The 54443-nt window shown below is 52.9% G+C and overlaps 1 protein-coding gene across 1 annotated transcript; it reads right to left on the bottom strand.

Moving 5' to 3' along the window:
• Positions 1-13390: 13390 nt before the first annotated feature.
• LOC121464937 (MICAL-like protein 2) lies at positions 13391-42535 on the bottom strand. The gene is made up of 17 exons (XM_041678052.1): positions 42231-42535; positions 30183-30231; positions 27124-27265; positions 26102-26292; positions 25327-25442; positions 23685-24785; positions 20794-21056; positions 19907-20000; positions 19160-19320; positions 18156-18308; positions 17935-17990; positions 17737-17860; positions 17181-17271; positions 17008-17081; positions 16394-16508; positions 14879-14925; positions 13391-14726 (listed from the first exon to the last, which is right to left on the bottom strand). Exons 1-17 carry the CDS (start codon positions 42371-42373, stop codon positions 14653-14655), a joined length of 2994 nt encoding a protein of 997 aa, XP_041533986.1. The 5' UTR covers positions 42374-42535; the 3' UTR covers positions 13391-14652.
• Positions 42536-54443: the final 11908 nt, after the last annotated feature.

Consider the following 54443-nt stretch of genomic DNA (forward strand, 5'->3'; position numbering starts at 1 on the left):
AATGGGTGGATGGATGGATGGGTTCACGGATGGATGGATTCATGGATGGATGGGTACATGGATGGAGGGATGGATTCATGGATGGGTAAGTGAATGGGTGGATGGATGGATGGATGGATGGATGGATGGGTTCACGGATGGATGGATTCATGGATGGATGGGTACATGGATGGAGGGATGGATTCATGGATGGATGATCGACATCTGGGTGAGAAGATAATGACATAGAATCCTTGAAGGGTGTTGTGTGGCTGCACTCATGATTCTTGTTTGCTAGTGAAAAAGGGTTCCTCTCTTACTGAGCCCCATCACGTAGGTGGGAAGATTAAGGCAGAAGGTAGGAAGAGACTATTGTTGGGCTTTTGGAGGGTCCCAGAGGTCCAAAAAGGCACCTCCTGGACCAGGACAACGGTCTGCAGCCATATGGACCTTGGACTTCGGGCCTCCAAGCACGGACCTCACAGAGAAGGGTGTTGGGAGCCTCCTTCTCCCAAAGTCCATCCAGAGGTACTCCCTCCATCTCTTGCTGCCCCCTGGCAGCTCTCCACCACTGTCCTCCAGCACCTTAGGGAGCCACGTGTCTCACCCAATTCACTTCAGTCTTCCCGACTCTGAGGGGCCAGAGACCCTGTGGATGGTGCAACATTACATTCAGGCTGTGGAGAACTTTTTTTTTTCTTTTACTCAAACAGGGGCCTCCTTAGACGTTCCAGCAGGGGGCCTGATGACTTCAAGGCCAGGCTCTGGGGGGGTGGGAATAGCACAGGGGGTGGAGCTATAGATACCAGGCCCCAGGATTGGCCTGTTTCTGGTGATGTCACAGCGGTAGAGCCACAGGAAGTGGCTTTACAGATTGGCCAGGCTCCTCATGATGTCAGAGCAGGATGGATTGTGAACATGAAGAATGGAGGTTGAAAAGGTACCGGACTGAAAAGAAACACGGGGTCCTGGCTTGCTTGCTTCTGAGCAGGTTGAAACTTTTAAACCCATAGAACTGCATGTATGCATGAGTGAGTGTGTGCATGCATAGTCCAGAGACAAGTCCTAGGTGTCATTCCTCGGGAGCTGTCCACCTTGTGTTTCGAGACGGGGGCTCTCAATGGCCTGGATCTTGTCAAGTAGCCTTGGTTCTCTGGGCATCTTCCTGTATCTGCCGTGCAAAGCTGTCCTGTCAACTCCAACAGGCCACATGCTAGCCACAGAAGCCCTCATCCCTCCTCATCCTGCTCTGTGTGACCCTAGAGGCCCCACATAGCCCAAGCGTCAGCTTCCTCCTCTCATGGTGCTGACATATTATCCCAAGCCCAGGTTTGTGGTAGGGACAGGCCCAGGGACATTGCCACTCCTGCTTGTCCAGGACAGACAGAGACCCTGAGGCAGGAAAATTACGGCCCAGCAAGAAGAATGGGCCTTGCCCAGAGCCTCAGGAACAACATAGCTAGCTCTCAGTATCTCTTGAAAGAACATACACACACACACACACACACACACACACACACACACACTCATATGTTTTTGCTCATAAAGCACACACACAAAACATGTAGCTTGTGACACACAGGTATATGTGGTGTGGCAAATGTGTGACATGCCCCATGGATGTCCTGTGTCTGCCACAGAAAATGCACTGGAATATACATAAGTAACAGGCCCTTTGCCACGGAGTGCATGACGGCAGGACATACACATGTGTGGCTGCTGAGACACGGCTTGCTGAGCCCAGGGACCAGGTGCTGTGGCATATCTGCCAGTCTGGGACCAAGGAAAACATCTACCATGTTAATCTATGAGTTGGCTGAGACCTACTGAGTACCAGGCACCAAAACACAGTAGCAGGGAGAGGGGATGGCCCCTCTGTGTTCGTGGGACTCATGTTCTGGGGAAGGCTGGTGACTACAAATAGCCAGATGTCAAGGTGAACTGAGGGGAGGCAAACAAGAGGAGAGGGGACAGGACTCCAGGGTGGAGCCAGACAGGGCCACTGGGAAACTGACAGCCAGGGTGGCAGGGGAACTGAATGACAGCTCCAAGCAACACAACCAGCAAAGGCCCAGAGGCAGGAGGCTGCTGGCCTATAGGAACCTGTGCTGCTGGGTCAAGGGAAGGAGAGGAGAGCCTTTGGGCCTCCAGGTAGCAAGTTCCCCAGTTAGACACTCATGGTCCCAGGTCACAGGAAGCCAGGCTTCTAGAATAGAGGGTGTGGTGGTTTGATATAGGAATGGCCCCCATAGACTCATATGTTTGAATGTTTGGTCACCAGGGAGTGGCACTATTAGGAGGTGTGGCATTCTTGGAGGAAGTATGTCACTGGGGGTGGGTTTTGAGGTTTCTGATGCTCAAGCCAGGCCAGGTGTCACTCTCTCTTCCTACTGCCTGTAGATCTGGATGTAAAACTCTCAGCTACCTCTCCAGCTCTATATCTGCCCACGTTGCCACCTTAGTTCCCACCATGACAATAATGGACTAGACCTCTGAACTGTAAGCCAGCCCCAGTGAAATGCTTTCCTTTATAAGAGTCGCCATGGTCATGGTGTCTCTTCACAGCAGTAGAACACCAAGACAGGGGACTTTAACCAGGACTGGGAAACTCTGGGAACCCCACTGCAGGAGTCTGGCCCACCAATTTTGGAGGTGCCTATGATTGAGAATGTCCCCAAAGGACTGGCTGGCACCTATGGAGAGGTGAGGGAAGAGGCAGCCAACAATCTTTAAAGTTGAGCAACCCAAGCTCAGTGCACTTGAGGGAAACTGAGGCCTGGAAGGGAGAAGTCCTAGTTTAGGTCCTTCAGGGATGAAGTAATCAATTATTTACCAGCAACCCTGCTGCTATAACCAGATAATCCAGGGCACAACTGGAACATTCACAGGGAGAAGCTGACCAAAGCCAGACTGCCCCTGACAGGGATGCTTGGACTGTTTGTAGTGGTTAGACGAGAGGTAGAACTTTCTGAGTCTGCTAGAAGCCAGAACATACTATAATCTTATAATCTTAAATAGCTAAGAGAGTCAGAGCTAAAGGCATTGGAAAAGCTGGCCAGATTCAAAAAAGGGAAACTAAGGCACAGAGCTGAGATGTTCCCGTGAATCTTGACCAACTGAGGTCCCGTCTCTTCCCTCCAGCAACTCTGCAACAGCAGGAAACGTGTCCCAGGCTGGGCCAGATCGCCACCTGGCCTCACCTGCCCTGTCCCCACAGGAGCCATTTACCTTCCAAAGCCAGTCCAAGATATTAATTAAGATAAATCTCCTTCCATTCTGAGATCCCTTTATCATGTAATTTATCAAAATTACGTTAATTATTTCTTTAAGGCACCAAAATTATTACCTCTTTTGTGTCTGGTTTGTGTTAATATTCATAATTTAATAATTCAATATCCTGGCCATCTGGCCAAGGAGCAGGGTACTCTCCCTCCCTCTTGCCCGAGCCAAGACTTTGTCTCAGCCCCATGAGCTCTCAAGGACCTGGCTGCCCTGTTCCCAGGGCTTGAACCCCTCGCCCAGGCCCCCAGGACACTGGCAGGGCCCCTGCTCGGCAGCCCCCAGTCGCAGCACACAGGTACAGGGCACCCGCCACTGCGCTTGGCAGGTGAGGCTAGCTGAGTTGACGTTTTCCACACTTTGTGAGTTTTACGCTGTAATTTGACATAATTAATGCCTACATTACTGCTGATAATTTAGCTAGTTAATTAAACTCGGAGGAGATAATTAAGGAAAGGCTACTGCTTGAGTTGCTAATTGTTTCTGTCATTATTTCTAGGGGGCCGACAGCTGCCGGCTGAGTCATCCTGTTCCATCAGCTGATGGGGTCATGTGATGCGGGGGGCCTCCCCTGGGACCCCCCACACACACTTCCAGGGGAGGGAGTGCACAGCCAGCTACCTGGCTGTTACCTGGAGCCTTGCCAAGTCTGGGGAGGCCTCAGGGCAAAGCTGGTACTGTCCCCTTCCCTTCACAGTACAGGGTCCCTGTCTGATAGCTCACCCACTGGCGGGGGGGTACATAAAGGTTATTAGAGAAAGTTGAGAGGTAGGAAACACCCCCACCCCTTACCCCCCACCTCCGCTTCACCACAGGCCAGCATTCAAGTCTAAAAGGGATGGAGTGGCCCCTAGCAGTAACACTTCAGTCTCTTGTACTGGTCAGATAAGAGGTAGAACTTCCTGAGCCCTCCTAATCCTTCCAGAAGCCAGAATGGATGAGAAGAATGACAGAGAGGAGGGAGAGAGAGAGAGAGAGAGAGAGAGGAAGAAGAAGAAGAAGAGGAGGAGGAGGAGGAGGAGGAGGAGGAGGAGGAGGAGGAGAGGAGAGGAGAGGAGAGGAGAGGAGAGGAGAGGAGAGGAGAGGAGAGGAGAGGTTGAGGCTAGCCACTCTGTCCCAGAAAGCATGAGGATGAGGACGGCCAACATGCCCCCCAAACTGCAGCCTCTCTGATTCATGGTAGTGTGGACCTGAATGACTCCTGGACAGTGCAGTGGGGAACCCAGAGAAAGCCCCAGGGGGCTATGGGATTTTGTGGTCAGAGTCAGGGCTCCATCTCTGGGGATCTCAGTCTGAGGACCAAGGATGGCACAAGGTGGTTGGATCTAGTTGGAGCCTAGGCAGGTCATTAGAAATCTCTTATCAGGTACCTCAAAGAATTCTGGGTTCATTTCCCCTCCAAGCCAGAAGTCCGTTGGGCAGAAAGTCCCAGATTGTCTCATCCACGGCGCAGGGACATGAGCAGGGTATCCACTAAGAGCAGTCCCCATTTCTGCCCCGCCGGTCTCTGCTTAGCGGCTCTCTTAGTCCTCATGGTACCAATCTGGCTGCTGAGGCTCCTTGAGTCCCACATCCCACCAAAGCATTCCACATCCCGGGTGTTCTCCAGCTAAGGTAACAGGAGGTTTTCAGAAAGAACTAGATCCTCCAGGCTTCTTCCCTTTAAGCCTCTGAGTGCCAACCTCCATTGGCATCAGTGTTCGCACCAACTCACCGAGCCTTTGGCCAGCACAGGTGTTGGTTCAAACAGTGTACTCATCTGCTAGATTGTAATTCCTCTAGTGCTCAGAGTGGCTGCCACCGACCAGCTCTCGTTTCCCTTCCCTTCCCTCTCCCCCTCCCTCTGCCTTTTCCAAAGCCGCAGGAGGCAGCTAATGCAGACCAGCGTGGGAATATTTCCTACAGTTTCCCCAGCCTTGGTGAAAACCAATGTAGTTTAGGCAGGGGGTTGCTGCAATCCCACCTGAGGGGACAGGGAGTACCCCAAAGCTCTTCCTTGGAAATAGTCTTTGGCAAATGTAACTTCATGCTGCTGTGTCCCTGTGACCAAAACACCATACAGAAGGGGAAGGATGCATTTGGGTTCATGGTTTCAGAGGTTCCTATCTACCACAGTGGAAGGGGTAAAGAGTGGAGACGGAGGGGCTGGAGAGATGGCTCAGAGGTTAAGAGCACTGACTGCTCTTCCTGAGGTCCTGAGTTCAATTCCCAGCAACCACATGGTGGCTCACAGCCATCTATAATGAGATCTGGTGCTCTCTTCTGGCCAGCAGGCGTACATGGAGGCAGGATGTTATATACATAATAAATAAATAAATCTTTAAAAAAAAAGAGTGGAGATCGATCACATGATCACACATGTTAGAGCAGGAAGAAGAGGTGGGTATAATTTCCAAGACCAGCCCCCAGTGATTTTTATTTATTTGTTTATTTATTTGTTTGTTTATTTATTTATTTATTTTTGGTTTTTCAAGACAGGGTTTCTCTGTAGCTTTGTAGCCTGTCCTGGAACTAGCTCTTATAGACCAGGCTGGTCTCGAACTCACAGAGATCTTCCTGCCTCTGCCTCCCAAGTGCTGGGATTAAAGGCATGTGCCACCACCACCCTGCGTGATCTATTTTCTGTAGCGAGGCTCCAACTCCTAAAAGCTCCAGGGCCTTCGAAATAGTGCCACCTGCTGGACACCAGGCGCTAAACCAGGAGCCTCAGGGTGTTCACTTCCCATTCCACTCCTAACAGCAAGGCTGGCTGGCAGAGGCTGTCCTGGGTGTCACGGACCCCAGGCCCGTGGCTGGCATTCACACGAGAGGGCAACTTGGGCACACTGGTGCAGGGAAGGATGCCCAGAAGGAGAAATGGAGAGAAAACTAGGGAGGTAAGTCCACAGCCAAGAATTCTGACAGCCACCCCACACTGAGTGAAGTAGAATCTTTCCCAGCCTTCCCAGAGCACCGTGCCTTGACTCCTACATCTCAGACTTCTGGCTTCTAGAACTCTCCATTTTGAAAAATTAGTTTTTGCTATTTTAAACACCCAAAGAATACTTCTGGCATGTGTGAGGTCAGAGGACAACTTGGGGAGTCAGTGCTCCTCTTCCACTCTGTTGATCCCAAGGGTCAGACTCATATCTGCAGGCTTGGTGGCAAGCATCTTTAATGGGCCAACCATGTTGTCAACCACTTTACTGGTTTTTTAAATGTGGCTTTCAGAGAATTTCAGATCCTACACGTGGCTCTTCACTGAGTCACTGGAGATCACCACTGAACTACATATACTCCCAACTTGGTTTTTACATTTTTTTAATGTTAGTGTGAGAGTTTGTGTGTGTCCATGAGCCATGGCACATGTATGGAAGTCAGAGGAAATATATATATGTATATATATATATATATATATATATATATATATATATATATAGTGTATTAGAGACTTTGGGTGCAATCCCCAACATCAGGAAAAGGAGGCAGTTCCTCATATTTAAAGCTCCTGCACACCTTTATTCCTCTGGCCACGATTCAGGTCTCAACAGCCACCTGTGGCCAGTGGCCACTGTAGCATGCTGCTGAGCATTGAGAATCTGTTTCCCCATCAGCAGTGGTTAACCTTCATGCCCCTTGTCATCTGTCACATGACAAAAGACAGCCAAGTGTCCTCAGCTGCCAGGACTGGGTTTGGGGAAACTAGAAGTTACACCAAGTTTTATTTTATGATGCTATAGTTGGAATGCAGGGCATCACCCATGATAGACAGGGGCTCTGCCACTGAGCCACACCCCATTTCCTCACTAGGGGATTCTAGGCAGGTGCTCTACCACTGAGCCACACCCCAACCCTCACTGGGGGATTCTAGGCGGGTACTCTACCATTGAACTACATCTACTCCCAACTTGTTTTTTACATTTTTTTAATGTTAGTGTGAGAATGTCTGTGTCCATGAGCCATGGCACATGTATGGAAGTCAGAGGAAACCAACCTGTAGGAGTTGCTGCTTCAGTCATGTGACTTTGGGAATCAAGCTCAGGTCTTCTGGCAGCACCTTTGCTCACTGGGCCATCTTACCAACCCTTTGTTTTATTCTGAGACAAGATTTCATATGATCTTAGGCGACCCCTGTGAAAGGATCGTTTGCCCCCCAATGGGGTCACAACCCACAGGTTGAGAACCACTGCTTTACACTCTTGGTGGTGTTTCCTCGGCCTCCATAGTAGCTGGAACGAAAAGCCTGTACTGCAAGTCCCTACTCACAGGAAAATCTTAAAACATCAACACACCCATCCCAAAGTGGTCCCCCTGTCCCCCAGCTCCTGACCTGCCATGGCACATGGACACATCCATCTCACCTGGCACAAGCCCAGCATTTGACATCTCCATCTACAAACCCACCACTCCTTTCTGGAAATTTCTTCCCCATCAATAACAAGACTAGAAATAGTCCATATTGGGTGTCTAACGTTTGAAAACCATTGATTAAGTTTTACACTACCATGTGAAAGTGAACATAAAGATTCTTGCTTTTTAATTTAAGAAGAGAATATGATGTAATTTCAATTTGAGATAAGATAAAGGTGTCCTCCGGGCTGCACCTTCAATTGGATTACATCCAGTGTGTTTTATAAAGTGCCAGCGGCTTCAGACGAAGGTGAGGGGATTTTCTTTATTGGAAGTTTAATGGGCCGCATTCGGGCTATCCATCTCCATCAGGGCTCCAATCACCTGAGAGATTAGTTAACGCAGAACCCCTGAACTCCAGTCTGGGAATGAAGGGAGGGATGTGCTTCCTCAGTGCAGCCCAGCCTGAGGAGAAGCCAGCTCAGCAGACCAGCAACAGACTCCTGGCACATGCCACAGGCCCCTGCTCGGAGATCTCTGGAGAGCAGACCAGGTGGGCTGGGCTCCAAATGTGTGGGACAGGCAGGAGCCAAAGCAGGCACTATGGGAGGAGCAACTGCAAGACGCAGAGCCCAGAAGGATGTGGTTGGCAAGTATCACAGCTGGAGTCCCATCCCTTGCCTCCCCAGTCCTGGAAGGGTGAAGCCTCCAGGAAGATGAGAGTGACCATGGAATTCATGTCCACCTCCCACTTCACACTGAGCGTCTCAGAGCTTGGGACTCCTAAGCACACCCCAGTGAGCCCTGTGTATTTCCCATGCTGGGGTGTTCACACTCAGCTGTGGCTGAGCAACTATGAAGACAGCACTGAGTCACTAGGGACACAGTTAAGCAAGCCCACAGCATCCTTTAGGCCTGGACACCAGGAATGGTCCCCAGCTCAGATGCTCTCGGGGAGTCCTCAAGGGACTCTGAGTCACTTTCTCTTACCCTTCATCCTCCGCAGTTAGGCTCTAAGGTGCAATTCCAGGGCCCCACAGCAAGATGGTGCAGGGCAGAGCTCAGCCAGTGTCTGTCTCTGCCAATGGACACTGGCTGCATTGATGCCCGCTGAGGCTCAAAAAGCAGTTGGTGGTCCAAGACACAGGTCTTCTTCATTCATTCATTTATTCAGAAAATATCAGAGGACCCCACCCCGTGTGTGAGGCATTATACTGGCACATGGGGTCCTCAGTGGGAGAGAAATGAACCCCCCTTGTTGTGAATGTTTTTGCTCTTTTTACTCTTTTGGGAGACCCACCATCCAGCTCCCAAATAAATCACACACAGAGGCTTATTCTTAAGTTATAAATGTCCAGCCTTAGCTTGACTTGCTGCTAGCCAGCTCTTCTTATCTTAAATTATCCTGTCTATCTTTTGTCGCTAGGCTTTTATCTTTCTTATTTCTGTATGTCTTACTTTCCTTCTTCCTCCGTGGCTGGCTGGGTAGCTGGTCCCCGACGTCCTCCTCTCCTTGTTCTCTCCTGCTCCTCATTTCTCTTGCTGCTCCGTCTGCTTTTTCGTCCTCGTTTCTATTTCTTCTCTCTGCCTGCCAGCCCCGCCTATCCTTTCTGCTACCTCGCTATTGGCTGTTCAGCAACTTATTAGGACCATCAGGTGTTTTAGACAGGCAGAGAATCACAGCTTCTCAGAGGTAAACAAATGTAGCATAAACAAAAGCAACATCCCTAAAATAATATTCCCCAACACCCCATGACCTCCAGGTCATGCACCTTAGACATCAGGAAACAAAGCAACACCTGAATCTGGCTCAGGACCCTCCATGAGAACAGAAGGGCAGAGTTACCCAGAGGCCTGGGAGTAGGGAGCCAGTTGTGAGCCAGAGAGCATTGTGCAAAGACCCCAGGCACAGGAGCCTGGCAGGAGGAGAGGAAGTGGGAGGTACTTCAGGGAGGTGAAGCCCTGTAAGACAAGGTCATGCCCATGTGCCCAGACATAGTATGTGTCTTCTTTAGTGGTGTAGGAGGTTCTTCTGTCTATGTGTTGCTTTCATTGGCTGAATAAAAAAACTGCCTTGGCCTTTTGATAGGGCAGAACTCAGATAGGCAAGTAAACAGAACAGGATGCTGGGAAGAAGGGCAGTGTGTCAGACACCATGGTTCTCCTGCCTGAGACAGACACTGGTTAGACTCATGCCGGTAAGCCACAGTCAAGTGGCGATACACATTAATGGAGATGGGTTAAACTAATATGTGAGAGTTAGCCAATAAGAGGCTGGAGATAATGGGTCAGGCAGTGTTTTAATTAATACAGTTTCTGTGTGATTATTCTGGGTGTATTTTGGGTGTAAGCTAGCAGCGCGGCCGGGACAAACAAGGGGCCCTGCTCCCTACAACACGTTAGGGTTTCTATTGCTGCATCAAAACACCAACACACCAAAAAAAAGCAAGCTGGGGAAGAAAAGGTTTACTTGGCTCACACTTCCACATCACTGTTCATCACAGGACAGCGAACTCTAACAGGGCAGGATCTGGGAGGCAGGAGCTGATGCAGAGGCCATGGAGGGGAGCTGCTCTTTACTGGCTTACTCCACCTGGCTCACTCAGCTTCAGCTCCCCCACTTCTCCCTGCCTCAGTCATGGGAGCCCAGAGCCAGGCCCTAGTCCCACCTGCTCCCCAAAGCCCAGGATATCTTTCAGCGTCCTCCGATCCTCAGGGCTGAAGACCAATGTGAACATGAGCATAGGGGATACATGCCCTCCCCTAAGAACTCCCATACCCAACTCCATACTGACACAGGAATATTACTGTTCTGGGTTAAGCCTGGAAACAGAAATGGCACATATATTAAGCACTAACTGTATACATAAGCAACAAAGAGCATCCGACTATGATACCTTGATGCCCTCAGGGCTCTTGACTCCAAAAGAGTGTACATAGGACCCCTCTCATCCTTGTGAGCTATCCTGGTGGCCTGTAGTAAGTGGAGTCTGCAGTTGATTTGATTCCAAGCCGGGGGTGGCAGGTGAAGACAGCCCCATCTGTCCCCACAGGCCACCACAATGTTCTGGAGGCCCTTCACGCTCTGCTTCTTGACTGAAGGGGCTTAACAGTCAACTCCTGTGCCTCAAGGGTGACTTCCTGGCCCCCTCTGCCATTGTGCCCTGTGGAGCAGCAGGCATTGGGCCCCTGGGAAATAGCAGGGATGCCACACGGGCCTGGGTCAGATTCTGTCCCATCCTATAGGTTACCAAGCACTGCTGGCAGTCCCAAGACATCTGAGGTCTATGGAGAGCAGCCAGATAACAGGTGGGGGACCAGTGTCCTGGCTCCTCTTCCACATACATAACCTGCTAGGTAACCATCCCATGGGACACAGCCCAAGAGCTGAGAGAGCCGTCCACCTCTGGGTTCCAGTCTCCAACATGAGGCTGACCTGCTGTGTGACTTCCAGGAACTGCAGAGCCTCTCTGAACCTCAGTGATCACCCCATCTATAAAGTTGAGTTGCTCCTGGCACCCCCCAGTCAACCCTACTGTGTGACAGTCTGCCTCCCTTGGAGATCAAGAGGTTGAACTGCAGTGGGTCCCTGGATGGTTTAAGAGGGGGTGGGGTGGGGTGGGAGAGGTGGGGAGTGGCTAACTCAAGGGCCAGGTAGGTCTGCCCAGGCCCCTCCAAGCCTTGTGCCCTCAATGCGCAAAAGTTCCTGGAGCTCCAAGCTGACCGTGGAGCCCAAGGCTCAATGAACAAGGACACGCTGCTTAGGCTTTTTGTTACTGCGATGAAACACCATGACCAAAGCACTCCAGAGAGGACAGGGTTTATTTGACTTACACTTCCATATTGTAGCCCATCACTGAAGGAACTCAGGACAAGAAGCTGGAGACAGGGGCTGATGCAGAGGCCATGGAAGAGTGCTGCTTACTGGCTTGCTCCCTATGTCTTGCTCAGCCTGACAGGACCACCTGCCCAGGGATGGTACCACCCACAATGGGTTGCCTTCCCCCAATCAATCACTAAGAAAATACCCTACAGGCTTGCTTACAGTTCAGTCTTATGGGAGCGTTTTCTTTCTTTCTTTCTTTCTTTCCTTCCTTCCTTTCTTTCTTTCTTTCTTTATGGGTGGTGGGGGGGGAGTTTCAGGACATGGTTTCTGTGTAGCCCTGGCTGTTCTGGAACTTGCTCAGTAGAACAAACTGGCCTCAAATTCAGAGATCTGCCTGCCTCTGCCTCTTGAGTGCTGGGATTAAAGGTGTACATCACCATGCATGGCATGGAGGCATTTCCTTAATTGAGGTTTCTTCCCCTCATAACTTAAGCTTGGGTCAAGCTCGGGCCATAAAACTATCTAGCACAACTGGCCAACTTGAGCCACAAACACACTGATGTAAAGCCACAGCCTTTTCTCTCTTACTCACCCCCAAGATCACACATTAAGTAGCCATCACAATAAAGACCGTTTTATAGACAAAAAAGGTCCTTCCACCTTACAAATTCAAACGCTTTAAAAATTCAGTCTCTTTAAAAAAAAAAAAAAAAAAAAACCCAGGGTTTTTTCTTAAAGTCCAAAGTCTCTTTTAAAATAGAATGCCTTTCAACTGTGGGATCCTACAAAATAAAATTAGCTATTTCTTATTTCAAAAGGGAAGAACCAGGCAACAGCCACAATCAGATCAAAATAAAACCAAACACCAACAGTATAAAAACTCAATGCCCAATATCTGGGATCCACTCAGGATCTTCTGGGCTTGGGTCACTTCTCCAGCTCCACCCTGACCAGCACGCACAGTTTGACTGCTAGGCTCAGGCCGGTTCCACTCCATCCTCTGCTGCTGCTCTTGGTGGCCATCCCCTGGTACTGGCATCCAAATGCTGGGTCACCTGCTGCAACCAGCCTGCACTTTCACCAACAGCCTCTATTAGGCTCTCGCCGTGCCAAGTCTCAACCTTCTCCATCACCCTTCAATCCTGGGCTCTCCACTGCCACTCCGGTGGCTCCTTCACCAATGGCCTCTTCTGACCTCTCCTGGTGCCAGACCTCAGCTGCTCTCCATGATCCCTTTCATGTCTTCAAAACCAGCATCACCTGGGTGACTCTTACACACGTCCAAGTTTAGCCGCCAGCACGAGGTACAACCTTGGCAGCCTCCAGAACTCAGCTTCTGTGTGCTCTCAGGAAACACTTCCCAGATTTCACCTCAGTGCTGCTGGACTCTTCTTAATCCCAGCTGATTCTTCAGCCCCAGCCAACCAGCATCCATTATACCCATAAAGCAAAGGTTTTACTTCAGTGGTTCCGCTCTCTTGTTAATCACTCTGATTCTTCAGCCCCTGCTAACCAGAACCTTAACTCAGAATGACAAACGACTGGTAGAGTCCTTAGGGACTCGCAGACTTCCCTCTGAAACTTCACAAGCCAGGCCTTCACCATCGGCAAGGCTGTCAACGCTCTTATCTTCCAAGCTCCCATAGAACAGCTCACTGAGATCTCAACACTCGATCACTTTTCTAGCTCAGTATTCCAAGTCCTTCCACAGTTCTCCCCAGAGCACATAGTCGGCTCTGCCACAGCAATACCCAACTCCCAGGACCAATTTCTGCCCTAGGTAGGGTTATCATCACTGTGAGGAAACACCATGACCAGAGCAACTTGGGGAGGAAAGGGTTTATTTGACTTATGCTTCCACATCCAGAGTCCATCACTGAAGGAAGTCAGGACGGGAACAGAAACAGGGCAGGAACCTGGAGGCGGGAGCTGATGCAGAGGCCATGGAGGAGGATGCTCCAGCCTGCTCTCCACGGATTTCTCAGACTGCTTTCCTACAGAACCCAGGATCCCCTGCCCACGAATGGCACCGCCCACAATAGGCTGGGCCAAACCACATCAATCACTAATTAATACAACGCTCCACAGGCTTGCCTGCAGCCCCATCTTATGGAAGCATTTTCCCAAGTGAGGTTCCCTCCTCTCAGATGACTTTAGCTTGTGCCAAGTTGGCATAAAACTAGGCAGCACACTGCCACACTTAGCCACATTGCTACCGAACCAGCCATACCCATCCGTGACCTGACTCCCCCAGGCCTCTCTTACCCCGCTGGTCTCTCTCAAGCCTGTAGAGTACACCCCAGCTCTGAGAAGACACACCCTCGCAGCTACTCAGGGACCTATCATCAACCTTAGGCATCTTCTGCCCCAGGGCCACCTGTGTCCAGGGCACAGATCCCAGGCCATGGGGGCATAATTATTATAGTGTTCCACTCTGTCCTCCTGTCCATCTGCACAGACAGAGAGTAACGAACATGTCCAGAGGGGGTGACGGTTACCTTCACCTGTCAACTGGGCATAGTCTAGAGTCTCAGTGAAGGCCCACCTAGATCAGGTTGGTCTGGAGGCACATCTGTGGGGGATTGTCTTGATTGCCTCAATTGAAGTAGAAAAGCCCAGCCTGAAAGAGGGCAGCAGCACTCTCTGGGGCTGGGACCTGAATTATCTAAAAGTAGAAAAGCCAACTGAGCTGGGTGGTGGTGGCGCACGCCTTTAATCCCAGCACTCAGGAGGCAGAGGCAGGCGGATCTCTGTGAGTTTGAGGCCAGCCTGGTCTACAGAGTGAGTTCCAGGACAACCAGGGAGGTTGCATGGAGAATCCCTGTCTCAGAAAAAGAAAGCTGAGCACTAAGTGTGCACATACTCATTTCTCTCTGTTCGTGACTGTGGCTGTCATGTGATCAGCTGGTCCAAGGCCTGCCCTCCATGACTTCACTGCAGTGAGGTAACCTGGGATTGAGAGCTCAAACAAGCTCTTCTCCCTTCAGTTGCCTTGTTCAGATACATCGCCACAGCAACAGAGAAGAAATGGAACAGAGGATGAGTGTCCACCCAAGCACCTGGCACTGACCTGGCACAGGGACACACATGGCAGATGTGGGAGGGTCGCTGTCTTTATTGAGGATACAGGGACTCAGAGTGGGAGGCATGGGCCCCGGCACCCCCAAGCATCCTTCTGGGGTCCCAGCACTAGTCTCTTCCTGAGAAGGGCCAGGGCCCTGGTGCCAGCTACGGGCAGCTCAGGTCTGCCCGCCTTTGTTCTTTGAGGACCAGATCTTGGACAAGCGGAACTTGGACTTCTTCCTCTGAAGGCCTGAGGGGAGGACAGAACCATGAAGCTCCCACTGAGGTTCCTGTGTTTCCTTCCCTGACCACTCCACGGAGCTGCCACTCCCACAGGAAGCTCTACCCCACCCAGTCCGGAAAGGCCATCCTCCCTGCCCCCTGCTGGGCACCCATCATTACCCAGGTTCTGTATCATGTTCTCCAGCATTTGGTCCTCTTCTTGTTCCCTGGAATGGGGACAGGGTGACTGTGAGGGACATGGGCCCTGGGGAGCTACAGAGAACATGTGTGCACATACTCTTTCTCTGTCTCTCTCTCCCACTCTCTGTCTGTCTCTTTCTTTGTCTGCCTTGGTCTCTCTATCTCTCTCTCTCCCTCTGTCTCTCTCTCCACACTAATACCAGAGTCAGCCCCACTCATCCTGGCTATCTCCACCCCCAACATGGCATGAGACACTCCACTCCTCCCTCCATCCCCAGCCCTCCCCAGTGTCTGCCCTCCCCAGACCAGCCACTCAGCAGTAACCTGGGGATAGCAGATAGCCTGTTCTGACACTAGCTAAGCCCATGTTGGGGTCACACAGAATCCAGCTTAAGTTCAGCTTTGGGATGACCCTGTGTACCCTGGGCATTGGGCCTCACTGGATACTAGAGAGCCGAGCACAAGCATGCTGACATTCATGTCCCTCTGCTTGTGACTAGATCTGACGTCACTGGCTGTCTCCAGTTCCTGTCACATCCAGGATCATGGAGAAGCTTTGCAGCCGCCAGGAAACACACAGCTACACATATCTGGTTAAAATAAAGTGCTAAGCCAGGCTTGGTGGTGTAGGCCTTTCATCCCAGCTACTTCTTGGATAACATCCCAGCTAAGTCTGAGGCAGGAGGATGGAATTCAAAGTCTACCTGGACCAAAGAGTAAGTTCAAGGCCAGCCTGGGCAACTTAGTAAGACCATGTCTCAAAATAAAGTAACATCAGTGCTGGGGCTATAGCACACTAGAGTCCCCAGAGAGGGACTGGGGTGTGGCTCAGTGGTAGAGCACCTGCCTAGAATCCCTCGCTAGGATGTGGCTCAGTGGTAGAGCACCTGCCTAGAATCCCCCAGTGAGGGGCTGGGGTGTGGCTCAGTGGTAGAGCACCTGCCTAGTATTCATGAGGCTAAGTTTAAGATAAAAGTAGCTTTAGGGGCTGGAGAGACGCTCAGCAGTTAAGAGTGCTTACTACTCTTTCAGAGAACCCAGGTTCAGCCCCAGAACTCAAATAGCAGCCCACACCACCTGTAACTGTAGTTCCAGGGGATCTGATGCCCTCTTCTGACCTTGTACACATGCGGTGCACATAAATTCTTGTAGGAACACGGGCACATGTATAAAAGTAGTAAATAAATCATTTTTCAAAAGTCATTTTAGGCTCAACGGTTCAGCTTCACAAGCCAATGGTCATGGTCTGTTAACCACTCATGGCTGCCACACTGGACATCATGAATGACAGTCTATTTCCTTCGTTAGCTGTCCTGGCCAGTGCTAGTCCTGGAAGACTAGGGACCTGAGTGCGAAAGAGCCCCATGCGAGGACTAGCCTCCCCCAACCTGAGTCCTTGTGCCATGCAGCCTGGGTCCCACTGAGTATGAGTAGCCTATCAGCCGGGAGCAGCCCTGACCCCAGTCTGCCCTCCCTGGGTCCCCTGTCCCTCACCGGAGCCGGTCCTCATCCAGGAAGTCAACGATGTCACTGCGGTCATTCACGGTGTTCACATATTGACTCAGCAGCTCCTGTTCCCGCTGGCGGTCCTGGAGGGACTTCAGACCCTCTGTGGGGACAGCCTGCTGTCAGTAGGGGCCCCACTGTGCTCAGGGACAGGATCAGGGACAGGATAGGCACACTGCCTATGTGTTGTGGCTGGATGGAAGAACTTGATCCAGAGCCTGAGTGTGGGGCCTCTGGTCTCTATGACTTCGTTATGCAAGGCTGAGGCAGGGGTCCTCCAGCCAGGATGTGGTGTGAAGGCTGTCCCCACTGCTCAAAGTGCCCCTCCCGTGTCATCTCCTTGAACTTCACACTAGCTGTCGGGAGCAGGGCAGGGAGCACACTGTGGGGTCCTGACTTTGTCACAGGAACAGAATAGCTAGGGCATTAGTCCAAGGTCACACAGTCAGAAGCAGCATAGGAACAGAAGCCAGAAGCCTCGTGGCTTAGCCACAACCATATCACCTTTAGACTCTCATAGGTCAAGGCAGGGCAAATGGGGAAGTTGGCACACTGGCAGGTCTATGGCTCTCAGGCCAGGCTTTCCGGACACAGACACGTACCTGGCTTGTCCATCAGCTTCCGCAGCTCGTCCTGAAGGTCCAGTTGCCGCTCCTCCAGGTGTTGGTCCTTAGACCTGCAGGACACACATGTCTGAGGCCCAGCCCGACCAGGCTGCTCCCACCACATCTGTGGGCTGGTCCCGGCAGGACGCTGCAAGGCTCAGGGGTCTCACTTGTACATGAGTTCTGATTCGAGCCTCAGCAGCAGCTGCTTCTCATGAATAAGTCGGAACCAGTCCACCATGAGGCTGTCCTCCGCAGCATCTGTGAAGAAACACAGTTGGGGCAGAGAGGCCACAGTGTGCCTGACACCCCCGCCCCTCTGGTGCAGAAGCGCAGACCTGGGACAGGGGAAGCTAGCCAGAGGTACTCAGGAGGGCCATTCCGCAACTAGCATGGGTGGAGCCAGCCTGTACCAGTAAGAGGCATGGTCAATCTGCAACCAGTAAGGGGTGGCCAACCAGTGTGGCCATGGCCATCCAGTGTAGGTATAACCAGCCTATAGGAACATGGCCTGCCAGTTGGGGTATGGCCAGCTCATGGACATGGCCAGCTATAGCATGTGGTCAGCCCTCGGAGATGTGGTCAGCCACTGGGAGTGTGGAAAGCCAGTAGAGCTGTGGACAATCATTTAGGGGCATGGAAAGCGTATAGAGTGTGGCCACCAATGGGTGCGTGGTCAGTTTTGCAGCATTGTTCACTGGTAGAGGCGTATCCCAAGCTGCTCACCTCCCTCGGCTGCCCGCAGCCGCTTCTCCAGCTCTACACCCCTGAGCTCCAGGGCGTCAAGCTGATTCTCAATCTCCTGCAGCTGCCTGTGCAGCTCCTCCTGGGGGATATAGTCGGGGTGCAGCTGGAGGGAAAATGGAGCATGAGCGCAAGCACAGGACCAAAGCTGAGTCAACCCCTAGTGCCCTGCGTACTTACCCTGACTGGGGAGGTCACAGTCTCACCATGTGTACTGTCCAGGACTGCAGACCGTTCTAGAAAACAGACAGATGACTGAGGCCCTCAGGCTCAGGGCACCAAGCCCAACAGAACCTGGACTGGCATGGGCATGACCAGACCCATCTATTCTAGGCCATGAGGCCCAGCAGGCATTGCCCCCTTTACTATCTTCCAAACCAGATGGCATCACTGGGACTGACCTCTTGTCCCCCAGGTGGGTGTTTTCTCCTCCTTCCTGTTCCTGGCCTGAGCTTCCTGTTTCTTGAGCTCTGGCTGGAGCCAATCAGCAGAAACATCAAGGCTGGGAGGGACAGCTAGTTTCTTACGGTGTGACAGAGAAGGAGAAGGGGCTGCTGGAACAAAGGTGGGGGGCAAAGATGTGTGAGACCCACTGGCCAGAGACCTGACACTGAGGGGAACCAGGGCTCTAAGCTCCTACTCTGTCCCAGAGCAGCCAGGGTTGCAGTCCATGCACCTCCCAAGGTAGGGCCCCTGTCCTGCCCAAACCGACCACATCCACTCAGGGAAGCAGCATCCGAGAGACCCACAAGGCTATTGACATCACAGAATGTGACCTGGGAAGTGGCCCACAAAGGGCTCAACTGTGCTGAGAGCAAACTTGGCCCAACACCATATAGATTCACAGGCACACCTAAATATGCATGTGCCTAACAAAACATACATACATATTCAGACTATGCCTGAACATGCCTCACACACATACATCCCATGCATGTACACACACATACACATGTATAGGCCATGCCTTACACACGTACAGTTCCATGCCTGAACACACATGAGCACACAGACTATACCTAAACATGCCTAGTACACATACGAACCATGCATGAACATGTATTCACACTTACCCCATGTGTGAACACACATAGTCACACATATCTCTTATATCTAAGCATGCATGTACATGTTGATACCCCATGTCCAAATATGTGTGCATACATAAAATCAGTTTCTGAACATGCATGTAAGCTCATCCCCCATATACATGTCTCATATAAGACCACATGCGTATACTTATTTGTGCCTGAATACATAAGTGTACATTAAACCCATCTAGGAACACACATGCACATACATAAGTAGCCCCTCTGGCCGAGCAGGGCCTCTGCCTGACCACAGACAGAGCAAGAGCACGTACCCCCGACACACAAGGACACACCTGAGTTCCCACAGGCATTACCTGCAGGGCTGGGCCCGGAACCAGCCGGGCACGGTGTCCTCTTGTTCTGAACGGGAGTCAAGAAGATGTGAGCGCTGGGGCTAGAGCTGCTGGAGACTTTGCTGGGAGTATCCCCTGCCCTCGGCTCTGCCTGGACAGGTACTTCCTTTGGCTCCAAAGTCCTAGGTGGAAGATAAGGTGAGTCCCAGCCCAGACGGGGACACCCAGAAGTGTCTCAAGAGCCACATATATGCCTATGTCCAAGGTCCACATGGTCTGAAGGAAGCCACCTGGCCAGGCCTGTATCATCCTGGCCTCTAATTCCCGGACCTGCCCAGGACACAGGGCTGTGGGCCTCCACATGCTCCATGTGGGGCAGGAGGGGTGCCTCTGGCTTGCAGAGACCAAATGGACGGACACCCGCCCCAAGCCAGGCTCATGGGAGCTGCCTGGCATGGCACACCTGCTGCTCCGAGTTCACCACTTCCCTTAAGTCATCCCACTGGGATGAGGCGTCTCTGTCACTCTGTCCCCATCACCTGGCAGGTGAAGAGTTCTGGGACACTCAAGCTGGTGTGAACCAATTTTTTCTGTGGATACTGAAAAGTCCAGGTGTGTGTGTGCCTTCTGGTCACACCAGTTCCTGGATGTACACTGCCATGCTCGCGCACACACTTCATTAGGCACCTACTGTGTGCGGGCTCAGCTCATACTGCAGACCCACAGGCACGGGTGTGGCCCCGCTAGTGAGCAGCCACCTCCGCTCACCTCCCGGCAGAGCTTTTCTTATCCACAGGCTTCAGGCGTGCCCTCCATCCTTCTGGGCCCTCCTCCCGGCCTTCCTGAGAGGTGGAACCCGGACCTGAGTGTAGGAAACAGATCAAGCAGGTGAGACAGGCTGAGACAAGTTGGCCATTGTCATCTGTTCCTTTTGACAGCCCAGAGCCAGCCCAGCATGCAGGACGGAGGCAGGGCTTCCAGCCTGGCTGCTGTGCTGTGTACCCTGAGGGAACCACCGCCCCTTTCTAGGCCTCAATTTCCAATCTGTCAAATGGGTGTTGACAAGGAAGGGAAACCCTGTTTTCCTCCTCTATGGCGGTGACATGATGAGCAATGAATGGGCACTGCTCCCTCTTCAGAGTCTCTCTTGGCTCATGCCTAGCAGTGGATTCAATGGGGAGCTCAGTCAAAGGGAAAGCTACAGAAAAGACAACTCTGTGGTACATCCTGAACCCTACTTCCCCAAGCACCCACAGAAAGGGCAGGGCTATGTAGACCCAGAGGGTCTGGGAAGCATTCCTGGAGGACAGCAGGACCCCAGTCCTAGGCAGAGCCATTGTGAAGGTGGACAGGGCCTCCTTCTGCACCCTGGGGACACAGCCAAGGACAAAAGACAACACAGCCTGGGTATACGCATGAACCTAGGACGATGATCATGGTAAGACCCTGGGAACACTGGCCACAGCCACAGAGACACAGCAGATGAAGGTCCATGGAGGACTATGGGGTTCTGAGAGCTAAGCAACAAAACAGCAGACACCAAGAACAGCCTTCAAAGAGAAAGGCAGCCTGGGCATATAGCAATACTTGGGGAGTGGCCACCCGAGAGCCCTGCACCTCTCCACCCCTCCCCATCCCTTAGCAGGAACTCTTACCCTTCGGTATTGCCACTTCTGCTTGTGGCCTGGAGCCGGGACTGGTCTTACCAACCCCTGGAGATATACCCAGGCTCTTGTTGCCAGTCTGGAGTGATACAGATGCCCATGAAGTATTGCCCACATTCAGGGGGACGGTAGGCTCCACCTTCAAAGTCGGGGGTTGGGGAGTGGTTGAATGTGATAGCTTGGGTGAGGAAACTTTTTGGGGTATTTCATTCTTGGGAAGAGAGACTGGGGTGGAGGAAGTGGCTGGGGAGGACCTGTGGAGATGAAAGAGGGTACCAAGTGTGGGCGAATCCACAAGTCACCCCACCACACACACACAAGAAGCTAGTTTCCTGAGTGACCCCAATGAACTGAGGACAATCTACCCCAGGCCAGATGGCCCGTGGCATCTACTTGTGGCATTTACATGCACTGGTAGCTCTTTTATGCTATTAAATCTGATGTCCACTGGAATTAAAATGTCTCCCAGATATACCATGCATGGGTGCAGAGCTGAAGGGCCAAGGAGGGCCCTGGCTGGAGCCACAGGCTGGCCTGCACTTGCTCAGATAAGTATTAAGTTACTCATAGGATGGACGGTCCAGCCAGGCACCAGCCTCCACCTAAGCTGTGTGGCTTTGGGTTACCTACGTTCCCTTAGGCAGCTCATATGCAGGTACACAGAGCCCAGGCAACACGTGGCACCACTCCAAGACAGAGGTGCTTATCACGGCCCAGAGGCAGCAGTGTATAACCCTCCTGACCCCAGCACCAGCCCAGGAGCCTCTAGGTACCAAGTGGGGGTAGGTTCCGGCAGTTATGAGCCAAGAATGTCCCACCCTAAAATCAAGGACCAACCCAGGATAGAACCTCTTGACTCACTAAACAGCTGTAATGGGTTGAATGGGTACCTTAAAACTCAGAAGTACTGGGGAACTTGATGTGTGATCTTAATTTTACAGTGGGGGGAAGGTGCTGAGTGGTGGTGGCACACACCTTTAATCCCAGCACTCAGGAGGAAGAGGCAGGCAAATCTGTGAGTTCGAATCCAACCTACTCTACAGAAGGAGTTTCAAGACAGCCAGGGCTACACAGAGAACCCTTGTCTTAAAAAAAGGGGGCGGGGAGGCGCAGTAGATGCGACCACATTATAAGGCAGTCACACTAGAATACAGCGGCTCCCATTCAAAACCACTAACCTTCTAAGAGACAGACGGCGTAAGTGTGGGGATGCACACCTGTAATCTCAGCACTGGGGACGCTAAGGCAAGAGGACTTGGAGTTGAAGGTCAGCTGGGATACATGAGGCCTTGTCTCAGAAACACAAAGACTGGGCTGGTGAGATGGCTCAATGGATGAAAGTGCTTGCCATGGAAGCCTGGCAGCCCAAATTCAGCTCCCAGTACCCACGTGAAGGTGGAGGGGAAAACCGACTCCAGAAAATTGGTTTCTGACCCTCACACAGACATTGTGACATATGCACTCTTCCCCATCATACATACACACATCATACATAATACATACATAAAAAGGACCTGGGGTGTGTGACTCAGTGGTAGAGCACCTGCCTAGAATCCCCCAGTGAGGGGCTGGGGTGTGGCTCAGTGGTAGAGCTCCTGCCTAGAATCCCCCAGTGAGGGGCTGGGGTGTGGTTCAGTGGGAGAGCCCCTTCCTAGAATCCCCCAGTGAGGGGCTGGGGTGTGGCTCAGTGGTAGAGCCCCTGCCTAGAATCCCCCAGTAAGGGGCTGGGGTGTGACTCAGTGGTAGAGCCCCTGCCTAGAATCCCCCAGTGAGGGGCTGGGGTGTGACTCAGTGGTAGAGCTCCTGCCTAGAATCCCCCAGTGAGGGGCTGGGGTGTGACTCAGTGGTAGAGCTCCTGCCTAGAATCCCCCAGTGAGGGGCTGGGGTGTGACTCAGTGGTAGAGCCCCTGCCTAGAATCCCCCAGTGAGGGGCTGGGGTATGATTCAGTGGGAGAGCCCCTTCCTAGAATCCCCCAGTGAGGGGCTGGGGTGTGGCTCAGTGGTAGAGCCCCTGCCTAGAATCCCCCAGTGAGGGGCTGGGGTGTGACTCAGTGGTAGAGCCCCTGCCTAGAATCCCCCAGTGAGGGGCTGGGGTGTGACTCAGTGGTAGAGCTCCTGCCTAGAATCCCCCAGTGAGGGGCTGGGGTGTGACTCAGTGGTAGAGCTCCTGCCTAGAATCCCCCAGTGAGGGGCTGGGGTGTGACTCAGTGGTAGAGCCCCTGCCTAGAATCCCCCAGTGAATGGCTGGGGCGTGGCTCTGTGGCAGAGCATCTTTCTCGCATGTGGGATACCCTTAATTCCATCTCCAGCACTCTTCACAAGAAAAAAAGGAAAGAGAGGATAGTGGAGTCCATAGATAATGAAATCAGACATGGAGGAAGGCTGCTACCAACCAAGGGTTGCCAGGAACCTGCAGATGTTGGGGTAAAAGGACTCTCTCCTTTGCAGCCCTGGTGGGGCATGTGGCCTACCACAGGATATGCTTCTGCCACTGAAGCTGTCCTGTGAGGGATGACTATTGCCCCTCCCTCTACCTGCATCATATGGTCAGTCTAATTGAAGACACTATAGGTGCCAGGCACAAAGGGATGCTCAGAACCCAGCTCCACACACACAAGTCATCCAACGCATGGAACCAGGCAGTGTGACTTCCATTTTAACACCCCTCTTCCTGTCCACAAGACAAGCATAAAAGTCTAGTGTGGGCCACCTGTAACCAGCAATGCCTGTAAGCCCACCATACCCTGCATTCCTGCTTCTCTCCTGTCCCCCACCTCCACTTCCCAGATAAGGTAGCTAAGGCCACACAGTCATGGAGAGACAAAACTTCTCCATGTCCTGGTGGGCAGGTCACAGCCACACCCCACATCTCTCCCACCTACCTGCCTGAAGTCTGGGTACCAGCTCCTGTCAGCCCCGGCAGGGCCTTCCTAAGTACACTTAGCGCTTGCTCACGGCTGCTCTCCTGGGCAGGGGTATCCACAGCAGCAGAGACCTTGCTGGCAGCGGCATTCACCACAGTGGGGCCCTTGCTGGTGGGCACATTTACCACAGTGGAGATCTTGCTGGTAGAGGTATTCACCAAAGGGGGGACCCTACCATTGGGGGAATTCACCACAGTGGGGGCCTTGCTGGTGGGGGCATTTACTACAGTGGTGGTCTTGCTGGTAGAGGTATTCACCAAAGGGGGGACCCTGCCATTGGGGGCATTCACCACAGTGGGAACCTTGCTGGTGGAGGTATTTTCCACAGTGGGGACCTTGCTAGTAGAGGTATTTACCACAGGGGGGACCCTGCTGGCAGGACTGTTGTTGGATGGGGCTGGGGCAGGATTCTGGAAAAATTTCTCTCGGGCTTGCTGAGTCCTAGAGGCCGCGGAGGTCCAGGCTGGGGTGGCCGCTGTGTTTGGAGATGCTGTGCTCGAGTTGAGCGGAGTCTTAACACCTTTGGAAGTTGCCTGGCCTTGGGGCACAGACGGGTGAGAGTTCAGAGTACTTGGGTGCACAAGGGGACGGGAGTCAATGGTCGCTGTGCTGCTGCTCTTGGCAGGTGATGACCAGCCTGTCGGGGAGCTATTAGTCACATGGGTGATGGCTTTGCTAGTCACAGAAGTGGTGGTCACTGGGCTCGTGGACAGCCTGGGCCCTGCAGGGCTCCCCACATGGACACGGGAGGTGGCTGGCCGGTTAAGTTCAGTCTGGACAAAACCTTTGGCAGTTGTGTTGCCTACAGTGGGCTCCCAGGCTGCTACCTTGGTCCTCGGCGGTGTCCCCTCTCCTGGTCCATTTGCCTCCTGAACTTTCCGTGAGGCATTGGTTGGCCTGGTGTCTGCAGCAACAGCCCCTGGCTGTCTGGAGGCTAGTTTTGACAACTTGGGGCTCCCAGAGGTGACTTCTTGGCTGTGATGGGTACAGACAAAGACGCCCGGCTCTCCTGTGGCACGGTAGGCCCCTGAGTGCAGTGTGTTGGAACACTGCTTACACCTGTGGGAGGAAGCCACTGAGAGCGATTCCGAGCCCTTGCTCAATCCCTCATGCATCCCTTGCTCATACACTTCATCCTCTCAGAAGCACCCGTCACCACACTCCCGTATCCACGCGTGCCGTCACCGGTTCATGCGACAGCTGCTCATGAGTGACATCCATCACTGTGAGCTGCAGTGTCCACTGGCACACTGGTCAGGGGTGAGGACACCACAGAAGGCACTCAAATGTGTCAGCAGATGCATACATAAAGACTACAGAGTGTGCCCCGCTTTCAGGAGTCCCCCCCAAGCTTGAAGAAGATGGACATGAGATTCACTCCTTGTCTCCCAAATCTGGAAGCTTCGGGGAGGCAAGAAGGAGGTTACTAAGGATCACAGTGTAAAAAAATAAATAAAAACCAACACAAAGGGTTGAGACAACAAGGGAGATCGAGTCAGTGTGTCTAAAGGACAACCCCGACATTAAAGGAGAATATAGGTACTGTCCCCAGTGGAAGACAGAAGCAAGGACCCAGACATGCAGTGTTTGGAAATCATACCTGAAGCAGCTTCTGTGGTAGAGCCGCCCATCAGCCAGGTGCCGCTGTACGAGGTGAACATGTTTGCCACAGATCCCACAGATGCTGCTGACGGAACTGCCTGCAGTTCCCAGAGCCTGCAGGGAAGTGTCAGGGGCTGCTGAGGGGCAGCTGACATCTCCAGACTCCCACCTCAGCCCAGAGGTGACCAACAGATCCCACTTGATGGACTGGAGAGCTGAGACCCTGGGGAGCTGCTAGCCACAGCATGGGCATGGCTGCACACTCGGGACCTCCGCACTGGCCCTGTCGGGGAGCAGGAGACTGATTTCGGAGATCCTGGGGACCCAATGTGGGGCTAAAGACAAATCTATTACCTTCTGCTACCCCACCAGGCTCTGAGATCAGGCCAACCCCCCACCCCCCCCCCCCACCCCCGGGCATCCAGGCCTGCCTTGCTCTGCATTCATGGAAGCTGCAGTAACCATTAATGGACAGCAGGGGGCACTCAAATTTAGCACTGCAGGGCTGGCCAGGGCTGGCCAGGGCTGGCCAAGGTCCAACCCAGTGTCCCTTCCTCCAGCTCCATCCCACCTGGATGGCCTCCTGTGGCTCAGTTTACCCATCTGTATTATGGGAATTACAACTCTTGGCCACATTGAGCAGAGCCACCTCAGTGGGTACACTGGATACAAAGCATGGGAAGGGGTACTGTACCCTAAGAGAAAATCCCACACAGGTCTGTGTTTGGGATATACTTAGCCCTATAATGCCCACTCAACCAAGACATGCTTACAGCCTTTGGAGATGGCCTCTCTGAGCCACTCTCATTCCTCCGAACTACCGGGTTTGTCCTAGCTGGAGACAGTGGTGACCTCTGGGCTGGAGCTGGTGAGGGCACCTTGGCAGGCGAGGGCAGGACCTTCTTTCCAGGACATTCTTCAGTCGAATCGGATGAGGGTCTCTTCACACCAGCCATGCCCCCAACTGGCATGAGACACAGGAAACAGGTCAGGAGGGTCCCACCCAGCACTTATACCCTCTGAGAGGTCCTTGTGCCCACAGTGAAAGGCCTGGGCCTCCTAGGACAGCTGGCGGGGTGCAGAGTTGGGAAAGGACAGCCCCAGGGCACATTCTTTCCAGCAAACCCTGACCTGGCCCTCACCCCATCTCCCAGCCGACAACCCCAAGTAGGGTCACGGAAAGGGGCTTTTCTGTTTCCAAACCACCATTCCGGGCTGGCCCTCGGCCCAGGGGGATTCCGGAGATTTCTAAGAGGAATGTGGTGTGGGAAGCCAAAGAGCTCCCCACTCACAGATCTGGGCGAAGACCTGGCCTGTGCGCACTGCCCTGCCTACCCCTGCCCGGGACATACAGCTTCCATGGTCACAATCAAGCAGGGTCTGCTGAATGATTCCAGCAGCTGTCTAAGACCTTGGGGGCCAAGATGGGCAAAGAGGGTAGAAAGACGAGGACAGGAGTCATACAGGAGCATAGGGAAGGCACAAGCCTTGCTAAATGTCCCCCAGCAGGACTAGGTTGGGGAACAAGGGAGCCCAGGGACCTCACTCTATACTTGCACAAAGGCCTCTGGTCTCCTTGGTAACAGATACAGCTACGAGGACCCACATGAGTAGTCTCAGAAAGGTACCCTTCCTGCATCTCTACCCACCCTTGGGCCCAGTGCTGTGGCGTGAAAACTGAGGGTGGACATGGAGCCCAAAGGGGAAGACTGCAGCCTGGGCTGGTGGTCCTGACAGCATCGGCAGTCTTGGCCATGTCGCTGGAACGGGAGGGCCCTCCTGGACAGGGACTCACTTGGGGACCGGCCGTGGAAGTAGTTGTAATACTGTGACACGTAGGTGAGAATGCTCAGCCGGTCTGGAACCTTCAAGGCCACCATGTCCTCAGCGTCCAGAAGGGCTGGGATGCCCAGTTGTTCTTCAGCCACTTGGAAGGCCTGGAGAGAGGTTTAAATCAGCAAGGCAGACAGTAGAAAGAAGTATGGCTAAGCCACCAGCCCAGATGAGAGAGAAGCCTAGGCTACAAGTCCAAGGACCCCTGCCTGAGTGAACTCCCAGGCTCAGTGTGTCTATTTGTAAAAAGGTTCAAAGTACCAACATCCCAACAGAAGTTCCTCAGGAGACCAGACCCAGAAGGCTAAGCTGTATGGGGGGGGGCAGGTGCTATGAATTGAACCCAGGGCCTCCAACTTGCTAGACCACACCCCAGCCCCTCACTGGGGGATTCTAGGCAGGTGCTCTACCACTGAGCCACACCCCGAGTGCCAGCACTGGCCCTGGACTTGTAATCCTCCTGCCTCAGCCTCCTGAGTAGCTATGACAACAGAATTGTACCACCCAGCCTGGCTCTAGAAGGCTCTTGGTGTATGTTGCTCACCCTACCCCTGGGGCTTATCACTCTAGAAACAGCCCTGAGGCTCTTCAGCCCTCCTGGGCTAAACATCATCCACTGAGAGCAGCTTGTCACCCTGTGATGGGGACAGGATGCACTGTGCTGGGAAGACCAGGAACCTACACATACAGAGTGCCTGCTGCATGCCAGCTGGGCTGATGATTGACAGCTCAGTGTCTCTTCCGCCTTCACTGTCTGCTGCCCACCTCCAGCACCAAAGTCCCAGGGAGGCTCCAATTACTGACCGATGGCCATGCTTGGCCTTCCCCACTTGCTTCCCTTATCAAGTAATCCCCAATGTGGTGGATTCCCTGTATATCCCCTGTCTGAATCTGACTCTTGGCCTCACTGAGATACCCACTTGTGGTTGCTGATGACTTCTACCCACTCAAGCCCTTCTCCAATTGCCAACTGTGGATGCAAGCATAGCTCAGCTACCTGGGAGGCTGAGGCAGGATGATTATGAGTTCAACAGTATGCTGGGCTACTGAGTTCAAGGCTACCCAGGCCTACTTAGGAATACTATCTCAAAATAAAAAGTAAAAAGAGGACTGAGACTATGGCTCAGCCTTAGAGCTCCGGCCCAGAATCCCCCAGTGAGGGGCTGGGGTGTGGCTCAGTGGTAGAGCTCCTGCCTAGAATCCCCCAGTGAGGGGCTGGGGTGTGGCTCAGTGGTAGAGTACGTATGCCCTAGGTTTAAGTCTCAGTACTGCAAAACAAAATACATAAAAAAATCTAAAAAATGTAAAACTCCACCAGCTCCATTTAGCCCAGGGCAGAGGTCACTGGTGTCCTCATCCGGCCCCTGATGACTCACAGGGCTCTCTCGTAGATCCCTTCCCTGAGGCTTCTCTTCCAGATGCCTGTGTGGCTTCCATGTGGATGCCAAGTTGGGGTCGTAGACCTGCTCGCACGTGTGCAATTCCTTAGGGTCCCATGCCACGTTCATACCAAGCCTCCAATCTCCTCTGACCCACAGAACAGGCTCAGAATCTGGCCACTTCCCCTGAAGGCCATGTGTACCTCCCGTGTGACCTCAGCAGACACTCCTTTCTCCTGCAGTGTCTGGAGGACAGCCTCCAGGTCCACGCTTCCCAGGGGTCCACTTTCACTGGCTTGGAGAGAAGCCCAGAATCCTTTCTCCACCATTCCCTGCATCTGCCTCAGGACGCCACCCCACCCTGGATCCGCAACTACGTGTCTTGCCCAGCACTCTGTAGCCCAGAACCTTTACTCCACCCAGGATGACTTCCTGGAACCATCCACAGACCTGCCAACAAGGTATCCATGGACGCCAGCCTCACCTCCCACCTCACGCCCAGTGCAATTAGCGCAGTATACTGCAATGCGGCCAACAATGAACAAACTCTCTTTGGTGTGTGTGCATGTGTGTGTCCCTGTGTGCATGCGTGCATGCCTATGGCAGCCAGAGCACACGGTCAGATGTCTCCCAAAATTGCTCTCTACCTTATGTTTTTTAATATGCTTGGGGGGGGGTATGTGCACACATGTTCAAATGTGTGTGTGTGTGCGTGTCATGCAGTATGTGTGTACTATGTGCCCACACATGTAGAGGCCATGTGGGCACATGTAAGGTCCTCCTGGGTCACTCTCCACCGTATGTACTGGTTCAGAGTCCCTCATTTGAATCCAAAGTTAGCCAGCTGGGCTTGTCTGGCTAATCAGCTTGCTCTTGAGGTCCCCTGTCCCCACTTCCCATGCATCGGCATCAAAGACCAGTATTGGGGCCCATGCAGATCCTGCTTGGCTCAGAGCAAGAACAGATATGTATCAGTCCAAGGGATAGTGGGGCATATCTTGTAGCAGGGAGACTTAAGTTGGCACAGGGAAGGAAGGGTCTCACAATGGGTATACAGAGCAGGTCTGGAATCAAGGGGCCAGGAAGGTGGTCCTGCCCACCCTCAGGACCATCAGAGCCCCCCCTTCCACAGCTTCCTCGGGCCTTGCTCTGCCCTGGGTGGATCGGCAAGGCCATCCACAGGGAAGGAGATTGGCTGCTACTCCCTGGGGACTCACTGTTCCAGTGAGGAAGAGAGGGGTCCATGGGGTCCTAGGATCCAAGATCAAAAGTTGCTCTCAGAACACAGACTGACCAGTTTGGGACTGGCTGAGAAGTCGTGGGGAGGCCAAATTCCCAGAATGGGACCCCTGGATAGCCTAGTGGAAGGTTCGCTCCACTGAGGTGCAGTGGCCCTTCAGAAAAGAGCTGGGTTGGGAGGTGGTGGCACACGCCTTTAACCCCAGCACTTGAGAGGCAGAGGCAAGCAGATCTCAGTGAGTTCAAGGCCAGCCTGGTCTACAAAGCAAGTTCTGGGACAGCCAGAACAGTTACACAGAGAAACCCTGTCTTGAAAAACAATAAAACAGAACAAAACAAGAGCTGGGAGTTCAAGGCAGAGGGCTTAGAGGACAGGGCAGAGGGCATCAGCTCGCCAACTCACCAGCTTGTTGTTCTCGTAAATGTTTTCCTTCCGGAGGGCATTGAAGTTTCTGGAAGATAAGAACACTTATGTCAAACCAAGTGTGATGGCGCACACCTTTTATCTCTGCACTCAGAAGGCAGAGGCAGGTGGATCTCTGTGAGTTCAAGGCTTGCCTGGTCTACATGGCAAGTACCAGGACAGGCAGGTCTAGGTAGGGAGACCTTATCTCAACAAAACAAAGCATTTATGTCCAAAGTCACTCAACTCTAAGAAAGAAGTGGGGCCTTGGCGGCTATCTTGCCCAAATGAGGAAACTGAGGCTAAGGGCAGGGCTGTGAATTCAACAGGTCTTGAGCCAGGCTGGTACCGGGTCTGGCTTGTGACCTACTCTGACCACAATGATGTCACCACCTCCTATCATCTGGGTGGTGTGGGAAGTCCTTCTGTATATGTGTTGCTTTTGTTGATTAATGAATAAAGAATCTGTTTCGGCCTGTGGCTTAGCAGAGTAGAGCTAGGTGGGGGTGTGGGGGGAACTAAACTGAATGCTGGGAGAAAGAAGGCAGAGTCAAGGAAAAGCCATGGAGCCACCAGAGGAGAAAGATGTGATTCGCCAGTCAGAAACTTGCCCGTAGGCCACGAGTCTCGTGGTAAAATATAAAATAGAAATGGGTTAACCAAAGCTATAAGAGCTAGCTAGCAATATGCTTAAGTGATTGGCCAAGCAGTGATTTAAATAGTATAAATTTTGAGTGATTATTTTGGGTCTGGGCAGCTGGGAACGAACAGATTGGATCTCCCCTAACATCTGGGTACTGGTAACCCACAGTGGGCCCCTAGATCAGCCCTCTCGCCTCCAGCGCCTTAAGGAGCTTGTTTGGCACTCCTGGCCCCATCAGAAACAGCAGGACCCAAATCCAGAGAGATATAGCCACCAGCCCAGGGTGGTCCAGCTGAGACAGCTCAGAGGAGGCCCCTTCCAATGGAGAAAGAACAAGACAGTGAACATGAGAGGCCCTAAGGCAGAGGACAAAGCCAACAGAGAGGGATGGAATGGCACAGGGTTAGCAAGTGACTGCCCATATATATAAATCTGGTCACCACTTACAATTTTACGGCACCTCCTGCAGGGGGCGCTGTTCTGACCCACTCATAAACATACTTCCTCAATGCTCACAAGTCTTGTGGGCTGAAACACTGTGAAGGCAGAGAGGCTTGGGGGCACATGCAAGTCATTCCGTAGGAGGCAGGGCCAACCCCTCCATTCACGGGAAGGTGTGACTTGCTATTCACCAGAGTCTTGGGGCGTCAGAAATTAGTTCCTATATGACCATGGGGTCCTAGGAAGTACCCAAGCAGCCTGGATAGTAGAGCCTTCTTGGAGAAGCCAAGGGAACCACCAGGTATCCAGTGGGCCCCAGACTCCATGTGCATGCCACAACATGCCCTTGACACACCCCAACATGACACACCCCGGCTCACCTGCAAGTTGCCTTGCCCAGCCCCATGTTGCCAAGAGAGGTCAGTCAGAGCCTGTTGGCACCCTGGACAAACTGGTTAAAGACCGACAACTGCCCATCTATCCACTTGCTGTCTGTGGGTCCCAGGAGGCAGCTGCTGCCACTTGAGTGACCTAAATTGTTCCAAAAGCTTCCTGGCACAGAGGAAGGGTCTCTGACCAAACACTGTGTCCTGTTTCTTAGTGTCTGCCTCGGGCAGGCCACTTCCCTTGGGACCCCAGTTTCCCAGCCTGTGAGGACAGCAAAGTTTCTGAAAGAGACAGAATTCTCTTTCTTTTCCTTAGTCTTATTTTTCTATTTAAAATATTTATCACATTTTATTTATTTAGTCAGTGTGCTTGTGCGTGGACATGGGTGTGCCGTGTGTGTGTGTGTGTGTGTGTGTGTGTGTGTGTATGTGTGTGTGTGTGGAGGACAGAGTCGGTTCCCTTCTTCCACTATGTGGATCCTAACTGAACTCAAGTCATCAGACTTCGCAGGAAACTCCTTTACCCATTAACTCATTTTGCCAGCCCAAGCCTAAAACTTTTTTTCTTTTTCTTTTTTTCTTTTCCAGGTGCTGGGAATTGAACTTAGGGCCTCATACATGCTAGGAAAGCATGTTACTATACTGTGCTACAGTCTCAGTCTTCTATGTATGTGTGTGTGCATGTTTAGTTGTGTGCAGGTGTATGTGGAGGCCAGAGGTCGATGTCACGTGTCTTCCGTAATCACTCTCCACCTTACTTTTTGAGGGTCTCTCAGGGAACCTGGAGCTCACTGATTCCGTTAAGAGGGCTGGGGACTCCGGAGATCCTCCAGTCTCCAACCACCACTGCCCCAGCCCTGAGATTACAGATGCGTGCCACAACACCTGCCTTTTCCCATGGGTTCCAGGCCTTGAACTCAGGGCCTCACGCACGCACAGCAAATGCTTTACCAACTGAACTATCTCCTCAGTCCCTCCCCCCCAACTTCTCTCCTTTCTCCCTCCTCCCTCTTCCCTCCCTCCCTTCCTTCCCTCCCTGACATGCTAAAACACCTCTTACCACTGGGCTCCATCCCAGTCCCAAATTTGAGTCTTGTTCAGTACACCATTTGATCAGATGTGACAGCCATGTTCCCAGTACACAGCCTGTCTCAACTGAAGGTTCTGGGTGCCTATAGCCACCTCAACTGGGATAGCCTAGCTCTGAAGCCAGTCTGCCTGCAGAAGTCAAGCCTTGCCCAGTCTACATCAGGAGAAGCCTGGGCTGCAAGCCCATTTTATAGACCAAGTGAAATGAGACCAGTCAGTCTTGCCATACGGTGTGTGTGGGGGGGTGGGGGGGCTGCAGTGTGTCCCTTCCCTCCTTAAAAAACTTCCCCCTTCAGTTTTCAGTCCAGCCAGCCAGCTACCAGCTACCCAGCCCCTTCAGGAAATTCTCGGCACTTCCGGCCAGGACCAGCTCCGATAACGCATCCCAGATGCCAAGACCACCCGCACAGTGAGAGGTGAGCCAACAGATGACAAGAGCGGGGAAGGGCGGGTTCCAGGCCCCCAAAGTCTGGGTGGCCTCCATGTACCTATGTGAGCACCATCCACCTGAGACTATCCCCAGATGCCAGGTGTTTCTAGACTGCCCAAGGCTGGGCATGTGGAGTGTCCAGCACCCGACAAGCCAGAGTCCTCCAGCCACACTGGTCCCTCCCCTCCCCCACCCCTTTGAAAGCACAAGTTCTCCTCCAGCGCCCAGGGTCACTGACCTAAATGGCTACTGCTCTGAGGCGGGACAACAAGCTGTGTTTTGTTTCCAAACAGAGCCGGAAGAGGCGAGCTACCAGCCTCCTACTTTCGCCTCTGAACACCCAGGGGGCCCAGCGCCTCCCTGCAGCTCTATTTTGTCATCTAGCCCACAGTTCCAGGTACTCCAAAGCCTTCCATGCCCCAACAGTGCAGCCACACTCTGAGAAGGGGCATGGGACAGAGACTGAGACTAAACATTCATTTCCAGATGACACTCAGGACCAAGTATAAACTGCTTCCCTGGGCCCAAAGGTTTCCATGACTAAATGGAAGCACCCTGACCAAGTCCCTCAATCACCACATCCTGCTGACACCAGGCCCAGCCTCCGCACCTCAACTCAAGCTGTTCCCTTCCTCTGCCAGACACACTGACCGGGGTCGCCTGAGGACACTGAGGTCCCAGGTGGACATGTATATGCCTTTGCTTTTCCCTCCCTGAGCTCATGTCCCCGGCCAGCATGGGGTACAGCAGGTAGCAGTTCTGTTCCTCAGTTGCTGTCACCTGAGCTAGCCAACAAGACGGTCCATCAGAACTACCTTAGAATTCTTTGTCATTATTATGATTGTGTGTACACATGACGCGGAGGGTGATATGTCTGCTTCATATGTCTAGACATCAGAAGGCAGCTTTATGGAATTGGTTCTCTCCTTCATTTGTCTGTGGTTGCTGGGGATCAAAGTCAGGCCACCAGGTCTGTGTAGAAAGCATCTTTACCCACTAAGCCATCTCTCCGGCCCTGGAGTTTCATTTATGTTTGCTTTAAAGATTTATTTATCTATTGGTTTTTGTTTTTGTTTTGCTTTCCCTGACACGGTTTCTCTGGATAGCAGCCCTGGCTATCCTGGAACTCACTGTGTAGACCAGGTTGGCCTCCAACTCACAGAGATCCTGGGTGCTGGGATTAAAGGCATGAGCCATCGCTGCCCGGCCATATCTTTATTTTACGTGGATGGGTGTTTTGCCTGCACATATGTCTGTGGACCATGTGTGTGCTGCGTCCACAGAAACCAGAAGGCCTTGGATCCTCTGGAACTGGAGTAATAAACAGTTGTTAGCTGCCACGTGGATACTGGGAACCGAACTTCTGGCTGAGCAGCCAATTTTTTTTTTTTTTTTAACTGATGAACCATCTCTCCACCTCCTACTTACTCATTCTTGAGAGGCCCTCACATAGCCCAGGATGACCTCAGATTCACTCTGTGGCCAAGGATAACCCTGAACTCCCAATCCTGCTGCCTCTTCCTGCAAATGCTAGCACTACAGGTGTGAGCCCTGGAGTCCTGACCACCAAGTAAGGGCTGACCATCCCAGAAAGCATCCGGGACCCAGCATGGATCCAGCATCACATTCCAAACTGAGTGCTTACAGTCAGAGCTAGTGTCTGAGGCCATGTCTCAGATAGCCTAGGCTGAGCTCCCTAGTTGGCTGCGATAGTTAGTTATGACGTCAACTTGACACAGGCAAGGGTCATTTGGGAAGAGGGAACTCAACTGAGACAATCCTCCATCAGATTACCTGGAGGCAAGTCGGTGGAACATTTTCTTGATTAATGACTGACATGGTAGGGTATATCCCATTGTGGGCTGTGCACCCCCACACACACCTTGAGCAGGTGATCCCGGGTGCTATAAAAAAAGTAGGCCGAGTAAGCCATGGGAGCAAGCCAGTTGGCTGCATTCCTCCGTGGTTTCTGCTCCAGTTCCTGCCTCCAGGTTCCTGCATTGACCTCCCTCAACCACACAGTGTGAACTGAAGGTGTAAGAAACCAAATAAACCATTGGTGGTTTGAATAGGAATGGAACCCATATGCTCATATATTTGGATGCTTGGTCTTTAGGGGGTGGTGCTTCTTGGCAGGGATTAGGAATTATGACCTTGTTGGAGTAGGTGTGGCCCTGTTGGAGGAAATGTGTCACCGAGGGGAGGCTTTGGGGTTTCAAACGCTCAAACCAGGTCCATTGTCTCTCTTCCTGTTGCCTGTGGATCTGAATGTAGAACTCTCAGTTCATCTAGTGCCATGTCTGCCCGTGTGCCACCAAGAGGACCTGAGTTCAATCCCCAGAACCCACGCAGAAAGCCAGGCGTGGTGGTGCAAACTTGTAGCTCTGGTGCTGGGCAGGTAGAGAGACAGGAAGCTTTCTAGGCCTTCTGGTCAGCCAGTCTAGCTTATTTGGTGAGCTCCAGGCCAGTGAGCAACTCTGTCTCAAAAAACAAGATGGGGGGGGGGGGGTACTGAAGAAATGGCTCAGCGGTTAAGGGTACTGGCTGTTCAGGAGGTACTGAGTTCAATTCCCAGTAACCACATGCTCACAAACATCTATAACGGGTTCTGATCCTATCTTCTGGTGTCATAGAAGGCAGGTCACTCATATACATTAAATAAATAAATAAATAAACAAACAAACAAATAAATAAATAACAAGGTGGGGCTGCAGCGATGGCTCAGTGGTTGAAAGCACTTGCTGCTCTTCCAAAGGGCCAATTCAGTTCTCAGCACCCACATGATGGCTTACAATGTTCTGTAACTCCAGTTCCAGGGGACCCAAAATATTCTTCTGACCTCCACGGGCACCAGGCAGGCACATGGTGTGCAGACATATATGTATTCAAAATATTCATATACATAAAATAACATTTAAAAATCTTTTTTTAAAAAATAAAAACAATGTGGCAAACATCCAAGAAATAATAATATTCCGTACATGCACTGAAGCACACACATATAACACACACACACACATGCATGCATGCCTGTGCAGGGGCACACGTGGAGGGGCACACGCACTCACAGTACCCCAGAACTTCCCAGTATAACCAGACTTAGAGACAGGGTCATCACAGATGTGATCAAATAAACATGGTGTCATTGGGATAGCCTGACCAGAGATGCCTGTGTCCCTATGCTGAGGGGAAACTTGAACAGAGATGTATACAGAGGAGGGAAGGCGTGAGGACCGTGAGGGACCACAGCAGGCTATACACACGCCAGCAGAGATAAGCAAGGCTTCTCTCCACAGCCTCTGAAGAACGGCCCTGCCCTCCAACTTCACTTATCTCTCCAGTACGGGAGGATCAACCCTAGGGCCTCATACACACTGCTGGTCTCTACCACAAAGCTACAATCCCCAGCAGTCAGCCTCACACTCACTGAGACTGTGTCTCCCTGAGCCCCCAGTCCAGACTGGCTTGGAACTTACTCCACCACCCAAACCAACCTGGATCCTCCTTCTTTAGCCTCTTGGAGCTGGGACCAGAGGTGTGCGGCCCACGTGTATTAGATTCCTCTGTCTGAGACATCTTAAGGAAGATCCTGGCATTCTCTTACCCTTTCTTCTGTTTTCCTTCTTTCCTTTATTTCGTGTTTGTGTGTGCAGGGGGTGGGTCATGCGGGTGTACAAATGTGTGAACACATATGGAGGCCAGACATCGACCTAGGGAGCCATCCATCCCATTTTCTGAGTCAGGGTCTCTCACTGGGGCCTGGAGCTTGCCCGTTAGAACAGGCTGGCAAAGCAGCAAGTTCTGACAGTCTCCTGTCTCCGCCTCCCCACACTGGGATTACAAGGGCACACCGCTATCCCTGGTTATCACACCATGATCACAGGGGCACTGGGGAGCGAACTGGGCCCTCACCTCCCCACTCCCTGCTGTATTTCGTTTCATCAGGAACTGAACAAATCAATAAATGGGGTAAAGAGTCACTCGCCAGTGTGTGGATGGCCGAATAGTCTGGGGTCTGAACAACCAGGCCACCACCCGTCCACGGAACACAATGGCCCCTCTCTCCCAGCCATGTGTGCTTTAGCTGTGGAGGAAGCCAGCCTCCAGCCCCCCCAACACCTCTGGGGGGCTCTTGGGAATAGTCCCCCCCCTTCTAAATTCCCACGTGACTGACTTCGCATTCTTGTATTTCCTGAAAAAAAAAAAAAAAAAAAAAAAACTCAGCTATGTAGGGGTAGGTACCCGGCTAGGAAGGGAATTCCCAGCTCAGTGTTATCGCTAGACAAATCCAGCACATCTGGAGTTAATCTCACTGGCAAGAAGGCAGAGAGAAGAGACAGCAAGAGGGGGGGTGTGGCTCCAAAGTGGAGAGAGGGATTGAGGGTGAGTGTAGAACCAAGGGGACCAAGCGGGAGACCAGCCCCCTAGGAGTCTGGGAATCAGGCATAGGGAACAGGCCTCTGGAAGGCCAGCATGAGGCTGGGTTGTCCCCTGGGAGGACAGCAGCCCCCTCCCATAGTCCTGGACAGTTTCAGCCAGAGGCAGTGGCAGGGTCTGGGCAGCCAGCCTCAAGCTGGAGAACAGAAGGCCTCTATGCCCAAGCAGCTTTCCGCTGGCCGAGCCTGTGTGGGAGGGAAGGAAGCTGGCTTTGCCTCCCAGTCCACTCTCAGCTCTGGCCAGGGGTGCTTTGGGATAGAGCACACCCTGGGAAACCCCTGACCTTCAGCAGGACAGTCTGCAGTCTAGACAAGAGTCAGAGGCACCCCTCCCACAAGGGACCCATACAAAGGCTGCCTCGGCCACCTGCTGCTTCTAGCGGTGGCCTTGACGTTAGCTTCCAGAGCTGCAGGGACCTTGAGGACCTTCAGGTCACCCCACCAATGACCAAGAGCAGGAAGTTTCCACAGAACTCTGCCTTTATAGCATCCATGGCGGTGCATACCTATAATCCCAGAGCTCACTGGCGAAAGCAGGAGAACTGGCCCAAATCTGAGCCAATCTGGGCTATGTAGTGAGTTCTAGACCAGCCTGTCTCCAAATTCAAGTTCAAGACCTTGTCTCCAAATAAACAACAGAACAGTGCCATTGGGGCTGGGGGTGTGGCTTGCTTAGAGTGGGCATGAAGCTCTGGGTTCTGATCATCCCCAGAACTGCAAAAATTGTGCATTGTGGCACACTTACGTAATCCCACGGAGGCAGGAGGATCGGGAGTTCAAGGTCATCCTTGGCAACATTAGTGAGTTCAAGGCCTACCTGGACGAGAGACACCACCCTCCCATTTCAACAAAAGAAAAAGATGCCAGACATGGTAACAACACACACCTTAATCCCAGCACTTGGGAGACAAAAGCAGAAAGATCTCTGTGAGTTTAAGGACAGCCTGATCTACATAGTGAGTTCCCAGCCTGCAGGGCTATATAATGAGACTCTGTCTCAAAAAAAAAAAAGAAAAAGACAAAAAGAGAGAGAGACAGGTTAGCAAGACAGTTCATTGGGTAAAGGCTCTTCCATCATACATGTCTGACAACCTGAGTTCAATCTCAGGGTCCCACAGGGCTCTCCTGCCAGAGGGGAGCTTCCCTGAAGCAACCTCCCTTACCTCTTGGCTCAGACCAACAGAATACTACACCTCTGCCCCCATGGCCCAGCTAGAACCGTGTGGCAGCTCCTAGTGAGGTCCAAAAGGAAGCCGGCCCTACTTGGGGCAGGGCTGCTGACTAGAGTGGGCTGGGCTGCTGTGCTGGGTGGTTTCCCAGCTCTCACCTGGCCGCTGCGTGGTGGCTTCATAGCGGAAATGTCCTTGCGAACAGGCACTCTTAAATTCTGTGGAAAACCCAAGCTCTGAGGCGGAGCAGGGAGGGACACGTGGCATGAGGCAGGGAGCTGGCCCAGGTGGCTTCACTGGAAAGCCTGTTTCTTCAGTCCTGTGGGCCTAGCGACGTGGGAGGGTCAGGGACGTCAGGGACACAGCACACGTGAACTCTCTGCCTGCAGCCTGGCCCCACCTGGCTGGCTCCATGCCCAGGCTGGCTCCCTCACAGCTGTGCTCCGCCAAGGGCCACAGGAAGCACACTCAGCAGGCAGGAGGACCAGACAAAGGGAAGGACTTCCTGGTGGCAAAGCTAGGGACAAGGAGACAGGATGTCCACCTTCCTGCTGCCAGAGGGTCTTGTGGGGAAGGAAAAGTGAACTTGAGTACTGGGGTGCTAGGACCTGTGTCCCCCCACCCCTGCCAAGATCTGACTGACCTCAGGGCTCCTCAGAGAGGACAGCCCCTTTTTTTCCCCTCCTGGTAGTCACCCAACTTTGCAGTGAGACACCCCCACCCCCACCGCACCCACCACCTGCACCAGAGCACGGCAGGACACAGGCCGGGGGCTTTTTTAAAAAACAGCATTTATTTATTTGGAGGAGAACACGCATGAAGCCCTGCACACGTGCAGGTGAATCGACAGTTTCTGGGAGTCACCTGTCTCCTTCCATCACGTGGGTGAGTCCCGCAGAGCCAAGGCAGATCATATGGCTTGGTGGCAAGCCCAACTCTGAGCCAGATACAACACTGAGGTGGGGGGTTAAGGCTTAGATGCAGATGGCAGTCCCTCCTCCTGCACTCAGCCATGCTTTAGAAGAACGGTTCTCAACCTTCCTGATGCTGCGACCCTTTAACACAGCTCCTCATATTGTCGTGACCCCCAACCATACAACTGTTTTCATTGTTACTTCATAACTGTAATGTTGCTACTGTTATAAATTGTAATCTGATATGAAGGATGTCTGATATGTATGACATGGGAAAGCGGTGTTCGACCCGCAGAGGGTTCGAGACCCAAAGGTTGAGGACCGCTGCTTTAGAATTGCACCAACCACTGCAATTCTGCCAAAAGCCACACTCCTTTCCCACCGCTGCTATTACAGACGTCCACACCAAGGAATACGTGTCCTCCGATCCCCAAAGGCCAGGTATCCAGGGTCAAGATGTCACAGGGTCACACTCATTCCAGGGGAGGGTCCTTCTTATCTCTCCCAGCTTCTGGGAACTCCAGGGTGTCCCTTAGCTCATGCCTCCATCTCTGGACTCCCTAGAGTTCTGTCATTTCCAAACTCCTTCCAAATCCACAGAGGTCCCCCCAAGCTTCTACCGCATCTACCGAGCTCCAGCGGCATGACCTTATCTGGGGGACTCCAGCGACGTGGAGACAAGCCACTTCCAGCTTCCACACAGCGTTAACTAAGAGACACCCCCCCCTCCATCACCTCGAGCTCTCAGTTCAACTGGAACAGGCAGCAAGGAAGTCAGCAGGGTGTGAGATAACCCACCCAGAGTGGAACTCAGCAGGCGCCTCTTCCTCCAGCCTCCTTCCTGTCAGTCTCTTGGTTCCCTATCATCACCTTGAGCTTCTGTCTCTGAGACCAGGAAGTTGTTCCCTGCACATTGGGGGCTGAGGCAATCTTATACAGTATACAGTAGGCACTTAGTAACTGTCAGTCAAATGAGCAAATATTTGGCACTTGCTGGTGCTGGCATATGTGTACACACAAGCACACAGGCAAGCACAAACTACACCGCTGTGTATACGCCCCTCCTGGTCGGTGGGTACTATGTGTCAGGCCGGAGCTCATAAACCCCCTGCCTCAGAGCATGTCCCCATCTAGTTACCAACTGAGGCTGCTAGGCCAGCCGAAACCAACGCCATCGTCTCCTCCATCTGAAATTCTGTCCCATGGTTCTCATCTAGGCTCCCTGCTCCAGATCATCACCCAGCCTCCCCCTGCACTACCCAGAGAGACCCAGCTACCCACATCCCCGTTCGCTAAGGCCATCTTCCAAGGTCCACATCCCTGGCCCGATATCCATCAAGGCTTTCTCCGCTTGCCAAATCACTGATGACCTACTGAACTCATACCATCCACCTCCCTGAGGGTGATTGAGGCCACGGGGCCTCCCCAAGCAGCTCAGGGCGGGGGTGGGGGGAACAGCATATTTCACAACCATGGGGCAGAATACTACTTCTTGCTCAAGATTCCCACTTCCTAAGCAGAGCAAGACTTGGCACAAGGAAGCCGGATGGTACCAGACCTGGCTCTGTTTGCCATGCTGTGTAACCTGAAGAAAAGTTTTTGCTTGTTTGTTCATTTGTTGGGTTTTTTTTTTCTGAGCCTCAATTTCCCTGTCTGCACAGCAAGAAGCCTGAATAAGGATGGCTCCACAGAAGCTGCCTAGAGCCTCACCTAGCCTCAAGCCCTCCCTGAGAAACACTCCCAAGCCAGCCGCCCCTACTCCAGCACAAAGTTTTTCTCAGAAGAGCATGGGCTACAGGTGATCTTGTCCCATTCCAGGACTCTGGCCACCAACCTAAGTTAGATCTCTAACAGTCTGCCAAAGCGTTTGCTAAGTGAATTACCGACAGAACAGATTCAGCCGTGGGCCAAGGTCCCTCAGCAAAACTGAGCCAGCTTACTTCCCAAAGTCCTATGCCAAAGCCTCTTTTTCGGTAAGGGCTTTAGACTCCATCCCCTGCCCGCTCCTGTAACTTCCAGGGAGAGTGACGCAGTCTCCATTGTGCCCCCCCCCCCCCAATAACCCTAGGATGCTAAAAGGCTTGGACTTCCCTCTTTGAATGTTTGCCCAAAGATGCCTGGACAAGCAGGGGAAGAGGTAGTATTTCCACTAGATGCCTTAAATGACCCTGATCTTGGGGTCAAACCTCAGGACAGTACAGGGTCTCAGAAGGTTCCCAGGAGCTGCTGCTTTGCCCTTTCTCATGGAGCCGGGGAAGGCGGACGCTGCCCTGAGTCACCACTGACTAAGCCGGCTGGACAGCCCACGTCCTGGCCCCTGGCCCAGCTGCACTTGGTGGCCTGCACAGAGGCCACTTGACTGCAGCAGCATTGGGGACCACCGAGTGGACTGTGCCTGCAGTACCCTATCCTGCCCCGGGTGACCCATCGGAGAGGGGTGTGTCTGCAAACTCTGACCCAGATCCCAGGGCAGGCGTGGCCTCAGTTTCCCGTTTGCAGCGGCACCTCAGAGCCCGACTGAGGGGTCAAAGAGCACTCACATAAGGTCAGGCCGGTGTCGATGCAGGATAGCACAGAAGGCCAGGCCATCGCGGAACGAGGTGGTCATGTTGGTGATGCTCACGTCCCGGTAGCCCTCGCACTGCTGCCGGCACCACTCTTGTAGGGCCTTGATGGCCGCCATGTGGGCGGCGGGCCGGGACGGCGGCTCGAGGAGCTGGCCACAGGCCCCGGTCGGGCCCGAGGCGCGGACGAGGACCGGACCCGCAGACCACCAACCAGCCCGGTTGAAAGAAGAGAACTCGACCGGCGCCCCACACTGGAGCCGCCTGCGAGGCCGCCAGCCCCGCCCCCTTGAAGTCCCCGCCTATTAGGGTCCGCCCCCATATGGCCACGCCCCCTGGAGGCCCGTCTCACAAACCCCAAGCTCCACACAGGCGCCTCTGTTCTGGCCTCCCCGCCCCAGTTTGCTCAGGCCACACCCATATCCCGGGAAAGCCACGCCCATAGAAGACCACGCCCCTCCTTCCTGGGACTGGGAGAATAAAGGCCGGGTGCTCTAGCCTTGGCCTCCAGCCAGGACTCCCAGCAGAGGCATCGGGGTTTTCTTTTCTTTCTTTCTTTCTTTTTTTTTTCCTTGAGATGGGAACCTCTGTAGCTCAGGCTGGTCTCTAGCTTATTGTATAAGCAAGGCTGACCTTGAGTTGAGTTTGAGATTGCCCTGCTTCCACCACCTTTAGTACTGGGGTCACAAGCCTGTCTGACTTACACCATTCCTGGTTTCCGCAGTATAGGGGCTTCCTGCATGCCAGGCAAGCAGCCAGCAGCTGAGCTGCATCCACAGCCACGATTTTCTTTCTTTTCCTTTTTAACCTTTAATACTATTTTACATGTATGGACTTTGTCACGCACATACATCTGTACCACTTGTGTGTCTGGGTCCCCAGGAGGCCTGAAGAGGGCCCTGGCTCCTCTGGAACTGGAGTTAGAGCCAGGTGTGCTGCCACGTGGGTGCTGGAAATTAAGCCCCAGGTTCTCTGGAAGAGCAACAAATGCTCTTAACCACTGACTGATCTCTCCAGCCCAAACCCACCACAGTTTTAAGAAAAAGATTAAAAAAAAAAAAAATTGATAGAGTCCAAGTTTCCCAGGCTGGTCTTGAACTAACTGAGTCCTCCTGACTCAGCCTCTGGAGCTGGCTGGGATGGCAGGCCTGTACTGCCAGGTGCCTCCTAGCATCCCGGTGCAGAAGTGGAGGAAGCGGCCTGTTGACATATGGGAAAACAGAGGATGGGATTAATGCAAACTTGGTGGAGAAGAAAGTTCCCTGTTTCAGGGTCGACAAAGCTGTCCGGTTTGGAGGCTGGGGTGTAGCTTGGTGGGTAGAATGTTTGCCTGTTACACACTGTCCTTGTTCCATCCTCAGCGCTGCAGAAACTGTGTGTGTGGCTCACACTTGGAATCCCACACTCAGTGGGTCGAGGCCAGAACATCAAAAATGCAAGCTCATCCTCTGATATATATGGAGTTCCAGGGTGAGTTGGTCTACCTGAGACCCTGTTGCAAACATTAAAATGCAGCCTCATTTCCCTTCACTCTCAGGGGTGCCAGCCAGCCAGAGGTATCTCCTCACATTCACGGAGGAGGAAGCTGAAGCTGTGGGGGACTCTCCAGAGGTCTCTGTGGAGACAGGAGAGTTTTGGCCTCCTGCTTTCTTGTTGGTTTTGTTTTCTACTTAGCTGATAGGGATGATAAGGAAAATACCTCTCTCAGAGCCTCAATTGGCCAGGTGGCTGCCCTCTATGGTTTTTTGTTTGTTTGTTTGTTTGTTTGGTTGGTTGTTTTTTTTGAAACAGAGTTTCTATTTGTAGCCCTGGCTGTCCTAGAATTGCTCTGTAGACCAGGTTGGCTCTGAATTTACAAATATCCCCCTGTCTCTGCATCCAGCGTGCTGGGATTAAAGACCTACACTACAACCTGGTTTTTCCCCCCTCAGGAATCTGCATGTAGTCAGATGAACCAGACTAACCAACAATGAGGTGACACCTCCAAGCTGGGCCCCAAGGCTTGTCTAGGCAGGACCTTTAGGAAGGTAGGGATTTTCCAAAAAGAGGCATCTGATTTGGAACCAGGTGGCTTTTTTTTTTTTTACACCCTTGTCAAGGGCTGAAGACAGGGTTTCCATGCCCAAACCATGGACTGGCATCGAGGAGGCACCTGGGTACAGGCAGCAGGTATGGGGCCCGTAAGAGGGCAGTGAGGTCCTTGTCCCACACAGTGCACAAGCCTGGGATTACAGCCCCAACCCTTGCCCAGTCAAAGCAGCTGATCCGCCTGAGGGTTCTCATCAAGGGGACAAAGTGCAGCATCACGCCTATTCAGCCGGAGCCTGGTCCCGGAACCAGGCTTTTCCCGACCTTCAGAGCGGCAGTTACAAGAACTGGAAAAGCTGGTATAGAAGGCAACTGTCTAGAAGGGGTAAGAAAGGGTGAGCAAAAGCAGAGAGGGCCATGCCAGAGTCTGAGTGCTCAACTCATCTCGAGGCCAACCTTTGCAGGCTCCCCACCCCCAGCTCCTGTTCCCATAGTAGCTTGAGGACAGCATTTGTGACAGTCCCTTGGGGCCACCAGTGATGTCACCACCAGCACCTCACAGAACCTGCCTTTCCAGAGTCCCCGAAGCCAGAATACCCCAATCTGCCCACCACTGCCGCCTTCCCACATCTCGCCCCAAGATGACATCAGTGCCTTCATCCACCTTGCGGTCCCCCCCTGATTGTTCCAAATGCCCCTCCTGCCAGCTCTCCCTCTGAATAAAGTCCAGGAACCTTATCAGCTCCTAGAACCTGCCTGTCTTGCTTATCATGCCTCTGCAGGCCACACCCTGCCATGTTCCCTTTGGGCCTCGGTTCCCCAGCTGACCACACAGAGCACTCTCCAGGAGCCCACTGTCCAGCTCCAGAGGGCCACTGACGTACCTGAGTGCCCCTCTATGCTCCTGCCTGCCTGCCCTTCAGCCCTCATTCTCCCGCTCTCACTGGTGCTTGCCTATGGAAGCCTCCACCATCAGTGCAAATTCTGACCCCGGTGGCCGTCTGAGAAAATTTTCCCCACCCCGTCACCTCCACCCTGCTAGCACCCAGCCCCAGTTCTCACCAAGACAACTTTTATTGGTGATGGCCATTGTCTAGGGGATTGACCTGCCCGGGGAGGTCAGGAAGATGGGTATCAAACCCACTGCTTTCCCAACCAACTTCAGCCTCAGTTTCTCCTGCTGCAAAGGAAAGCACAGCTCTTCCCCCATAAGGGAGCATATGCGCAACAGGTACTCAATGAACGCAGGGTCATGTGCTCACAGTTGAGTTTTTCTTGCTCAGATTGGTCCCCTGGGTGTGTGGGGGTGTGTGGACCCTATAGGGCATTTTGCTAATTTCAATCTGAGAGTAACAGAGACACAGAGAGAAACACCTAGAGACAGAGCAAGACAGAAGCACAGAGAAAGACAAAGAGAAGAAGATGCCGAGGGACTGAGAAAGAGATGCTGACAGAGACTCAGGACAGAGAGAGATACAGACTAGAGAGGCAGAGCGCAGAAGACTGGCCGGTTCCAGGGAAAAGGCTAACAGGGCTTCTGAGACTCTGCAGCTGAAGCTGAAAGCATTTGCTGTTTCTGCAGAGGACCCAGGTTATGTCCGCAGCACGCGCACGGGGATTCACAACCATCCGTGACTCCAGTTCCAGGAGATTTGGCTTTTTAAAAGTATGAAAAAAATAATAGCTCAGTTGGGCAGTGGTGGAGCAACCTTTAATCCTAGGACTCAGGGAACAGAGGCAGGTAGATCTCCGTACTTCCCTGCAGGATGGGGTGTTTCCGTCTTGGCGGAAACCCTACATAACAACACTGAATGCACACAGTGCACATACATACATGTTGGGAAAACACACAGATACATTTAAAAAGGAGTCAGAAGTGTTGCCACTGCAGCTACAGCAATGTCAGAGGTGAGCCCTCCCCTCACATGCTCAGGGATTCCTGGTCCCTGTTCTCCCCATACCGTTTTTACAAGATTTATACCTTGGGTGGCCTATTTCTAAGGGTTGGGAGAGCAGGAGGACACACCTGTGAGTGAGGTAGGCTGAGCCTGGAAAGCCTTGGGGAGGCCATCAGAGATGAGTCACAGGGCCATGTGCAGAGGAGCAGCACATGGGACCAGTCACATGGCTGCCCCTGGAGATGTGCAGTGTACAGCTCGCGCCACTGTCCACTGTGCTACAGCTGTCCAGAGAAGAATCGTGTGTATCGTGTGTGTGTGTGTGGTGTGTGTGTATGTGTGATATGTGCGTGTGGCGTGTATGTGTGTGGTGTGTGTGATGTGTATGGTGTGTGTGTGTATGTGTGCATGTGTGACTAGTGTGCGTGGGTGGTGTGTGTGTGTGGTGTGTGTGTGGAATGTATGTGTGTGGTGTGTGTGTGTGGTGTGTGTGTGTGTATGTGTGGTGTGTATGTGTGGTATGTGTAGGGAGGCTAAACACAGGTTCTCATCCCACTATACTGTAGATGTCATTGCACTCAAATTGGGCCTCTCTGGAGGAATCCTCCGGGGACTCCCACCCTGTCCCCCTTGTCCCAGAATGAGTCCATGGGCTCTGCCGTCTCCTGTGACCACCCTGCGCTGTGACGACTCTCCTGTAACCAGGCCCTTCTAAGTAGCTTCCTTCCTCCAGATCCGTGGCTTCTCCCATCCCTCCCCTCCTCCCTCCATAGCAAGACAAATAGCAGTGGACCACACTGTCCCTATCCCACCTCCATGTGCCCAGGAATCTGCTGCCCGAGGTCCCCATCCCACCACTTCCGCAGTCACTCAGGTAAGGACATTACCCTACTTCACACTGCAGCCTGCAGCCAGATCCCGAGGCCACTGGTCACACTCTTGAGTCTCTCCTATCTCACCATTGATTGCCTTCCCTCTCTCGTCCTTGGTGAATTCATGACAGGTTCTTTAGTTGCTTTTTGCTGTTTGAGCCAAGGTCTTGCTGTGTAGCCCATGCTAGCCATGTTTGCCTTGAACTCCTTCCTGGCTCAGTCTCCTGAGTACTGGGATGACAGGCACATAGCTACCACCAGCTTTAGTTGAACATTCTGATTTTGTTTTTTGTTTGTTTGATTTGGCTTGGTTTTTGATTTTTTTTTTTTTGTTTGAGACAGGGTTTCTCTGTGTAGTCATAGCTGTCCTGGACCTAGCTCTGTAGACCAGGCTGGCCTTGAACTCACAGAAATCTGCCTGCCTCTGCCTCTCAAGTGCTGGGATTAGAGGTGTGCACCAACACTGTCCAGCTTTGTTGTTGGTTTTTTTTTTAAAGATTTATATTTAAAGCTAGGCATAGTGGCACACACCTTCAAGCTCTGTGAGTTCAAGGCCAACCTGATCTACAGAGGGAGTTCCAGAACAACCAGAGCTACACAGCTAGATCCTGTCTTGAAAAAAAACAAACAAAATGTATTTTTTATTTATATTTACTTATTTCCTTGAGTTTTTTTAGACAGGGCTTCTATGTACCCTTGGTTGTCCTGGAAACCCCTCTGTAGACCAGGCTAGCCTCTGCCTCCTGAGTGCTGCTGGGACTGAAGGTCTGTGCCACCACCACCCGACTGTTTATTTTTAAATTATATGTTTGTCCGAGTGCAAGTTCGTGCATGTGGTACAGGACCCATAGATGCCAGGAGCATTGGAGAGCCACTGGAGCAGGGTCAAAGACGGTGACTGTGAGCCACCGGTCTTGGTGTTGGGAACTGAACTTCAGTCTTCTGTGAGAGCAGCAAGTGCTCTTAGCTACCAAGTGATCGCTTCAGCTTCTAAACTCTCATTCTTGCTGATGAATCCCAGGCATCTGCCTCTGGCCTGGGCCCAAGCATCCTAGATGACTCCAGGCAGTCTCATGTTCATTGTTGCTCAAACTGAAGGCCTGACTCTCTGGCCCCGATCCACGCATCCCAGCCCTACAAAGCTGAGGCCACTACTCAGGTCAGCTGCTTGGATGATAGACAGGCTGGCTCTTGGACACTTTTGAGTCTAGCCTTCAGCACTGGCCCCTAATCTACCTGTTGCATATCACCCTGATGGCTCCCCTAGTTCTCACCTGGGATTCTATGGGGCCTACTACGTGGGGCAGGCTGCCTGTCTCTTTGCACAAACAATTTCTGGTCCCATCCCTTTTCCTAAGCCCTGCACACCTCATTTACATCAGAGCACGGGGCTCTGTCCCAGTCCCTTCAGCATCCCCACACCCACTCCGCAGCTGTGCCTGGGATGCAGTCCGACATTCCTGCCTCAGGACCTTTGCCCCCATGTCTGCTAGGTTCCCTGCTCACCTCCTATTGGCTGTTTGCTCAAAGATCTCCACCACCCCTGCTTAACTCCAAACCCCAAGTTCCTCTCATGGTTGTCCATCCAACCTGTTGTGATGCGGCCCTTGTGACCAGGAAAGCTGTCTGCGGGTTCCCTGCTGTATCCCCCAGCACCAGGCATGCTGGAGCTTTGCCCTCTGTGCTGTCTGGTGACTGCATCCATAATGAGAGCAGGTGGGCATGGGTTTTAGTGAAACCACGCTTTTGCTTGGCTCCCTTAGGTCAAGTTAAGCCCTTACAACTAGCCAGTGGCATCTAGCAGGTGTGTGTGTGTGTGTGGTGTGGTGATTCCACAGGGCCAGACAGCAAAGACCTTTGGGAGCAAAGCAGCTGGGACTGCAGCTGGATCTTGCAGACATGCCGATAGGACCAGGGTCCGGAAGGCTAGAAGACTTCTCCAGGGAAAGAATGTCAGAACTGAGCCCTGAAGGAGGTGTGCAGCAGCCAGGAGGAGGAAGGGCCAGAGGGCCAGGCATTCAAAGGCCCTGGGGCAGGAATGGGCAGAAGTGCAGCTGGTGGGGACCAGAGGGTGATTTGGGAGAGAGCTGGGGAGGGCAGTGGCCCTGGCCTGGCCTCTTCAGCCATCCTCACATTCCATTTCACTCTGGCTGAAGAAAACAAGGTTCCAAGGCCAGCTCTGCCCCATCCCAGCCCAGGGAGGGGTTTGGAGATCCAGCCACTGCAGTGGTTTCTTTCTCTGTGTGGCCTCCCTGGTCTGGGGCAGAACTTCCAGGTCAGCTTCAGTTTCCCTGCTTCCTGCTTTTATCTGTGTTGCATCGTCTTAAGGCAGCAGAGGCAGAGCTGGGGACCGGGACAGGATAGAGAAGTATCTATCATTCACATCAATTCAAAAGCTAGCATGGGAGCTGGAGAGATGGCTCAAGAGGGCCCAGGTCTGTAACCCATGTGTGGTGGCTTACAATCACCTGTAACTCCAACTCCAGGGAATCTGGTGCCTTCTTCTGGTCTCAGAGGGTACAAAAACACACACATAAATTTAAAAGCTAGTTCAGACCTATGGTCCACTTCTGTCCTGTAGCCTATAGGGGCCTTGGTGGTTCGCTCTGGGTGGGGTACCTCACAGAGCGGAGCCTGTAGACCTTCACCTGGTGGGTGTGCTCCTAAAGTGGTGGTTGGCTCAGGGCTGATGAGGGGAGACAACGGGATGGTAGGAAATGGGCATGTGTAAAAGAAACATCGCAGCAAGACCCAGAGCAGACTGTTCCCTGCAGGACCGATCAGGGCCTTTACATCCTGATGCTGCCCAGAGATTCCCAACATGACTTTGCTCACGGATCTGTGTGGATGGCTGGGGAGGGAGGTATCCCTACAGCTCCAGGCAAGGGAGCGGAGTGAGAGAAGGCTGTGAATCCCGGTTGTAGGCCCTCTAGCTAATTGATTAGGCCTCACCAAAGAGTACTGGCCACTGTGGGTACGTTAATAGCCTTGAATGGTCTTCTGGACATTCCCTCTCACCTCTCTTTGGCCTCCAGGAGATGGGAGACACTGGACACAGCTGGAGCTTCGGCCATGGGCTGCTTCCAACAGCCAAATTTTACATTTCATTATAAATGGCTTTGCCGGGCATGCCCGTAACTTTTACATTTCCATCCACTTTATTATTAATGGCTTTCCTGGACTGTTGCAGGCCAGCGTTGCGCACAATGCATTATAAATATTTGATCCCGCATCTAGAGTCGGCCATTTATCATTTATAACGGGTTACAAAAACATTATAAAACATTTACCGCACATTTATAGATCATTCTCGGCTACCGCAACGATGTGCTATAAATACATTATTAATCCTCTTCATACCATTGATAGGAACCCCTTGTAATAGGGCCCGACCCGCTACACGAACAGCAAACAGTACTCGACACTGAGGGCAGCAGGACCCATGGATGCAGGGAGCCGACCTGTACTTTTGGCTGTGCGGCCTGTCAAATCACATTCCCTCTCTGTTCACGTAGCGCCAGAAGCGGTTCCGCACACCGCGGAATCCCACTCTTCCCCACAGCTCCCTGTGGCTGAGAAATGTGCTTGAGGGCCCAACCAGGGAAGGGAGAGCAGGATCCAGTCCTGGCTAACAGCCTCTAAGTGACACACCTTACCCAGCACACCCAGAGGTCTCTACAAGAGCCTTGTGGTCCCCTGCTGTACTGCTACCACGGATGAGGGGACCAGGGACCCAGCGCAGTCCCCAGCATTTCTGCTCCCAGGACCTGTAGCCCCAGCAGGAGCCCAGTGCAGAGCCACTGACAGGCAGCACAGGCCCCTCAACTTAGGGTTTGGTGGGGTCCTGGGCATTGCGGAGGTTCCTGCCCTGAGCCCTTCCCACTCTCTGGGTGGCCCTGACTTGGGGTGAGTGAGGCCAAGCCTTGCTGAGTGACATCTTCCTATCTCCAGGAGGGCCTCTCTCTCCTCTGGGTCTTTATCTCCCTCCCTGGAGTCACAGGAACCAGACTGCTTCCTGTGCAAATGCCCACAGGATCAGTGAGACTCCTGAGTTCTCAGCAGGAATCAATGTGTTGAACTTCCCAGGAAAATTCCTCTTCTCTCCCCCACTCCCTTTTTTGTTGTTGTTTGTTTTTTGAGACAGGGTTTCTCTGTGTAAGAGTCCTGGCTGTCCTGGAGCTCTCTTTGTAGACTGGGCTGGCCTCGAACTCAGAGATCCACCTGCCTCTGCCTCCTGAGATTAAAGGCGTGCACCACCATGCCTGGCTCCTCTTCATCCCTTTGATATGCTACTTTCTCATGCTTCTAGTAAGCCACTGAACCAGCGAGCCCAAGAGGACCTAGAGCTGAAAAGTTATCCTTTCAAATCTACAGCTATGCAGGCTGAGGAGGAACATCCAGGACTAGCCGAGCCTCCCTGTCCTCCTAGCAGGTCATCTCCCAGGAAGGAAGGAGCAACAGTCCCATGAGGCTTCCAGGCATAGCCTCGCTAGTAGATACTTGGCACGACCCTAGCCTACCTGGCCAGGCTAACTGGGTCAGAGTTCCTGGCTGCTCTCAGGAAGAAATGGAGAGGGGCACGAGTCCCCAGAACCTCCCAGGTCTCAGGTTCCCACCCTTAAGCACAACCTTGAGCCACCATGGGCCTCCCTGCTCTGTCTACCTGGCAGAAGAGATGATTGAATACCTGGAACTCCCAGGTGTGGGGTTCCCAGAACTCTCACCTCATGTGAAGGTCACAGTTGCCCAGAATTGAAAATGAAACCCAAAGGCTTTTTTTATGGCAAGGAGGAAGCAGATATGCTCATCACCATGACAACACCACACCCTAAGTCCCGGTACCCACTAGCAGTCACAGGGAAGCGGGTGGATTTGGGACACTGTCCTATATCCATCTCTTCTTCCTCCTCAGAATGAAAAGCTGAGGACTGGCAAGACCCTGGGCTTAGATGGGGTTGCCTGGGGGAACTTCTGCTGCCCCACTGCAGGAGGCTGACCCCAGACTCTCCACGCCAGAAGTGGCTGTCCTATACTCCATGAAGTGCCCAATGGCAGACCTCTGGGGTTTTGATGGGGAGGAAGCAGAGCCTGGAGCCAGCACACGGGCTACACCAGGGTCCTGTGTGTATCTGTTTTTGGTTGGCCTGACACTGTATGGACCCTAATCCCACCAGACAGCTCCTCACTGGCAGGGGCCCTGCAGCCATCCCACCGCAGACCTGCCCATGTCTGCCTTCTGTCTCAACTAGGCTACACTGTGGCCCCCTCTGAACTGGGGACATGCTGGGCTTCTTGTCCTCCAGGAACTATGAAAGTCATTGGCCTGGTGCATGCGGAGTCCCTGGACCCTGCCCTCAACGGCCTGGCTATAGTGTAGGGCACCCTTCACCCCATCCCTCCCCTAGAATGGTGGAAAAGTGTGAACACTCCCTTTACAATGAAGGGAAACTGAGGCCAGAGTGGCCTAGAGATGACCTCAGCTCCTGCCAGTTTTCTCTGTATACCGGGAGTACTGGACACTGAACTGGTCCATCAGCTGTCCCTCTGGACTCAGGTTCAAGGCCATGGCTGACTCTTGGACCCTGAGTTGGATCTCATTCCCTCTCCTCAGGCTGGGCCTTGTTTAAGGTACAGTTTCTGCCACACAGTTGGACACTGGCCATCTCCCAGCTCTGTGCAGGGCATGAGAATACAGGCCCAAGGCTGCCGGAGAATGTGGCATTGGAGTGTGGAATGTAGGTGCCTTCCCAGGGGAAGTCTGGATTTGGAGGCTAGCGTGTGGTCTGCTGCAGGTTCCAGGCTAACAGCAGGATCAGCCTTCAGATTTATCCTGAGACCCAACGGACCTGGGGACACCGGCCCCTCTGCCACCCATATGGCCTTTGTGAGTGACACTGTGCACCTTACACACCCACGTCCAGTACCAGGAGTTGTCTGCAGCCCTGCCTTGTCTCGTGAGCTGTGAGCTTCAGCACTGGGTGTGGACAGACCTCTGGCCCTCTGCACAAGCTACTAAGCTGGAGCCCTGTTGTCTAGGATCCATTTCCCTACAGCAGGGCACCCTGCCCTTACCACCTAGCCTCTTGTGTATGGCAGATGGGAGAGGCTGAGGATGGGCACCCAGATGCTGTTCGCTGTAGCAAAAAACCTTCCCAGGCACCTACTTCCGGCCAACTGAACCCACGTGGGCCCTTGGTGTTCAAGAGTCTTGGGTCTCTGCTAAATTGAGCGTCCCAGGACGGCCAGGGCTACACAGAGAAACCCTGTCTGGGGGTGAGGGAGCCCCAGGCCTTGGCTGGGCGCTCATGTGGGAAGTGCCCAGGACTCCGGCACTTAACATCAGAGGCAGCCGCTTGCTATTTGGTACCCATTGTTCTATACGCTAAGGTTTGAGGAGGGGCAGATGCAGGCACAAGCTCCAGTCTCAACTCTCCCATCATGGTGCTCCCATTGCCTTCCCAAGCTTTAGGGGCAGGAAGGTACCACTTATGCTGCCGGGTAACAGATCTAAAGGGGGGCGGCAGCGCTTGGATTGGAAATAAGTACATGTGCCAAAGGCAGTGATCCAAGGCCAGGTTTAGCACTAAGGAGATGGGATGTAGCTGGTGTCATGTGCTGACTTCTGGACACCACGCTGGGCGCCACCTTGGCAGGGTAGGAAGTACACTGTGCAGTGGCCTTCACTGGGGGCCAGTGGCCTCCATGCTGTGCTGTGGACATCCTTCCATTCATTCTCTGGTCTCTCATACATGGGTGGGACTGGCCCACACTGAGGAGCGGTCACCCAGCTCCAGGGGTCCTATTCAAGGTTTCTACTGGGGATATGCCAGCCTTGGCCCATCGGAGCCCCTGCCATCAAACCCACATTGCTATGGAAGACTCAGGATGGGAAGCAGTCAGCGAGTGCATCTGGAAAGGTGTGTGGGTGGGCAGCCCTGGTTCAGTGGCTACCATGGGCCCAGGGATTGTGGGGCTGAGCCTATGCAGCCCAGGTCATCACCAGAAGCAGTATGACTTCTGGGGAACCTAAGGCCTCAACTGGTTTCCTAGGAAACAGTGCCCCCTGGTGGCCAGAGATGGAACAGTCGATCACCAGGGCCAATCCTTCTGGGGCAGTCTGGGGAGATGGTGGGGAGGGCCCTTGGCCACCTGAGAACCTTTGTGATTCTAACCTGAAAGGCAGGAGCCATCAGAGACAACTGTCACTGCGGAATGGTCTATCCCACACCAGCTGAAATTTACCCTCGGGAACCTTTATGTCGCCTCGTGGATGAGAACTGGTGGGTCATCTCTGGGGCTACCCATAGGACCTGCTCAGGATCACAAGCTACTAGGGCTATTCCTGCCTGCACCACATAGCTCGATCATCTGTCTGGGATAAGACCAGTCCA

The sequence above is a fragment of the Microtus oregoni genome, unplaced genomic scaffold, assembly GCF_018167655.1.
Source record: "Microtus oregoni isolate MIOR12 unplaced genomic scaffold, Mior012 000029F_ref0000214, whole genome shotgun sequence".
NCBI lineage: Eukaryota > Metazoa > Chordata > Mammalia > Rodentia > Cricetidae > Microtus > Microtus oregoni.

Excerpts from the sequence above, each read along its gene's own strand:
- LOC121464937 (XM_041678052.1), bottom strand. The coding sequence starts at position 42,373 with ATGGCGGCCATCAAGGCCCTACAAGAGTGGTGCCGGCAGCAGTGCGAG. Across the intron at positions 27,266-30,182 it reads TTTACGAGAACAACAAGCTG|GCCTTCCAAGTGGCTGAAGA; the intron begins GTGAGTTGGCGA and ends ACCTCTCTCCAG. Across the intron at positions 14,727-14,878 it reads GAACATGATACAGAACCTGG|GCCTTCAGAGGAAGAAGTCC; the intron begins GTAATGATGGGT and ends TCCTCCCCTCAG.